Below are 72,089 nucleotides of genomic sequence, written 5' to 3'. Positions count from 1 at the left end.
CTATTAAAGTGAATGCGGTTATCTCTAATGCCTAACCCATAAATGATAGTGGTAATTCGATAAGAGACATCATGGTATGCACCATATCCAATAGGGTGCATTTATGATGTTCGGACACACCATCACACTATGGTGTTCCAGGCGGTATTAGTTGTGAAACAATTTCCACAATGTCTTAATTGTGTACGAAACTCGTAACTCAGATATTCATCTCTATGATCATATCATAGACATCTTATCCTCTTGTCACGACGATCTTCTACTTCACTCTGAAATTACTTCAGACTTGTATTTCATCAAGTAAATATACTTAGAATCTACTCAAATCATCTGTGAAGTAAGAGCATAATGATATTCACTGCGTGCCTCAGCACTCATTGGATTGCACACATCAAATGTATTACTTCCAACAAGTTGCTCTTTTGTTCCATCTCACTGAAAACGAGGCCTTTCAGTCATCTTGCCCATGTGGTATGATTTGCATGTCTCAAGTGATTCAAAATCAAGTGAGTCCAAACGATCCATCTGCATGGAGTTTCTTCATGCATATATACCAATAGACATGGTTCGCATGTCTCAATCTTTTCAAAAACGAGTGAGTCCAAAGATCCATCTACATGGAGCTTCTTCATGCGTTTTATACCAATATGACTCAAATGGCAGTGCCACAAGTATGTGGTACTATCATTACTATCTTATATCTTTTGGCATGATCATGTGTATCACTACGATCGAGATTCAATAAACCATTCATTTTAGGTGCAAGACCATTGAAGGTATTATTCAAATAAACAGAGTAACCATTATTCTCCTTAAATGAATAACCATATTGCGATAAACATAATGCAATCATGTCTATGCTCAATGCAAACACCAAATAACAATTATTTAGGTTTAACACCAATCTCGATGGTAGAGGGAGCATGCGATGCTTGATCACATCAACCTTGGAAACACTTCCAACACATATCGTCATCTCACCTTTAGTTAGTCTCCATTTATTCCGTAGCTTTTTATTTCGAGTTACCAACACTTAGCAACCGAACCGGTATCTAATACCCTGGTGCTACTAGGAGTACTAGTAAAGTACACATTAATATAATGTATATCCAATATACTTCTGTCGACCTTACCAGCCTTCTCATCTACCAAGTATCTAGGGTAGTTCTGCTTCAGTGACCGTTCCCTCATTACAGAAGCACTTAGTCTCGGCTTTGGGTTCTACCTTGGGTTTCTTCACTAGAGCAGCAACTGATTTGCCGTTTCATGAAGTATCCCTTCTTGCCCTTGCCCTTCCTGAAACTAGTAGTTTTACTAACCATCAACAATTGATGCTCCTACTTGATTTCTACTTTCGCGGTGTCAAACATCGCGAATAGCTCAAGGATCATCATATCTATCCCTGATATGTTATAGTTCATCACAAAGCTCTAGTAGCTTGGTGGCAGTGACTTTGGAGAACCATCACTATCTCATCTGGAAGACAACTCCCACTCGATTCAAGCGATTGTAGTACTCAGACAATCCGAGCACATGCTCAACGATTGAGCTTTTCTCCCTTAGTTTGCAGGCTTAAGAAACTTGTCGGAGGTCTCACACCTCTTGACGTGGGCACGAGCCTAAAATCCCAATTTCAGCTCTTGGAACATCTCATATGTTCCGCGAAGTTTCAAAATGTCTTTGGTGCCTCAATTCTAAACCGTTTAACATTACACACTGAACTACCACATAGTCATCAAAACGTGTATGTCAGATGTTCGCAACATCCACAAACGACGCTCGAGGTTCAGCACACCGAGCGGTGCATTAAGGACATAAGCCTTCTGTGCAACAATGAGGACAATCCTCAGTTTACGGACCCAGTACGCATAATTGCTACTATCAACTTTCAACTAAATTTTCTCTAGGAACATATCTTAGTAGAACTAAAGCGTAAGCTACGACATAATTTGCAAAGACCTTTTGACTATGTTCATGATAATTAAGTTCATCTAATCAAATTATTTAATGAACTCCCACTCAGATAGACATCCCTCTAGTCATCTAAGTGATACATGATCCGAGTCAACTAGGCCGTGTCCGATCATCACGTGAGACGGACTAGTCATCATCGGTGAACATCTCCATGTTGATCGTATCTACTATACGACTCATGTTCGACCTTTCGGTCTCTTGTGTTCCGAGGCCATGTCTGTACATGCTAGGCTCGTCAAGTCAACCTAAGTGTTTCGCATGTGTAAATCTGGCTTACACCCGTTGTATGCGAACGTTAGAATCTATCACACCCGATCATCACGTGGTGCTTCGAAACAACGAACCTTCGCAACGGTGCACAGTTAGGGGGAACACATCTCTTGAAATTTTAGTGAGGGATCATCTTATTTATGCTACCGTCGTTCTAAGCAAATAATATGTAAACATGACAAACGTCACATGCAAATCATAAAGTGAGATGATATGGCCGATATCATCTTGCGCCTTTTGATCTCCATCTTCGAGGCGCGGCATGATCACCTTCGTCACCGGCATGACACCATGATCTCCATCATCGTGTCTTCATGAAGTTGTCTCGCCAACTATTACTTCTACTACTATGGCTAACGATTAGCAATAAAGTAAAGTAATTACATGGCGTTTTTCATTGACACGCAGGTCATACAATAAATTAAGACAACTCCTATGGCTCCTGCCAGTTGTCATAATCCTCGACATGCAAGTCGTGATTCCTATTACAAGAACATGATCAATCTCATACATCACATATATATAATTCATCACATCCTTTTGGCCATATCACATCACATAGCATACCCTGCAAAAACAAGTTAGACGTCCTCTAATTGTTGTTGCCTGTTTTACGTGGCTGCTATGGGTTTCTAGCAAGAACGTTTCTTACCTTCGCAAAAGCCACAACAGTGATATGCCAATTGCTATTTACCCTTCATAAGGACCCTCTTCATCGAATCCGATCCGACTAAAGTGGGAGAGACAGACACCCGCTAGCCACCTTATGCATCAAGTGCATGTCAGTCGGTGGAACTTGTCTCACGTAAGAGTACGTGTAAGGTCGGTCCGGGCCGCTTCATCCCACAATGCCGCCGAATCAAGATAATACTAGTAACGGTAAGCAAATTGAACAAATCATCGCCCACAACTACTTTGTGTTCTACTCGTGCATAGAATCTACGCATAGACCTAGCTCATGATGCCACTGTTGGGGAACGTAGCAATAATTCAAAATTTTCCTACGTGTCACGAAGATCAATCTAGGAGATTCTAGCAATGAGAGAGAGGGAGTGCATCTTCATACCCTTGAAGATCGCTAAGCGGAAGCGTTACAAGAACACGGTTGCTGGAGTCGTACTCGCGGCGATTCAAATGACGGAAGATCCGATCTAGCGCCGAACGGACGGCGTCTCCGCGTTCAACACACGTACAGCCCGGGGACGTCTCCTCCTTCTTGATCCAGCAAGGGAAGAGGAGAAGTTGAGGGAGAACTCCAGCAGCACGACGGCATGGTGGCAATGGAGCTCGTGGTTCTCTGGCAGAGCTTCGCTAAGCACTACGGAGGAGGAGGAGGAGTTGGAGGAGGAGAGGGTTGCGCCAAGGGAAGGGTGTGGCTGCCCTCCCACCCCCTCACTATATATAGGGGGAAGGGGAGAGGGGGAAGACCCCTCTAGATGGATCTAGAGGAGGAGGCGGCGGCCAGGGGAAACCCTAGATGGGTTTGGGTGCCCCGCCCCCTAGGAAACTTGCCCCCCAAGCCGGGAGGGGCGGCTGCCCTAGGGGTGGCGCCCCCACCTCTCCTGGTTACGTGAGAGGGGTTGGGAGGAGTGCACAACCCCTTAGTGGGCTGGTTTGCCCCTTCCCCTTGGCCCATAAGGCCCCCCAACGCTTGCCGGGGCCTCACAAACCCCTTTCGGACATGCTGGCCATAGCCTGGTACCCCCGGAACAATTCCGGACTCCAATACCCTTCGTCCAATATACCGATCTTCACCTCCGGACCATTCCGGAGCTCCTCGTCATGTCCAGGATCTCATCCGGGACTCCGAACAACCTTCGGTAACCACATACTATTTCCCATAACAACTCTAGCGTCACCGAACCTTAAGTGTGTAGACCCTATGGGTTCGGGAACCGTGCAGACATGACCGAGACACCTCTCCGGCCAATAACCAATAGCGGGATCTGGATACGCATATTGGCTCCCACATGTTCCACGATGATCTCATCGGATGAACCACGATGTCGGGGATTCAATCAATCCCGTATTTAATTCCCTTTGTCTATCAGTATGTTACTTGCCCGAGATTCGATCGTCGGTATCCCCATACCTCGTTCAATCTTGTTACCGGCAAGTCTCTTTACTCGTTCCGTAAGGCATGATCCCGTGGCTAACTCATTAGTCACATTGAGCTCATTATGATGATGCATTACCGAGTGGGCCCAGAGATACCTCTCCGTGATACGGAGTGACAAATCCCAGTCTCGATTCGTGCCAACCCAATAGACACTTTCAGAGATACCTGTAGTGCACCTTTATAGCCACCCAGTTACGTTGTGACATTTGGTACACCCAAAGCATTCCTACAGTATCCGGAAGTTGCACAATCTCATGGTCTAAGGAAACGATACTTGACATTAGAAAAGCTCTAGCAAACGAACTACACGATCTTGTGCTATGCTTAGGATTGGGTCTTGTCCATCACATCATTCTCCCAATGATGTGATCCCGTTATCAACGACATCCAACGTCCATGGCCAGGAAACCATGACCATCTATTGATCAACGAGCTAGTCAACTAGAGGCTTACTAGGGACATGTTGTGGTCTATGTATTCACACATGTATTACGGTTTCCAGTTAATACAATTATAGCATGAATAATAGATAATTATCATGAACAAGGAAATACAATAATAACCATTTATTATTGCCTCTAGGGCATATTTCCAATAACCTTCACCGGCCTTGGGAACGCCGTTCTTGACGACATACCAGAGGTCGACATCAATGGCTTCAAGATGCATACGCATCTTATTCTTCCAGTAGGGGTAATCAGTGCCATCGGAGACAGGGCGCGCAGCGGAGACTTTGATTATCCCTACAGTCGACATAGCTAAAACTCCAGGTGGTTAAACCGAATCACACAGAACAAGGGAGCACCTTGCTCTGATACCAATTGAAAGTGCTAGTTATCGACTAGTGGGGGTGAATAGGCAATTCTTATCAAAGTCTTCAAAACACGGGGGTTTTGAAGACAAACAATAGAAATGAACCTATTGATATGCAGCGGAAGGTAGACTACACTAGACAAGCCATAGTCAAGTAAGCAATGAAGTGAAAGCACGAAGACTATTAGCAGCTAGGTAGTAAGGATCAGGATGGAAGATAGTATGAAGCCAAACAACAACAGTCTTCACACAGTGAAGCCAATCAGATCATGCAAGCAGGCAATGACTTCACGAAGACAAATTGTAAGTAAAGAGAGGTAAGAGATAGAACCAGTTGCTTGGTGAGGACAAGGATTTGTTGGACCAGTTCCAGTTGCTGTGACAACTGTACGTCTGGTTAGGGAGGCTGAGATTTAACTCAGAAGACCACGTCTTCACCTTATTCCCCTTGAGCTAAGAACACTTAGTCCTCGCCCAATCACTCTGGTAAGTCTTCAAGGTAGACTTCCAAACCTTCACAAACTTCGTTCACCGGCAATCACAATGACTCTTGGATGCTCAGAACGCGATGCCTAATCGGCTGGAGGATTCACAGTCCTCAAGTGTAATAAGTCTTCAGGTCACGCAGACAGAAAGACTTCAGTGATGCCTAACACTCTTTGGCTCTGGGTGTTTTGGGCTTTGTCCTCGCAAGGATCTCTCTATCAAATGCTTCGGAGGTGGGTTGCTCTCAAACGACAAAAGTCGTGCACTAACTCTGAGCAGCCACCAATTTATGGTGTAGGGGGTGGCCTATTTATAGCCAGGTGGCAACCCGACCTGATTTGTCTGAAATGACCCTGGGTCACTAAGGAACTGACACGTGTCCAGCGGTCAGATTAAAAACACACGCGGCATCTTGACTTGGGCTACAAGTAAAGCTGACTCATCCAGCTCTGGATAAGATTTGCTCTCATTGTCTTCGCTCGAAGACATAGGATTTGGTTGAGCATCACTTCAGTCACTCTGACTTTGTTCACTTGGACCCCACTTAACAGTGCGGTGGTTCCTATGACTTAACAAAGAAGAAAAGGAAACTACAAAACAACTATGTCTTCGCACTCCGTAGTCTTCACGTGAATGTCTTCTCGAGTCATAATCTTCGTTGTGAATTTCTTCACATATCACCATTGTCTTCAATGTCTTCACACATTTTTAGGGGTCATCTCCGATAGGTAAACCGAATCAATGAGGGACTACTACCTGTGTTATCCTGCAATTCTCACAAACACATTAGTCCCTTAACCAAGTTTGTCATCAATACTCCAAAACCAACTAGGGGTGGCACTAGATGCACTTACAGGATGCCCGGTCCCGAAATGAAAAATGAATTTACTTTATGTTGTCAAATAATAAATTCCTTGGAAAGTGTTGGTATGGAGGGCACCCGTGGATACGGTTAGCCATGGAAAGTGAAAGTATGGCGGGTGCATTTTAGAGTGTCGGATTACGAAACGGACAACGGAGAGAACTGGGAGACCGGGACGGACGCGAGTTTTTAAAACATGAGGATGCAATGCAGATGATGACATGGCAAAATGCAACACGCAAGCGAATGACATTGCAACGACGGCGAATAACTGGAAGACAACTGGCGCATCGGTCTCGGGGCGTTACAACTCTCCTCCACTAACAAGAGATCTCGTCCCGAGATCTTAGGAACAAGATGGAAGAGAAAAAGGATGGGGTGAAATAAGAACGCAAGAGAGAAGATGAAGAAGGTCAAGAGCACTCGGGTAGAAAAGAGGAATGATGATTATGACGAGAATCAAAGGCTCAAGGAACAAGATAGACTGTGAAACTACTCTGGTTAGAACAAGATATAAAATAAATAATAACGAAGGAATTGGGTTAGCATCCCGGTTGAACATGGAATGGAATAGTACATGAACTTGACAAGATGGAATGATACTTGACGAGAGGAACAACACAATGCCTCCGGAAGAATTGAAAGAGTGGAATTAAAAGAGAGAAGAAGAAGAAAATGACATCTTCTATCACCATTGAGTTTGAAAAGAATCCTTACGAAGAAGGGTTGAACGGATTTGTTGGAAACTCAACAACGAAAAGAATAAGCTTGTTGTGGGCTTATGGAACACATCTCAAAATTATGAGGTGATAACCGGCCATAAACGGAAATGATTGAATAGCTGAGAAGAACGAAGAAATGCAAAACTCCACTTCAAAAGAATGCGGAGAATTAATTGCACCTTGAGACGCAAGAAGAAAAGATACTTGAGAATTAAGTCCTTAACGAACCACCGTGAAGAACTCCGGTAACAAAAGGAAGATGAGATATAATTGAAGGATGGAAATAATAAGATTAAAGCCTTGCGATGATTTAGATGGAGTTTACAACAAGATGGCTGAGGAAAACTTGGATCTCCGGAAAAGAAAAAATGAACAACTTAGAACCGAGATATTACTCATCATGAACAATCTCCGAAGGAAGGAATTACTCAACTTGATGAAAGAAGAATAATAATTATGTTATGCTTATCCTCCACCAATTAAATTGATGAGAAGCAATGGATTGCATACAACCTATTCGCGTTCGAAAAGATTAAGGGGAGATATAGCGCAAAACTTGGAAAGGTTTTCCTGAACCACCGGTAGGACTGGAAAGAACGAATGAATTGATATGATAACAAAGGAAAAGGAATCTTGAACGAACCACCGTGAGAATTTGAAAATGAATGAAGACAGAGAATTCCTCGCCGGGAAGAATTAGAAAAAGCGCGAAGGTACTTGAGGAAATTTAGAGACATGAGAACGAAGAGATCGCGAACTGATTAAAGAATACTTGACAAATGCGTCGGGATAATTGGATAACGATGGCTGGAACGTGAGGATGAAGAATTCTTCTGGAATGATGGCATTCGGTGGAATGAAATGGAAAACAACTCCTAAAATACTCTGAATGGGTAAGAAAGGAATCGCACGATTCGAAACAATTTGAGAGGATAACATCAAGCTAGCACCACGAATCTCCGAGAGAATGGACAAGATTTAGAGGAAACTCTTCTTCGGTCTTCAAACGTTGAGAATGACGATGAGGAACACCACCATGAATTGTTGAGGTACTCCGGGAGAATAAAAAGCGAAGAGGTTGAGCCAACAATGAAAATAATTTGAAATCGATCTTGGAAAAGCATCTGACTGATGAAATTCATTCTTACGTCAAACTTCGAAAAGAATTTGGGAATAACTCCAGAAAAATTAGAAGAGCCAAGTAAGATCCTGGGGATAATCCTATGGGTTATGGGCCCACTCAAAAGAAACACCGTCGAAAATGGTTGCTTGAAAGAGAGATTGCACCGGTTGAATTTGAATGACTTGAATGAGATAACAATCACGAAATAGCTTGAAAAGATTAAGAATGGAAACGCGAATCTTCTGAGATATCTTCAGCACTCCAAAATGATTAAATGGCGAGAGGCGAACAAGCAAAGGGAAACACTTGATCCAAGGGAAAGAATATGATCCACCCGGAAAAAAACTTGAATTGAATCCACCGAAAAGAAAACGAGACGAACAATGAATAACTAGACGAGAATTCGCCGGTTGAGACAATTGAGGAAAGACTGAAGAGGCTCCGCATGAATGAAATTGATGCTTGAATAGAGGCTCAGACTCCGGGAAGAAAAAGGGTGGGAGGGCGGGAAAAACAAAGGCAACTTGGAATGGGGAACCGACGAATAACTTGAAGAGAAAAGCGTCAGTTGAAAAAAATTGAGGAAAGAATGCAAAGGCTTTGCACGAGTAGGATGGATACTCGATTACGGACTCCGGCTCTAAGAAGAAAAAGGGTGGGCGGGTGGGAAAAGAAAACAACTTAGGACAGGGAAAACAACGTCGTTGAGAAAGAACTGAGGATCGACCTCGCAAAAGATGAAGAGATCGAATCAACTTGACGAGAAATGCACCGGATGAAAAGAGCTGACATCGCAACGAACGAAAACTAACTGCGTGAGCCTAAAGAAAATATTTGAAGGGGAAGAGGAGTATATCAAAACACCTACGTCAAGATTTCTCACCAGAGCGATGAAGGGACTGAGGAGTAAAAAGAAGTCCTACTCTCCGATATAACTAGACTCTGAAAAAAGTTTTCTTCTAGACTCGACAACGGACAACTAAGAACAATCAAGGGGGCTCCTATGGTCGGTCGAGGCTCTGATACCAACTTGTCACGCCCAATATGCGATCCTATCCGAGAGGAACTCGAAGGTCCCACCAAGGATAGAGACGCATATTGAAGACGCTTTGCAAGGTGGATATCATTACATCGTACCATTAGATAATAGTTGGGGATACATACAAAGGCATAGAAATGCCACATGAGTACATCAAACATCATACATGAGAACAACATCCAACTACAGATGAAACACAAATAGAAACTCAAACGACATCCACCCTGCTAGCCCAGGCTGCCGACCCGGAACCTATCCCCTGATCGAAGAAGAAGCAGAAGAAGAACTCCAAAACAAGTAAACATCGCTCTCACGTCATGATCATCGCATTACCTGAACCTGCAATTGTGGTTGTGCTAATCTGTGAGCCACGAGGACGTAGCAATCCCATTACTATGGGTATCAAGACTAGCAAAGCTTAATGGGTATGGAATGGATAAGTGGTGAGGTTGCAGCAAGCGGCTAAGCATTGGAATGGTGGCTAACTTACGAGTACAAGAGTAAGATGAGAAACTACGCAAGAGGTCGCAAACTAGTAATGATTAATAAGTGATCCTGAACTACTTATGTTCAAACATAACCCCACCGTGTTCTTTTCTCGACTCACCCGAAAAGAGACAGTCACGTTACACACGCGGTTGGTGTATTTTAATTCGAATCTGGTGTCAAGTTCTCTACAACCGGATATTAAAAAGTTCTCATCTGCCACATAACCGCGGGCAAGGCTCTTGAAAGTTTAAACCCTGCAGGGGTGTCCCAACTTAGCCCATGACAAGCTCATGATCCGCGGAGACAATCTCCATCTCAGAACACCCAATCAAAGTCGGGATCCCGGTGCACAAGACATTTCGACAATGGCAAAACAAGTCCAGCAAGACCTCCCGTCGTGCCGACACCCTGATAGTAGCCGCGTGTATCTTGTCTCGGGCCACGACGGATGAGTTATGGTTACAGCGACCAAAATACCCCAAGTTGCCAAGGGATGGTGCCGCAAGCTGCTCTAGTTTGGGACCAGCACCATCAGCACTGGCCCCCTGTATTAGGTTGAATAACGAACCTCAGGTAGTGCTAACTCCCTATGCGTCAAATTTATTATCATGTTTAGTTATTATGTTGAGCAAATGGTAAAACCAATGTTGGGCCTTGCTGGAAGAGTTTTATTCAAAGCGAACTATCAAGAGGGGCCCATAAACCCTCATCGTGTTAGGGACGCAAAATCAAGGAACATAACACCGGTATGACGGAAACTAGGGCGGCAAGAGTGGAACAAAACACCAAGCAAAAGGCTAAGCCTTCCACCCTTTACCAAGTATATGATGCATTAATTAAATAAGAGATATTGTGATATCCCAAGATATCCATGATATCCATGTCCCAACATGGAACAACCTGCAACTGCACCTGCAACTAGCAACGCTATAAGAGGGGCCGAGCAAAGCGGTAACATAGCCAAACAATGGTTTGCTGGGATGGTGGAAAAGGTTAGAGGCTATCATGGCCATTTGGGAGGCTTGATAAACAAGTGGTAGGTAGCGCGACATAGCGATAGCATCGAGACAACTAGCAAAGCAAAGATAGTAGTGGTATCCAGGGTAACGGTCATCTTTCTTGAAATCCCGCTAGGAAGAAGAATTAGTCCATGAAGAAGACGAAGGGGCGTAGTCAAACGAATCCTCACGATCGCAACAAAACAGGAACTATCGAGAAGAAGCACAACGGGAAAGAAGCAAACAACATGGTAAACACACAAGCACATAAACATGACAAGATGCTCAACCAAGTATGATGCATGACAAGGCTACATGATGCTACTCATAGCAAGAGATGATGCATACAAGAACACCACATCAAAGCAAGTTTAAATGAGGCCGGAAACAACATATAACAATTCCGGAAACTCCCCATATGCAAATTTCGAAATTGATCCAGATCTGAATAACACATTAAGTTGAAGTTGTTAAATAGCAAGTTAAAGAGCACCATGATGATCTACACATTTTTCTAATTAATTTACATGTAAAATTCATTTAATTCGGAGCTACGGCCTAGAAGATATGAGCAAAACAAGTTAAACATGGCATTGATGCAAAATGCATTCAAACATCAAGCACACATACTCAAACCAAGGACGCAATAAGATAATATGAAACTACATGCAATTCTAAGCAAATTTCATATAGATCACGCTCAAAACGGAGCAACGGTCCAACACATACACATGAAACAAGTTTAAAGGACAAGGTGTCCAAAACAGCAACTAGGCATCTTACAAGCATCATAACAACATGCTACATGAACAAGATAGGCGCACACATGATATACACTCAAATTAAAGATAACATACTTCAAATATCATTAAGGTTCAGGTTCATAGGCGCCAAGATTAAACCAATATGATCAATGCAAGAAGCAGCTTTATAACACAGATTATGACTTAGTGAAAAACTGGGCATACAAGTTAGCAGAAATAACATGTTGACATCTTGGAGGCATGAAACAATGATGCTACAGTGCAAGATCATGGAAAACAAAAGCATGGCATTAATGTGCAGGTTAAACATGGCAAAACATGATTACTAAGCATCTCAATATCACCTCTAGATCAATGGAATTCATCAAGACAATATTGCAAGTTATAACAGATTCTCAGACTGAAAAACAGAGTAAGGCTGAAAACAGTCATGATGCATAGTTTGAGACAACAAAAATATATGCTACAGGAATATTTCATGGCATGAAAGGGCATGGCAAGCATGTACAGGTAGAGCACTACAAAACATGATCACTGAGCTACTGCTAGAAACCACTAGAACATGCTCAAAACATCATGGCAAGAAGCATATCATGGAAAGTGAATGTACCCAACAGCAAGAAGGCATATTTGTACAGCTACTCATGGCAAGAACATGGTCATAGGATGCATAAAACACTAGCTATTCACATGGCAAAACTGAACTTACTGATAACAGGCTGACAGAAACATTATTTAGCGATTTGAGAGCATGGTAATGACAACCTACAGCAGGCAATAATTGCAAACAAGGGCATGCACGGATATATCATAACAACATCTATAAAACATCCTTATTGATCATCTCCAGATTATGCATATAATGGATGGTAGCATCAAGCAAACATGGCATCATATTATAACAGTTTCAGACTTTGACGGAAATTACAGTCACAGAAAACAGCAAACATCAAGTAGGCCTCTTTGTAAGCTTGTTCTAGTCACTACATGGCATATCAAAATGCAAGTATTGAACCACTACAAATATGGCATGATTATGCTCCTAAAACATGTTGATATGATGCTCAAAAGAAAATCACGCAAAAAAGTTATGAAAAGGACAAATAGACAAGTTACAGCAGTTTTCAGCAGATTATATTACTTAGCACTTTTGCAATGATGATTAGGGCAACAAGATGAGCATTAACATGCAAGCAAAATACACCATCATGTAGAGCATTCAGAGAAGAACATTTTGACATATCATACACGCAAAACGGAGGAATATACACGACTTTATGACATGATGAAGATGCACACATAATACTGCAGATCTGGGACTTGGTGAAAATTATACCCTCGCGAAAGTGGACGGGATGGACCCGGGACGGAGAGATCCGGGGATGAGGAGGCGCATTTGGACAGAGGGAGTGGTGGATTTGATCCACCTCTCCCGGATCTGGCGGCGGCGGAGCTCCGGCGAAACTCCGGCGAGGAGGTGGCGACGACGACAAGGCGGCGAGGCGCGACGTGGTGCGTGCGGCGAGCGGCGCGCGGTGGTGGGAGGCGGCAGCTGGCGATGTGGCGCGCTCCCATTGGCTGTGGGCGGCGGCGCGGACACGTCCGGCGCGGGCGGACATGTCCGACGGTGCGAGGAGGAGGGGGCTAGGGTTTTACCCGAGATTTGGACGAGGGGGCTGTTATGGAGGGGTGCTGGGCTGCAAAGAGAAAGGGGTCCGGCGGTTAACGCGGTTAACCGTTGGGGCATCAAACGACCTCCAAATGGAACGAAATTTGACAGACGGTCTACCAGTGATGTACCAAGACCACTCGTCAACTCTCGGCCCATTCCAAGAACGTTTTTATCATACTCATGAAACAAGATCTGGAAGGTGCGGCGGGTGCATGTGAGAGTGTCGGATTCTGAAACGGACAATGGAGAGAACTGGGAGACCGGGTCGGACGCAAGTTTTTAAAACATGAGGATGCAATGCAGATGATGACATGGCAAAATGCAACACGCAAGCGAATGACATGGCAACGACGACGAATAACTGGAAGACAACTGGCGCATCGGTCTCGGGGCGTTACAGCGCGCCTGGAGGCCCAGGCGCGCCCAGGTGGGTTGTGCCCACCTCGGGTGCCCCCTGAACCGCCTCTTTGCTCTATAAATACCCCAATATTCCAGAAACCCTAGGGGAGTCGACGAAAATCAATTCCGGCCGCCGCAAGTTCCAGAACCACCAGATCCAATCTAGACACCATCACGGAGGGGTTCACCACTTCCATTGGTGCCTCTCCGTTGATGCGTGAGTAGTTCTTTGTAGACCTACGGGTTCGTAGTTAGTAGCTAGATGGCTTCCTCTCTCTCGTTTGATTCTCAATACAATGGTCTCTTGGAGATCCATATGATGTAACTCTTTTTGCGGTGTGTTTATTGGGATCGGATGAACTTTGAGTTTATGATCAGATCTATCTTTTTATCCATGAAAGTTATTTGAGTCTTCTTTGATCTCTTATATGCATGATTGCTTATAGCCTCGTATTTCTTCTCCGATATTTGGGTTTTGTTTGGCCAACTTGATCTATTTATCTTGCAATGGGAAGAGGTGTTTTGTGATGGGTTCGATCTTACGGTGCTTGATCCCAGTGACAGAAGGGGAACCGACATGTATGTATCGTTGTTGTTGAGGATAACAAGATGGGGTCTATTTCTACATAAATAGATCTTGTCTACATCATGTCATCATTCCTATTGCATTACTCCGTTTCTCCATGAACTTAATACACTAGATGCATGGTGGATAGCGGTCGATGTGTGGAGTAATAGTAGTAGATGTAGGCAGGAGTCGGTCTACTAATCTTGGATGTGATGCCTATATAATGATCATTGCCTGGATACCGTCATGATTATATGAAGTTCTATCAATTGCCCAACAGTAATTTGTTTACCCGCCGTTTGCTATTTTTCTCGAGAGAAGCCACTAGTGAAATCTACGGCCCCCGGGTCTCTTCTTTAGTATATTTGCCTTTGCGATCTATTTTCCTTTGCTTTTGTTTTCAGTTCTATTAAACCAAAAATACAAAAATACCTTGCTGCACTTTATTTTATTTGGCGTTTGATCTATCAATTATTACAACTCTCTCACGTCCGTTTGCCAATTTTTGGCGTCGTTACCCGAAAAGGATTGACAACCCCTTTAACACGTCGGGTTGCGAGTATTTGTTATTAGTGTGCAGGTGTTGTTTACGTAGTGTTTCTCTGTTCTCCTACTGGTTCGATAACCTTGGTCTCATCACTGAGGGAAATACCTACCGTCGTTGTGCTGCATCATCCCTTCCTCTTTGGGAAATACCGACGTAGTTCTAGCAGACATCATCGGCCACCAGCGTGACCTGGTTGTTGCCTACGCTGGTCGGCTCCGGGTTGAGGTGGGGGAGCTGAAGGCGGAGGCGGCAGAGGCCCAGCGGGCACTTGTCGAAGCCGGCCGGCAGCATGAGGAGTTAGCCAGTGACAAGAGCAGGCTGCAGGCCAAGGTGGGGTGCCTGACGACGGAGGCGGCCAAGGTGGCGGAGGCCCAGCGAGTGCTCGTCGAAGCCGGTGAGCAGCGCGACCGTCTGGCCGACGACAAGGGTCATCTTCAGGCCGAGGTGGAGCACCTGAAGACGGCGACAACCCAGGTGGCGGAGGCCCACCAGGCAGAGCTCCTTCGCCTCAAGGAGGAGCACGGGCAAGCGGCCGCTGCCAAGGACGCCGAGCTAAAGGCGGTCGTCGACAAGGGCGCCAAGCTAGAGAAGGCGCTTGAGGAGCGCGGACATGCCGGCAACCTGGAGCAGCACGGTATGTTGCTCGAAGCGCAGCACCTGGATGAGGCCTTCGCAAGTAAGTGCTTCTTTTTTACTCTGCCGGGCTGTGAAGCCGGCTTTCTCTTTTTGTTGCTGACTGCCTTCCTCCCCTTCTTGATAGGGCACTTCCCAGAGACGCACAAGACGGCGGAGGAGGGCATCCGCTTTCAGCGGTCGCCTCCGGGGGTCGTGGGCGTCGGGCTTGACCCGAATGTCACCTAGACCTTCTCGGAGATCATGAACGCCGCCGAGGCTCGCCTGCAGGTCTTGGGCGAGCAGATGGCGCGGGTCTCCACCGCTGGCGTGGGGATGACAACGGCTCCTCTGGCCCGATGCCGTTGCGCCCAGCAGCTTCACACGGCTGGCGCGGTGGCTGGAGGCCGGGCCAGCGCGGCTTCCCGCGTGGCGCGTTTTCGCCACTCGTGCCGGCGCCGAGACTGCGTTGCGGTTTGACATGTCCTGGTACCCGGACTTGGCGCTGGATCGACTGATGGCCCAACGAGCCGGCGCGGAGCGCCAGCTGCAGGCAGAAGCAGGCCGTCTTGCCGCTAGGGCCAGCTACATTGTCGGGTTCGCGTTGCACGATGAGTTCTAGCTGGAACGGACGGACGACGGCGGGGTGGTGCCTCCGGATGACTTCGGCCTGCTGCTGGACGATCCGCAGGGAAGCTCCAAGGAGTCAGGTCCTTACGCGGACGTGGACGCCGGGTGGGAGGATATCGGCACCTCGATGAACTTGGAGGCCACCGAGGAGGAGCCGGCGGCTGCGCAACCCGACGCGGGGGTCGTTTGAAGCCGAAGCCGTCCTGTTTATCTTTTTAACATTTCTGTTAAGTAGCAGGTGCACCCACCCACTTGGGTGTTGGTGAATGTAATGAACTCTGGCCTTGGGCCCATTTTATCATGATGTAAATATTTTTGTGAACGTTTATGCTTTCACTCTTTGTTCTCTAAGCCATTTTCTCGCTTGCCTCCTCTCCCCCCCCCCCCCACGAGTCGAACAGCCGGGTTTCGGTCTATGACAAGGAGTTCGGCCCTTGGAAGGAGCGTGCAGTACTTAGGCCCTTCAAACGTTTAGCACGAGCGAAACACCCACTGGGCCGGCTGGCGAGCAGCCAGTTGTGCGGCAATTTAGTGCGATGAGGCCGGGTTGGCCAATCCGGCAGACCCAACTTAGTGTTTCACAGCGTGTTGGTGCTTTGGCCCATAGTTCTTGTCGTCCAACAGCCGAAGCCGGTACTGAGGCGTAGGGCGAAGTGGAGGGCCGCGGCAACCCGAACACGCATGGATGTACTAAGGGGGACGGCGGGTGGTGGTCAAGCCGTCCAGCCCCCGAGCCCCCGGGTTGAGCGAGTCAACCCGGCGGTGGGGGTTTAAGAAAATTTACAAGAGTGTGTAGAACACAATAACTTGGCAGAAGAAAGCAGCCCCCGAGCGTCGTTCGGGGGTCCCATAGTTTTTCATATGATTACAAAAGGCAGTGATACATACATACATACAGCTAGTTGTAAAACGGCCGCAGGAGCTCTGCATTCCCCGGCCGGCTTGTCTCTTCGACGGCGGTGTCTCTCTTGCGTTTGTTCGGCTTGCAGGCGTCGATGAGGTAGTAGGCGTTGAAGTCACACAGGGCTTTACTGACGATGAAGGGGCCCTTCCATGGGGAGGCTAACTTGTGTTGGTCGGCTTGCTGTTGGACAAGCCAGAGGACGAGGTCTCCCTCCCGGAACGCGAGGGGCTTGATCTTTTTGCTGTGGTAGTGCCTCAGACCTTGCTGATAGATGGCAGATTGGCTAAGTGCCAAAAGGCGTGCTTCCTCTAGTAGGTCGAGACCATCTTCGCGGGCTTCATGAGCTTGGGCTTCGGTGTACATCACGACTCGCGGTGAGTCAAACTCGATGTCGGTCAGGATGACAGCTTCTGCTCCGTAGACGAGGAAGAACGGGGTGGACCCAGTCAACCAATTTGGCATTGTGCGGAGACTCCAGAGGACGGACGGCAGCTCGTCAAGCCAGCTGCTGGGTGAACGGGCAAGGGGCTCGACGAGCCGTGGCTGATGCCGGACAGGATGAGGCCGTTGGCCCGCTCGACCTGGCCGTTGGACTGGGGGTGGGCCACGGAGGCGAAGTCGAGGCGGATGCCGAAGACGGAGCAGTATTGCATGAGCGCGCCCTTGGCGAAGTTGGTGCCGTTGTCCGTGATGATGCTGTGCGGGACACCGTAGCGCACCACGATGTCCTTGATGAACCGGACGGCCGTTGGCACATCCAGCTTCTTGATCGGTCGCGCCTCGATCCACTTGGTGAACTTGTCCACTGCCACCAGCAAATGCATCATGCCGCCTCGAGCGGTCTTGAAAGGTCCTACCATGTTGAGTCCCCAGACCGCGAAGGGCCAAGTGATCGGGATGGTCCGCAGGGCTGAAGCCGGCTGGTGGTTGCGTTTGCTGAAGCGCTGGCATCCCTCACACTTGAGGACGAGCGACTCGGCATCTTTGAGGGCCGTGGGCCAGTAAAAACCATGGCGGAAAGCCTTGGCCACCAGGAACCTGGAGGTAGCATGGTGCCCGCACTCGCCTTGGTGTATGTCGAGGAGGATCTCCATGCCCTTGTCCTGCTCCACGCAGCGTTGGAAAACGCCTATCGCGCTGCGCTTGACGAGCTCGTTGTTGATGATGCTCTATGCGGACGCCCGGCGTTGCACTTGCCGGGCCTCGGTCTCGTCCATGGGGAGCACCCCAGTCTCCAGGAACGCTAAGATCAACAGGGCCCATGATAGAGTTGTCACCATGGTGAAGACAACCACAGAGACGGGTTCTGGGGTGGCAGCCCCCGAGCCGGAGGCGGCAGCCCCCAGGTCGGAGATGACGACTGCCGGGTTGAGCACGGCAGCCCTTGGACCGGGTTCGGCAGTACCCGAGTCGGGTTCCGCAGCCCCCGGGACTGGGTTGGAGGCGGCAGCGATCAGGTCGAGCACGCCAACCCCCGGGCCAGGTTTGGCAATCCCCGAGTCGGGTTCCGCAGCCCCCGGGACCTGGTTGGAGGCGGCAGCGGTCGGGTCGAGCGTGGCAGTCCCCGGGCCGGGATCAGCATGTTGGGGAACATAGTAATTCAAACAAATTCCTACGATCACGCAAGATCTATCTAGGAGATGCATAGCAACAAGAGGGGAGAGTGTGTCCACGTACCCTCGTAGACCAAAAGCGGAAGCGTTTAGTTAACGCGGTTGATGTAGTCGAACGTCTTCACGATCCAACCGATCCAAGTATCGAACGTACGGCACCTCCGTGTTTAGCACACGTTCAGCTCGATGACGTACCTCGAGCTCTTGATCCAGTAGAGGGTCGAGGGAGAGTTCCGTCAGCACGACAGCGTGGTGATGGTGCTGGTGATGTGATCCGTGCAGGGCTTCGCCAAAGCACTACGACGCTATGACCGGAGGAGTAAACTGTGGAGGGGGCACCGCACACGGCTAAGAGAACTCTTGGTGTGCCTTTGGGGTGCCCCCTGCCCACGTATATAAAGGGGGGAGGAGAGAGGCCGGCGGCCAGGAGGGGCGTGCCATGGGGGAGTGCTACTTGGACTCCTGGTCCAAGTAGGATTCGACCCCCCTTCTTTTCCTTTCTCCACCAGAGGGAATAGGAAGGAGAGGGAGAGGGAAAGGGAAGGGGCGCCGCCCCCTCCTCCTTGTCCTATTTGGACTCCCTAGGAGTGGGGCGCGCGGCCACCCCCGCGGGCTTCCCTCTCTCTCCCTTAGGTCCATGTTGGCCCAACAGTTCCCCGGGGGGTTCCGGTAACCCCTCGGTACTCCGGAAATATACCCGAATCACTCGGAACCATTCCGATGTCCGAATATAACCTTCCAATATATAAATCTTTACCTCTCGACCATTTCGAGACTCCTCATCATGTCTGTGATCTCATCCGGGACTCCGAACAAACTTTGGTCACCAAAACACATAACTCATAATGCAAATCGTCATCGAACGTTAAGCGTGCGGACCCTACGGGTTCGAGAACTATGTAGACATGACTGAGACACATCTCTAGTCAATAACCAATAGCGGAACCTGGATGCTCATATTGGCTCCTACATATTCTACATAGATCTTTATCGGTCAAACCGCATAACAACATACGTTATTCCCTTTGTCATCGGTATGTTACTTGTCCGAGATTCGATCGTCGGTATCAGCATACCTAGTTCAATCTTGTTACCGGCAAGTCTCTTTACTTGTTCCGTAATGCATCATCCCATAACTAACTCATTAGTCACATTGCTTGCAAGGCTTATAGTGATATGCATTACCGAGAGGGCCCAGAGATACCTCTCCGATACACGGAGTGACAAATCCTAATCTCGATCTATGCCAACTCAACAAACACCTTTGGAGACACCTGTAGAGCATCTTTATAATCACCCAGTTATGTTGTGACGTTTGATAGCACACAAAGTGTTCCTCTAGTATTCGGGAGTTGCATAATCTCATAGTCAGAGGAATATGTATAAGTCATGAAGAAAGTAAAAGCAATAAAACTAAACGATCATTATGCTAAGCTAACATATGGGTCTTGTCCATCACATCATTCTCTAATGATGTGATCTCTTTGATCAAATGACAACACATGTCTATGGTCAGGAAACTTAACCATCTTTGATTAACGAGCTAGTCAAGTAGAGGCATACTAGGGATATTCTGTTTGTCTATGTATTCACACATGTATCAAGTTTCCGGTTAATACAATTCTAGCATGAATAATAAACATTTATCATGATATAAGGAAATATAAATAACAACTTATTATTGCCTCTAGGGCATATTTCCTTCAATCTCCCACTTGCACTAGAGTCAATAATCTAGATTACATAGTAATGATTCTAACACCCGTGGAGTCTTGGTGCTGATCATGTTTTGCTCGTGGAAGAGGCTTAGTCAACGGTCTGCAACATTCAGATCCGTATGTATTTTGCAAATCTCTATATCTCCCTCCTTGACTTCATCGCGGATGGAATTGAAGCATCTCTTGATGTGTTTGGTTCTCTTGTGAAATCTGGATTCCTTCGCCAAGGCTATAGCTCCAGTATTGTCACAAAAGATTTTCATTGGACCCGATGCACTAGGTATTACACCTAGATCGGATATGATCTCCTTCATCCAGACTCCTTCATTTGGTGCTTCCGAAGCAGCTATGTACTCCACTTCACACGTAGATCCCGCCACGACGCTCTGCTTGGAACTGCACCAACTGACAGCTCCACCATTCAATATAAATACGTATCCGGATTGACTTATAGTCATCCAGATCAGTGTCAAAGCTTGCATCGACGTAACCATTTATGACAAGCTCATTGTCACCTCCATAAACGAGAAACATATCCTTAGTCCTTTTTAGGTATTTCAGGATGTTCTTGACCACTGTCCAGTGATCTACTCCTGGATTACTTTGGTACCTCCCTGCCAAACTTATAGCAAGGCACACATCAGGTCTGATACACAGCATTGCATACATGATAGAACCTATGGCTGAGGCATAGGGAATGACTTTCATTTTCTCTCTATCTTCTGCAGTGGTCGGGCGTTGAGTCTGACTCAACTTCACACCTTGTAACACAGGCAAGAACCCTTTCTTTGACTAATCCATTTTGAACTTCTTCAAAACTTTATCAAGGTATGTGCTTTGTGAAAGTCCAATTAAGCGTCTTGATCTATCACTATAGATCTTGATGCCCAATATATAAGCAGTTTCACCGAGGTCTTTCATTGAAAAATTATTATTCAAGTATCCTTTTATGCTATCCAGAAATTCTATATCATTTCCAATCAGCAATATGTCATCCACATATAATATTAGAAATGCTACAGAGCTCCCACTCACTTTTTTTGTAAATACAAGCTTCTCCAAAAGTCTGTATAAAACCATATGCTTTGATCACACTATCAAAGCGTATATTCCAACTCCGAGATGCTTGTACCAGTCCATAAATGGATCGCTGGAGCTTGCACACTTTGTTAGCACCTTTAGGATCGACAAAACCTTCTGGTTGCATCATATACAACTCTTCTTTAAGATATCCATTAAGGAATGCAGTTTTGACATCCATTTGCCAAATTTCATAATCATAAAATGCGGCAATTGCTAACATGATTCGGACAGACTTAAGCATCGCTACAGGTGAGAAAGTATCATTGTAGTCAACTCCTTGAACTTCTCGAAAACCTTTTGCAACAAGTCGAGCTTTGTAGACAGTAACATTACCGTCAGCGTCAGTCTTCTTCTTGAAGATCCATTTATTCTCTATGGCTTGCCGATCATCAGGCAAGTTAACCAAAGTCCGCACTTTGTTCTCTTACATGGATCCCATCTCAGATTTCATGGCCTCAAGCCATTTCATGGAATTTGGGCTCATCATCGCTTCCTCATAGTTCGTAGGTTCGTCATGGTCAATTAACATGACCTCCAGAATAGGATTACCGTACTACTCTGGCGCGGATCGTACTCTGGTTGACCTACGAGGTTCGGTAGTAACTTGATCTGAAGTTTCATGATCATCATCATTAGCTTCCTCACTAATTGGTGTAGGAATCACTGGAACTGATTTCTGTGATGAACTACTTTCCAATTCGGGAGAAGGTACAGTTACCTCATCAAGTTCTACTTTCCTCCCAATCACTTCTTTCGAGAGAAACTCCTTCTCTAGAAAGGATCCATTCTTAGCAACGAATGTCTTGCCTTCGGATCTGTGATAGAAGGTGTACCCAACAGTCTCCTTTGGGTATCCTATGAAGACACATTTCTCCGATTTGGGTTCGAGCTTATCGGGTTGAAGCTTTTTCACATAAGCATCGCAGCCCCAAACTTTAAGAAACGACAGCTTAGCTTTCTTGCCAAACCACAGTTCATATGGTGTCATCTCAACGGATTTAGATGGTGCCCTATTTAACATGAATGCAACCGTCTCTAAAGCATAACCCCAAAACGATAGTGGTAAATCTGTAAGAGACATCATAGATCGCACCATATCTAATAAAGTACGGTTACGACGTTCAGACACACAATTACGCTGTGGTGTTCCAGGTGGCGTGAGTTGTGAAACTATTCCACATTGTTTCAAATGAAGATCAAACTCATAACTCAAATATTCACCTCCACGATCAGATCGTAGAAACTTTATTTTTTGTTACAATGATTTTCCACTTCACTCTGAAATTCTTTAAACTTTTCAAATGTTTCAGACTTATGTTTCATCAAGTAGATATACCCATATCTTCTTAAATCATCTGTGAAGGTCAGAAAATAACGATACCCGTCGCGAGCCTCAATACTCACTGGACCGCATACATCAGTATGTATTATTTCCAATAAGTCAGTTGCTCGATCCATTGTTCCGGAGAACAGAGTCTTAGTCATCTTGCCCATGAGGCATGGTTCGCAAGCATCAAGTGATTCATAATCAAGTGATTCCTAAAGCCCATCTGCATGGAGTTTCTTCATGCGCTTTACACCAATATGACCTAAACGGCAGTGCCACAAATAAGTTGCACTATCATTATTAAATTTGCATCTTTTGGCTTCAATATTATGAATATGTGTATCACCACAATCGAGATTCAACAAAAATAGACCACTCATCAAGGGTACATGACCAAAAAAGATATTACTCGTATAAATAGAACAACCATTATTCTGTGATTTAAATGAATAACCATCTCGCATCAAACAAGATCCAGATATAATGTTCATGGTCAACGCTGGCACCAAATAACAATTATTTAGGTCTAAAACTAATCCCGAAGGTAGATGTAGAGGTAGCGTGCCGACGGCGATCACATCGACTTTGGAACCATTTCCCACGTGCATCGTCACCTCGTCCTTAGCCAATATTTGTTTAATCCGTAGCCCCTGTTTCGAGTTGCAAATATGAGCAACAGAACCAGTATCAAATACCCAGGCGCTACTACGAGCATTAGTAAGGTACACATCAATAAAATGTATATCAAATATACCTTTTACTTTGCCATCCTTCTTATCCGCCAAATACTTGGGGCAGTTCCGCTTCCAGTGACCAGTCCCTTTGCAGTAGAAGCACTCAGTTTCAGGCTTAGGTCCACACTTGGGCTTCTTCCCTTGAGCAACAACTTGCTTACCGTTCTTCTTGAAGTTCCCCTTCTTCCCTTTGCCCTTTTTCTTGAAACTAGTGGTCTTGTTAACCATCAACAGTTGATGCTCTTTCTTGATTTCTACCTCCGCAGCCTTTAGCATCACGAAGAGCTCGGGAATTGTCTTTTCCATCCCTTGCATATTATAGTTCATCACGAAGCCTTATAGCTTGGTGGAGGTGATTGAAGAACTCTGTCAATGACACTATCATCAGGAAGATTAACTCCCAGCTGAGTCAAGTGGTTATGATACCAAGACATTTTGAGTATATGTTCACTGACAGAACTATTCTCCTCCATCTTGCAGCTATAGAACTTGTTGGAGACTTCATATCTCTCAACTCAAGCATTTGCTTGAAATATTAACTTCAACTCCTGGAACATCTCATATGCTCCATGACGTTCAAAACGTCTTTGAAGTCCCGATTCTAAGCCGTAAATCATGGCACACTGAACTATCGAGTAGTCATCAGCTTTACTCTACCAGACATTCATAACGTCCGGAGTTGCTCCTGCAGCGGGTCTTGCACCTAGCGGTGCTTCCAGGATGTAATTCTTCTGTGCAGCAATGAGGATAATCCTCAGGTTATGGACCCAGTCCGTGTAGTTGCTACCATCATCTTTCAACTTAGCTTTCTCTAGGAATGCATTAAAATTCAAGGGAATGGTAGGCACGGGCCATTGATCTACAACAACATAGGTATGCAAAAACTATCAGGTACTAAGTTCATGATAAATTAAAGTTCAATTAATCATATTACTAAAGAACTCCCACTTATATAAACATCCCTCTAGTCATCTAAATGATCACGTGATCCATATCAACTAAACCATGTCCAATCATCACGTGGGATGGAGTAGTTTTCAATGGTGAACATCACTATGTTGATCATATCTACTTATGATTCATGTTCGATTCGGTCTTAGTGTTCCGAGGCCATATCTGCATATTCTAGGCTCATCAAGTTTAACCCGAGTATTATGCACGTGCAAAACTGGCTTGCACCCGTTGTATGTGAACGTAGAGCTTATCACATCCGATCATCACGTGGTGTATCGGCACGACGAACTGTAGCAACGGTGCATACTCAGGGAGAACACTTATACCTTGAAATTTTAGTGAGGGATCATCTTATAATGCTACCGCCGTACTAAGCAAAATAAGATGCATAAAAGATAAACATCACATGCAATCAAAATATGTGACATGATATGGCCATCATCATCTTGTGCCTTTGATCTCCATCTCCAAAGCACCATCATGATCTCCATCGTCACCGGCTTGACACCTTGATCTCCATCGTAGCGCCGTTGTCATCTCGCCAACTATTGCTTCTACGACTATCGCTACCGCTTACTGATAAAGTAAAGCAATTACATGGTGATTGCATTTCATACAATAAAGCGACAACCATAAGGCTCCTGCCAGTTGCCGATAACTTATACAAAACATGATCATCTCATACAACAATTTATATATCATCACGTCTTGACCATATCACATCACAACATGCCCTGCAAAAACAAGTTAGACGTCCTCTACTTTGTTGTTGCAAGTTTTACGTGGTTGCTACGGGCTTCTAGCAAGAACCGTTCTTACCTACGCATCAAAACCACAATGATTTTTCGTCAAGTGTGCTGTTTTAACCTTCAACAAGGACCGGCCGTAGTCAAACTCGATTCAACTAAAGTTGGAGAAACAGACACCGGCCAGCCACCTGTGTGCGAAGCACGTCGGTAGAACCAGTCTCATGAACACAGTCATGTAATGTCGATCCGGGCCGCTTCATCCAACAATACCGCCGAATCAAAGTAAGACGTTGGTGGTAAGCAGTATGGCTATTATCGCCCACAACTCTTTGTGTTCTACTCGTGCATATCATCTACGCATAGACCTGGCTCGGATGCCACTGTTGGGGAACATAGTAATTCAAAAAAAATCCTACGATCACGGAAGATCTATCTAGGAGATGCATAGCAACGAGAGGGGAGCGTGTTTCCACGTACCCTCATAGAGCGGAAGCGGAAGCGTTTAGTTAACGCGGTTGATGTAGTGGAACGTCTTCACGATCCAACCAATCCAAGTACCGAACGTACGGCACCTCCGTGTTCAGCACACATTCAGCTCGATGACGTCCCTCGAGCTCTTGATCCAGTAGAGGGTCGAGGGAGAGTTTCATCAGCACGACGGTGTGGTGACGGTGCTGGTGATGTGATCCGTGCAGGGCTTCGCCTCAGCACTACGACGCTATGTGATCCCGTTGATCAAATGACAACACATGTCTATGGTTAGGAAACTTAACCATCTTTGATTAACGAGCTAGTCAAGTAGAGGCATACTAGGGACATTCTATTTGTCTATCTATTCACACATGTATCAAGTTTCCAGTTAATACAATTCTAGCATGAATAATAAACATTTATCATGATATAACGAAATATAAATAACAACTTTATTATTGCCTCTAGGGCATATTTCCTTCACAGCAGTCCCCGAGCCGGGTTCCGCAGCCCCCGGGTCCGGGTTGGGGAGGGGCGCTGCAGGGTCGTCCGGGATGAAGATGGACTCGGACTCCGGAGGTGGCTTGATGGACGGCTTGCACAAATGCTCGAGGGAAACGCCGGATGGTTTGGCCTGCCGGGATGAGCCAATCTTGGCTAGCGTGTCGGCGGCTTCATTTTCCGCGCGTGGGACACGGAGGAACTCGCAGCCGTCGAAAAAGCCGGAGAGCTGCTAGACGAGGAAGCGGTAGCTAGCCATGTTGGGGTCCCGGGCATCCCACTCGCCGGAACACTGCTGCACCATCAGGTCCGAGTCGTCGTAGCACAGAATGCGCCGGATGCCGAGTTCCTTGGCAAGCTGGAGGCCATGCACAAGGGCTTCGTATTCAGCAATGTTGTTGGAGGCGGCGAAGTGGATTTGAACGCGTACCGAAGCCGGTCGCCCTTCGGGGAGGACAGCATGATGCCGGCTCCCAAGCCGGAGCGCATCTTGGAGCCGTCGAAGTGCATGCGCCAATGCGTCGAATCTGGCGGTGGCGGTAGGTACTGGATCTCCGTCCAGTCGACGAGGAAGTCGGCCAAGGCCTTGGACTTGATCGTGGTGCGGGGCTCGTAGAGGATGGTGTGGTCGGCCAGCTCGATGGCCCACTTGGCAACCCGGCCAGAGGCATCCCGGCAGCCCATGATTTTGCTAACGGGGGCCGTGCTGACCATTTTGACAACGTGCTCTTGGAACCACTGCTTCACCTTCTTGGCGGTAAACTACACGCCGTAACACATCTTCTGGTAGTGCGGGTAGTTCTACTTGGAGGCGGAAAGCACCTCGCTCAGGTAGTAGACCGGGCGCTGGACAGACTGGATCTTGCCCTTCTCTGGTCGCTCGACCACCAGCACCGTGCTGACCGACCGCGAGGTGGCGGCAATGTATAGCAACAATGGCTCCTTGTCGGCTGGCACGGCCAGGACGGGTGCGGTGGAGAGCATGCGCTTGAGATCCCGGAAAGCTTCGTCCGCCTGGTCGTTCCACTCGAACGGCGCCGTCTTCTTCATCAGCTGATACAGGGGCAAGGCCCTCTCGCCCAGCCGGCTGAGAAACCGGCTAACCGAGGCCAAGCATCTGGTGAATTTCTGGACATCTCGCAGCCGGGTTGGCTTGCGCATGCGTTCGATGGCCTTGATCTTCTCCGGGTTCGCCTCAATGCCGCGCTCCAAGACAAGGAAACCGAGTATCTTCCCGGCCGGCACAACGAAGACACACTTCTCCAGGTTGAGATTGATCTGGTACTCGCGCAGATTGGCAAAGGTCTCCCTCAGGTCGTCAAGGAGCGTGAGGTGCTACTTGGTCTTCACCACGATATCGTCCACGTAAATGTGGATGTTGCGGCCGTGTTGCGTCAGCAAGCATTTCTGCATGCAGCGCTGGAAGGTGGCGCCGGCATTCTTCAAACCGAATGACATGGTGATGTAGCAGTACACCCCGAAGGGCATGATGAAGGACGTCTTCAGGGCGTCGGCCGGGTCTAGCTTGATCTGATGATAGCCGGAGTAAGCATCCAGGAAGGACAGGAGCTCGCAGCCGGCGGTGGAGTCGATGACTTGATCGATCTGCGGGAGGGCGAAAGGATCCTTGGGGCAGGCCTTGTTCAGGCTGGTGTAGTCTATGCACATGCGCCAGGTGTTGTTCTTCTTGAGGACGAGGACTGGGTTGGCCAGCCACTCGGGGTGAAACACTTCCATAATGAAGCCGGCCGCCAGGAGTGTCGGTGTCAAAATCGGCGGATCTCGGGTAGGGGGTCCCGAACTGTGCGTCTAAGGATCACGGTAACAGGAGACGGGGGACACAATGTTTACCCAGGTTCGGGCCCTCTCTATGGAGGTAATACCCTGCTTCCTGCTTGATTGATCTTGATGAATATGAGTATTACAAGAGTTGATCTACCACGAGATCGTAGTGGCTAAACCCTAAAAGCCTAGCCTGTATGACTATGGTTATCCCTCTCCTCCGGACTAAGTCCTCCGGTTTATATAGACACCGGGAGGATCTAGGGTTATACAAGGTTGGTTACAAAGAAAGGAATCTACATATTTGATCGTCAAGCTTGCCTTCCATGCCAAGGAGAGTCCCATCCGGACACGGGTAAAGTCTTCGGTCTTTGTATCTTCACAACCCATCAGTCCGGCCCATGGCTAACAGGCCGGACGCCCGAGGACCCCTTAGTCTAGGACTCCCTCAAGGAGCTCGGTGACCTCTTCATCGATGGTTCTTCTCTTCTCTTCTAAAAAGTGACGTAGGGGTTGATGGACAGGATTGGCGTCCTTGCAGACGTGGAGTTTGTGCTCGGCGTACTTCCTCGGAATTCCCAGCATGTCCTTCGGGGTCCATGCAAAGATATCCCGATTCTCACGGAGGAAGTCGATGAGCTCTCCTTCCTATTTGCTGTCAAGGCGGGTGCCCACGACAACGTACTTGCTGCAGCTGGGCTCCTCCGGGTTCAGCTTGACCTTCTTGGTCTCCTTGGACGGCTGGAACAAGGCCTCGCCAACCGGCTCCTTGGCCGAAGCTGGCACGGCTGGCGTCTCGTTGGCCAGCGCCACGATTCGGTCGAGCTGGCACCGCTCCTCGGCTATGACCAGCAACCCGGCCATCTTGGCGCCGGCTTGGGCGCACTCCAGGGACTTGCGGTAGTCGCCGACGATGGTGATGAGGCCCTTAGGACCCGTTAGCTTCATCTTTAGGTAGGCGTAGTGGGGAACGGCCATGAACTTGGCGAGCGCAGGCCGGCCCAACAGCGTGTGGTATGCGCTGGACAGGTCCACCACCTCGAATCAGATTGGCTCGCGACAAAAATGGTCGCTCGTGCCGAACAGGATGTCGAGCCGGCCTCGGCCGATTGGAGAGCAGGAGAGGCCTGGCACGATGCCGTGGAAGATCGCTCGTGACGGCTCCAGATCCTTGGCCTCGAGGCCAAGCTTGGTCATGGTGTCGCGGTAGAGGATGTTGATGCTGCTGCCGCCATCCATGAGGACTCGCGAGAACTTGCAGGTGCGCTGGGCTGGGACGATGGTGGTGTCGAGGATGAGGGCGTAGCCACCCGGGTTTGGCATGACGGCCGGGTCGTCCTTCCGGGTCCAGCTGATCGGGCGCTCCGACTAGTGCATGTATTCCGGCTTGGCCGGGACAACGGTGTTCACCTCCTGCTGGAGCAGGCGCTTGATACGTCTCCAACGTATCATTTTGATTGTTCCATGCTGTTTTATTATCAATCTTGGATGTTTTATAATCATTTTATAGTCATTTTATATCTTTTTTGGTACTAACCTATTGACATAGTGCCAAGTGCCAGTTGCTGTTTTTTCCATGTTTTTTACATCGCAGGAAATCAATATCAAAGGGAGTCCAAATGCCACGAAACTTCACGATGATTTTTTATGGGCCAGAAGGAAGCAGATGGGCCCTGGTTGCACCTGGGGGGAGTCCCGAGGAGGGGACAACCCACCAGGGCGCGCCAGGAGGCCTTGGCGCGCCCTGGGGGGTTGATCCCACCTCGGGTACCCCCCGGACCACCTCTTTGCTCTATAAATACCCCAAAAATACCAGAACCCTAGAAGCATCGACAAAATATTCATCCAGCCGCCGCAGAGTCCAGAACCACTAGATCCAATCTAGACACCATCACGGAGGGGTTCACCACTTCCATTAGTGCCTCTCCGATGATGCGTGAGTAGTTCTTTGTATACCTTCGGGTCCGTAGTTAGTAGTTAGATGGTTTTCTCTCTCTCTCTTGCTGAATTCTCAATACAATGGTCTCTTGGTGATCCATATGATGTAACTCTTTCGCGGTGTGTTTGTTGGGATCTGATGAACTTCGAGTTTATGATCAGTTATATCTTTTTATATCCATGAAAGTTATTTGAGTTTCTTTGATCTCTTATATGCATGATCTCTTATAGCCTCGTATTTCTTCTCCGATATTTGGGTTTTGTTTGGCCAACTTGATCTATTTATCTTGCAATGGGAAGAGGTGCCCAGTAGTGGGTTCGATCTTACGGTGCTTGATCCCAGTGACAGAAAGGGAACCAACATGTATGTATCGTTGCTACTAAGGATAAAAAGATGGGATCCCTATCTGCCGCAATAGATAACGGATCTTGTCTACATCATGTCATCGTTCTTATTGCATTACTTCGTTTTTCCATGAACTTAATACACTAGATGCATGCTGGATAGCGGTCGATGTGTGGAGTAATAGTTGTAGATGCAGGCAGGAGTCGGTCTACTAATCTTGGACGTGATGCCTATGTAATGATCATTGCTTGGATATCGTCATAATTATTTGAAGTTCTATCAATTGCCCAACAGTAATTTGTGTACCCACCGTTTGCTATCTTTCTCGAGAGAAGCCACTAGTGAAACCTACGGCCCCCGGGTCTTCTTTCTCATATATTTGCTTTGCGATCTATTTTATTTGCTCTTTTTATTCAGATCTATTAAACCAAAAATACAAAAAATATCTTGCTGCACTTTATTTTATTTGCGATCTATTATTTCAATCTATTACAATTTTCTCCCGTCATCACGCAATTTCTGGCGTCATACCCCAAAAGGGATTGACAACCCCTTTAACACGTCGGGTTGCGAGGTGTTGTTATTTGTGTGCAGGGGCAGTTTACGTTGTGTTTGCTTGGTTCTCCTACTAGTTCGATAACCTTGGTTTCATATCTGAGGGAAATACCTACCGCCGCTGTGCTGCATCATCCCTTCCTCTTTGGGGAAATACCGACGTAGCTTCAAGCAACATCAAAAGGAATTTCTGGCGCCGTTGTCGGGGAGGATCTTCAACATATACCAGGTTCCTAATCACAAATCTCATCTACTCGCAATTTACATTATTTGCCATTTGCCTCTCGTTTACCTCTCCCCCACTTCACAAAAATTTGCCATTTTATTCGCCTCTGTGTTTCCGTTCGTCGTTTTCTTGTCGAATCTGTTTTTGAGTGCAATCTTGTTGTGTGGTCATCATGACTCAGGAGAACACCAAATTTTGTGATTTCTCAAATACCAACAACAATGATTTTATTGGCACTCCGCTTTCTCCTCCCGCCACTAGTGAGGAGACTTGTGATATTAATACTGCTTTGCTGAATCTTGTTATGAAAGACCAATTTTCCGGTACTCCTAATGAGGATGCCGCGTCCCATCTTAATACCTTCGTGGAATTATGCGATATGCAAAAGAAAAGAGATGTGCACAATTATGTGGTCAAGATGAAATTGTTTCTGTTTTCTTTGCGGGATTCTGCAAAAATTTGGTTCTCTTCTTTGCCTCGCAATAGTATCGATTCTTGGAATAAGTGCAAAGATGTTTTTATCACTAAGTATTTTCCTCCCGCAAAAATTATTTCCCTTAGAACCCAGATCATGAATTTCAAGCAACTTGAACATGATCATGTTGCACAATCTTGGGAAAGGATGAAAATGATGCTAAGGAATTGCCCAACTCATGGGTTAAATATTTGGATGATCATACAAATTTTTTATGCGGGGTTGAATTTTGTTTCTCGTAATCTTTTAGATTCCTCCGCAGGTGCAACTTTTATGGAAATTACTTTGGGTGAAGCCACCAAATTGCTTGATAATATCATGGCAAATTATTCACAATGGCATACCGAAAGAGCTCCTACTAGTAAAAAAGTTAATTCGGTTGAAGAAATTTCTTCTTTGAGTGATAAAGTTGATGCTCGTATGAAATTGGTTGCTAGTAAAAGTGCTCCTATTGATTTTAATGATATGCCTTTGTCTACTTTGATTGAGCAAAATAGTGATGCCATTGATGTGAATTTTATTTCTCGCAATAATTTCAACAACAATGCTTATAGAGGAAATTTTAATCCTAGGCCTTTTCCTAGTAATTCCTCTAATAATTATGGTAATTCCTATGGAAATCAATCTTACAATAATAATAGGAACACCTCTGATCTTGAGAATAAGAATTTATCAACACGCAGAAAGTTTTCAACACTTCCATAGAAGAAAAGTTGAATAAGATTGATGATTTGTCTAGAAGTGTTGATAGAATTGCTCGTGATGTGGAAAATCTCAAGATGAAATTTTTTGTGCCTAAGGTTGATGAATCAATTAAATCTCTCTATGTTTCTATGGATGAAAGTAAGAAACGAACTGCTATGCTTAGAGCTAAAAGAGAATTTTTAGAGAAAGCTTTTTCTAGTGATTATTCTTGCAAAAGTGATGAAGATCTTAAAATGATTGGTGTTTCTTCTATTGATTCCTTGTTTAGTAAAGATATGATTGATGAAAAAGGGAGTGGAGAAGAGTCAACTTTAGGTAGAAGGCGTCCCAATATTTCGGAGGGTGAAAATCTTGTTGAGAAAATTGATAAAAGTGGGTTTGGAGAGGTCAAAACTTTAGTTAGTGATGCACCCACTATTTTGGATTACAAAGACTTTAATTATGATAGTGCTCTTCGATTGATTATATTTCTTTGTTGCAATCCATGCTAAATTCACCCCATGCTTATGAACAAAACAAAGCTTTTACTAAACATATTGTTGATGCTATCATGAAAGCTTTGGAAGAGAAGTTGGAATTAGAAGTTTCAATTCCTAGAAAATTGCATGATGAGTGGGAACCTACTATCAAAGTCAAGATTACAAATTATGAGTATTTTCTTTGTGTGACTTGGGTGCTAGTGTTTCTACAATTCCTAAATCTTTATGTGATGTGCTTGGTCTTACCAATCTTGAAGAATGTTCTTTGAATTTGCACTTGGCGGATTCTACTATTAAAAAGCCTATGGGAAGAATTAATGATGTTATTATTCTTGCAAATAGGAATTATGTGCCCATAGATTTTATTGTTCTTGATATTTATTGCAATCCGCCTTGTCCAATTATTCTTGGTAGACCGTTTTTACGCACTATTGGTGCCGTGATTGATATGAAAGAAGGCAATATCAAGTTCCAATTCCCTTTGAGGAAGGGTATGGAACACTTTCCTAGAACAAAAATCAGGCCACCTTATTAATCAATCATGAGGGCATCTTATGGATCTCGAATCAAAGATGACAAAACTTAGATCCTTGCCTTACGCCTAGCTAAGGGCGTAAAAGTATAGCGCTTGTTGGGAGGCAACCCAATAAATAAAATTTATTTTTGCTTTTTGCTTTTTGTTCTTGAGTGTTTACACAATTATGCTACTGGTATGATTGTGCTTTTTATGTTTTAATTAGTGTTTGTGCCAATTAAAGCCTATAGGATCTTCTTGGGTGATAGTTGTTTGATCTTGCTGAAAAAGACAGAAACTTTGCGCTCACGAAAATAATTTTCATAAATCACAGAAAAAGAGCTTTTGCCCTGATTCTTTTTGAAGAAGATTAATATACAAATTACCCAGGTCTTCCTATTTTGGTAGAATTTTTGGAGTTACAGAAGTATTCGCCAAAGTCAGATTACTACAAACTGTTCTGTTTTGACAGATTCTGTTTTCTTTGTGTTGTGTGCTTATTTTGATGACTCTATGATTTTCTTTGATGAGTTTTTGCCATATAAAAGTTGGAATACAGTAGATATAATACAAAAACAGAATATGAATTGGTTTGATACAACACTTATAGTAGTGGTTTTCTTTCTTATACTAACGGATCTCACAAAGGTTTTGTTGAGTTTTGTGTGATTGAAGTTTTCAAGTTTTGGGTTATCTTACGATGGATGAAGGAAGGATGTAAGAGCCTAAGCTTGGGGATTCCCCGGCATCCCAAGCTATTATCCAAGAATGAGCAACCAACTAAGCTTGGGGATGCCCCCGAGTGGCATCCCCGCTTTCTTCCAACAACTATCGGTATTTTACTCGAGGCTATATTTTTATTCGTCACATGATATGTGTTTTGCTTGGAGCGTCTTGTATGATATGTGTCTTTGCTTGTTTTATTTTGTGTTTTAAGTCATCAATCCTTGCTGGACACACCTATTTGAGAGAGCCAAAATTATATCATGACTTGTTAGAATTGCTCTCTGTGCTTCACTTAAATCTTTTATGAGCTAGGACTTGCTCTAGTGCTTCACTTATATCTTTTTGAGCACGGTGTTCTTAGTATTTTTGAAGAAATGCTCTCTTTCTTCACTTAGACTTATTTGAGAGTTAGTAAATTTTGAAGAAATTCTCTCTTGATTCACTAAAATTATTTTGAGAGAAAGAAGATTTGTTATGCTCATTATCTTCACTTATATTTGTATGAGCTTATGAAAAGCAACACATGAAAATTAGTCCCAAAGTGATAGATATCCAAGAAGGATAAAATTAAAAGAATGTCATGAAGATCATTGGACAAAATAAACTTGATTCTTAGTAATAGTTTTGAGATATGATGATGTGATATATGAGTTATGTTGATGAGTAATTGTGCTCTAGTAAGAATATTGGTGTTAAGGTTTGTGATTCCCTATGCATGCACGAAAGTCAATAATCATGCAATGAAAATTATATCCTACTTGTGGTGCATTATTCGGTGTTAATTATGCTTAATACTTGCTTATGAGATTATTCGTTTCTTGGTTGGTCGCTTCTCAATCTTTTTGCTAGCCTTCATTTTTGCACCAAGTATGACCTCAACTTGTGCATCCAAAATCCTTTAAACCAGTTTTGCCACATGAGTCCACTATATCTACCTATATGCAGTATTCTTTTGCCGTTCTAAGCAAATTTGCATGTGCCATCTCTAATTTTAAAAATAAACTTCTCTTTTGTGTGCTTGTTTCGCTCGCAGAACGGTAACGGGTGGCTAATATTTTCCATGTTGGATGTGTTATTCTCACGATGAGTGTTTATTCACTTGTCATTGCATGAGAGTAAGGCAAAGGTTTTAGGGATGCCCAGTCCCAAAATGCAAAAATAAATTTATATGTTGTCAAATAATAAATTCCTTGGAAAGTGTTGGTATGGAAGGCACCCGTGGATACGGCTAGCCATGGAAAGTGAAAGTATGGTGGAAAAAGGAATAAACTTTATTTTCTGTTTGGGAACCGCCTATGGCATATCTAGCATGGAAAGTGGTCGTAGCTCTACGTCGTTTTCGTTGGTGGTATGGATACACCTCCCAAAATGTTTTTATCTCAAATTTTTCTCTTTGAGCTCTGGCACCTCTACAAATCCCTACTTCCCTCTGCGAAGGGCCTTTCTTTTACTTTATGCAATTTTTATTTTGGATTTGAGTCTCCATCTTCTCTTACAAAAGCACCAACTAGGAGGCAATATGATCGTGCTTAAGTATTGGGTGTAGTTAATACTCGAGTGTGTTTCATGAATCGATCAATGTTTGAGCATGATGGACTAGGCATAACTTATTTTAGCGTTGATATTTTGAAAGACATGGTTGCTTGTTGATATGCTTGAGTATCTAAATTATTATGTCAAAACTAGACTATTGCTTTGAATCACATAAAAGTCCAAATGTCCATCCTATAAAGAAAAGAATATGATATGACTTGATGAACAGCACTCCACATCAAAAAATCTGTTTTTATGACTTACCTACTCGAGGACGAGTAGGAGTTAAGCTTGGGGATGCTGATACGTCTCCAATGTATCTATAATTTTTGATTGTTCCATGCTGTTTTATTATCAATCTTACATGTTTTAATCATTTCATATCATTTTTTGGCACTAACCTATTGACATAGTGCCAAGTGCCAGTTGCTCTTTTTTCCTTGTCTAGATCGCAGGAAATCAATATCAAACGGAGTCCAAATGCCACGAAACTTCATGATGATTTTTTATGGGCCAGAAGGAAGCAGATGGGCCCTGGTTGCACCTGGGGGGAGTCCCGAGGAGGGGACAACCCACCAGGGCGCGCCAGGATGCCCTGGCGCGCCCTGGTGGGTTGTGCCCACCTCGGGTACCCCCCGGATAGCCTCTTTGCTCTATAAATACCACAAAAATACCAGAACCCTAGAAGCGTCGACGAAATATTCATCCAGCCGCTGCAGAGTCTAGAACCACCAGATCCAATCTAGACACCATCACGGAGGCGTTCACCACTTCCATTGGTGCCTCTCTGATGATGTGTGAGTAGTTCTTTGTAGACCTTTGGGTCTGTAGTTAGTAGCTAGATGGCTTTCTCTCTCGCTCGCTGAATTCTCAATACAATGGTCTCTTGGAGATCCATATGATGTAACTCTTTTGCGGTGTGTTTGTTGGGATCTGATGAACTTCGAGTTTATGATCAGTTATATCTTTTTATATCCATGAAAGTTATTTGAGTTTCTTTGATCTCTTATATGCATGACCTCTTATAGCCTAGTATTTCTTCTCCGATATTTGGGTTTTGTTTGGCTAACTTGATTATTTATCTTGCAATGGGAAGAGGTGCCCGGTAGTGGGTTCGATCTTACGGTGCTTGATCCTAGTGACAGAAAGGGAACCGACACGTATGTATCATTGCTACTAAGGATAAAAAGATGGGATCCCTATCTGCTGCAATAGATAACGGATCTTGTCTACATCATGTCATCGTTCTTATTGCATTACTCCGTTTTTCCATGAACTTAATACACTAGATGCATGCTGGATAGCAGTCGATGTGTGGAGTAATAGTAGTAGATGCAGGCAGGAGTCGGTCTACTAATCTTGGACGTGATGCCTATGTAATGATCGTTGCCTGGATATCGTCATAATTATTTGAAATTCTATCAATTGCCCAACAGTAATTTGTTTACCCACCGTTTGCTATCTTTCTCGAGAGAAGCCACTAGTGAAACCTACGGCCCCCGGGTCTTCTTTCTCATATATTTGATTTGCGATCTACTTTATTTGGTCTTTTTATTCAGATCTATTAGACCAAAAATACAAAATATCTTGCTGCACTTTATTTTATTTGTGATCTATTATTTCAATCTATTACAATTTTCTCCCGTCATCACGCAATTTCTGGCGCCGTACCCCGAAAGGGATTGACAACCCCTTTAACACGTCGGGTTGCGAGGTGTTGTTATTTGTGTGCAGGGGCTGCTTACGTTGTGTTTGCTTGGTTCTCCTAATGGTTCGATAACCCTGGTTTCATATCTGAGGGAAATACCTACCGCCGTTGTGCTGCATCATCCCTTCCTCTTTGGGGAAATACCAACGTAGCTTCAGGCGACATCAGCGCTCGCTACGCTTGTCGTCACCGAGGCTGGTGAAGACGACGTAGCTCGCGTTCTCGTTGGGGGAGACATCATCGCGCATCATGCCGTTGGCCGGGGGAGGGGGCGGAGCTGGCGGACCCGCTCCTGGAGCCGGAGCCGAAGGAGGCGGGATGTCGCCCCTCATGATGCGCTTGGTGATGGCGCACTGCCGAAGCGTGTGCGTCGACGGCCTTACGCCACTGTGGTGCTTGCAGGGAGCGTCGAGCATCTCCTCGAAGCTCATGGCGGGTTGCCATACCGTCTTGCCGGCGCTTGGCGGCTGGCTCGGCCGCGGGCGCCTGCTCGGCGGCCGCGACGAGGCGGTTGTCATGCCGGCCCGGCCCTGCGCTTTTTGTTCTGCTGGCGGCTGCTCTCGCCGACCGGCTTGGGGGTGGTGTCGGCTTCACCTTGCCGGCTTTGTCCAGCACCACCTAGATCTTCATAGTGGAGTCGACATCGGCGTATTTGTCCGCGATGACCATGAGCGCGGCCATGGTGGTCGGCTCGGAACGTAGGAGCTTGTGCTTGAGGAGGGTGTCGTCCCGGCAACCGCTCGTGAAGTACTGGATGGCCTGGACCTCGTGGACGCCTTCGCAGCTGTTCTGGAGCTCGGTCCAACGCGTGAGGTACTCGCGGCTAGTTTCTGCTGGCCCTTGCACGCACATGGCGAGCTGACTGGGGCAGCTGGGACGCTTGTAGGTGCCGGTGAAGTTGCGCACGAAGGCCTGCTCGAAGTCCACCCATGCGTTGATGCTGCCGGCCGGCAGGCTGTTCATCCATGTGCGGGCCGAACCCTCAAGCATAAGCGGGGCGTAACGCACGACAAGGCGGCGATTGCCGCCCGCGATGCTGATGGCGGTGGTGTAGTTGATGAGCCAGTCCTCTGGCTTGACGGTGTCGTTGTACTTGGGGGTGTCGCGGGGGAGCTTGAACCCTTTGTGGAAAGGCTCATCCCGGATGCGTGGGCCGAAGCAAGCCGGCCCCACAGTCTTATCTTCCTCCAACTCCAAGGAGAGGGCGAGCTGGTCAAGGCGGTGGCGAGTGTCGGCATCGTCAATGGTGTGCGGGCCCAGCCGGCTTTCGACTAGGCCACGGGGAGCCGGGTTGGCCGAAGCCGGACGGAGGCGGCTGCCGGATTGCGGGGGAGGATCTTGCTGGCGCCGGGCTTCCAGAGCCGACTCGTCGCCCAAGCCATCGCCGGTGGTCGTGGCGTGGTTGCGCCAGGTCCGGGTGCAGCCAGAATGAGCCTCACCGGGCAGCGAGGACGCCGTGTTCTGCTGCTCGGGGTCATTGATGCAATGTGAGACGGATCCCGTGGGACGGATGAGGCGGTCTTGATGTGTGTTCGCAACGTCGAGGAGCTCGTTCACGTGCTACAGGCGCTCCTACAGCTCCTCGCCCTGCAGCCCTTCCATGCCGACGGCGGCCGCTTGTGCCGCGCGCATGTTCTTGACACGGGTGTCATAGACGGTTGGGACCGCGCCAAGGGCACGGCCGATGGCGCCGCCACGGGTCCGTACCTCAGCGACCCGGCTAGGCTCGGCGACGGTTGGCGTGAAGCCGTACGCGGCGTCGAGCTCCCGCTAAGCGGAATCCAGACGGCGCTGCGTGGCAGCGAGCGTCTCGGATACGTCCAGCAGGCACTTGCGCTCTTCCTCGAGCCGAGCCAGGGCCTCGGCGGCGTTGGTGGCGTTGACGTCGGTGGCAATGGGGACGCGGAGGGTCTGCATCGTGGCGCGCAGCGGGTTGGGCGCGTTGGCGCGATCCGCTGCGGCCTTGGCCTCGGCGGCCTTCCTCGCGGTGCTGGATGAGAAGGATTCGGTGTCGGCGGCGAAAACCTCCACCCGGACACAGAGATCCGTCGCCCCGGCGAAGATGTCGTCGCCGAGGGGAACGAGTGAGTCGGAGACGTCGAGCACCCCGCTAGGGTACTCGTCAGCCGCGGGCGCGTCGGAGATGCGCAGCGCGGCGAAGAAGGCGGCGAGCGTGTCGATGATGTCGACCGCCAGTGCGACGGGCTCGTCGGAATCAGTGAAGGGCCCCGTCTGGAACATGTCTCCGGCCGGGACCTCGATCTGCCCCACGGTGGGCGCCAACTGTCGTGGTGGGCGCACGATAGATGCCAAAGGATGGTTAAAGAGAGGGAGATGCTCGAGGGCACCGGCGGGCTCCAGAGGCGAGGTCGACATGAGCGAGTGCGGGACGCAAGACATACCCAGGTTCGGGGCTCTCCGGAGAGATAACACCCCTAGTCTTGCCGACAGTGGTTTATATGTATCGGTACAGAGTTGCTCCTAGAGCTGTTTGGGGGAGGAAGGAAGACAGGCCAAGGCTTAGGCTGCTCCTTCTCCTTGGGTATGTGTGTTCATTGGGTGGATCAATTGTGCGTATGCATGCCCGTGCACATGGAGGGCTCCCGGGGGTTTTATAGGTCAACCCCCAGGGTTACAATGATAAAGCTACAAAGCCATGGGACCGGGATGTCAGTGCCTGGGAAGCCGGTGTTGGGACCCGCCGGGTGCCAGGATTCGCCGGGTTCTCCGGGCGCAGGCCCCATGCGCCAGAGGGCACTGTTCTCCGTCTTGTCGTGCGTCACGGAGTGGTTGGGCCGGCTCGGCTACAGTGGCGCCCTGCCTGGTCGCCATAGGCTTGCGTCAGCAGGATGAGGGGCGCATTGTTGCCATGTCGGCCTCGGTCAGCGGAGTAGGTAGGCCACTGTAGCCACGCTCCTGCCAGTAAGCGGGGTTGGTGGACCACTGTGGCCATGCTCATCTCTTCTACGGGGACTTGTTCCGTCATACACCTTGGATGGGACGGGAGCTGACCGGTGGCTGGGTTGAGGAAGACGCTATGAGGGCGCTAGCTTGTTGGAGAAGTCTTGGTTTGTCGAGCTCCGTCGGCATGCACTAGCAGGCCGGGCCATGCTGCGGTTTCAGCCGGGTTGAGGGACTTGGCCGGGTTGAGGAACCCGGCCAAGTGCAAGCCGGATTGAGGGGCGATGCCGGCCTCGATGTTTTTGAAAAAGGATCCGGGTTCCGTTGCCTGCCCGGGATTCATCCCCCGGCAGATAGTAGATCGGCAGTCTCAACGCTGCAATATGAGATTGTTTCATCAAGGAAACAATCCTCTCGCGCATGGTCGATGTGCCAGTTGTCGCAGACCATGGTGACAAACTGTATGTCCTTATGGAGGTGCTAATGGAGCTCCTGCTGATATGCAACCCCCAAGTTCCATAGTCCGAATAGAAAGAGGCTGTTTAGGCCAGACGGTGAGGTCGCTGAGATCGGGGGCCTGTCCCGTGTCTCACGCTAAATAGGTGATAGGCACGGTTAGAGATCGACATGAGCGTTGGTGCCGAACGTGGCGGTGTTGACGTAGATTATGCGTACAGGGTGTGCCGGTGGGTTGATGTCGACCCAACCCGCCCTATCGATAGTAAATGTGAGGGAGCCGAAAGTTAGGCTCTCACCCGACGGAAGGCCGTCGGAAGTAGAAGAAGATCCGACCCAAGATCGATCTCCAGCCAGCACCGCCCGTGCCTGACGCGCCAACTAACGGTGTAAAATACCGTCAGATCCCTTAGTAGGGGTCCAAACTTAGTTGGAAGTCTTAGATCGGAGGTCGCATAAAGGGTTTATCCAGGTTCGAGCCTCCGTAGAGTAATACCCTACCTCCTGCTTGCTTTAGTTATTCATGGTGAAGGATACCTCGTACAAGGGGTTACAGTGGTGTATGAGATACCTATTGAGAGTTTGTCTATCTGAGAATAGATATCCTAGGGGGTTGTCTGACCTCCCTTTATACAGACAGGGAGGTCCAGGGTTTACATGATAGTAGATGCGATCTGGGGCACCTCCGTCCTTAGTCTTGGGGGACACGAAGGTCTCTAGCACTCCCTTAGGACTTCTTCCTTGTACTGGGCCAAGTGGGTCCCTTGTAGACATCAAGGTCGGGCTCCCTTGAGAGAGCCGCCCCCGGTGCAGGACGCCGTCAGCGGCCTAGATTACATCTCCTCCCTGTAAAACGCTAGCATCCAGCGCTTATATAAGGGGAGTCAGGGGAACACATACGGATCCAATCTAGAGAAGAACAATTGTCGGTAGCAACCCCATACTCCATTGTAATCCCCGCACGAGGTATCCCATCACCATGAGTAATAACAAGAAGTGGGATGTAGGGTATTACTCTCCGGAGGACCAAACCTGGGTAACTTGTGCGTGCGGGCTCTGTCCCGAAACTTCCAACCACGTCAGGAACCCTACCGAGGGATCTGACGGTATTTTGGACCGTCGGAAAGGTTGGAGGAAAAAGAAGGCACGCAGCCTTTTTCATCCCCCATGGCTTATAAAGATGCGCGCAGAGCACGAAGCGGTAACACGATCCCTGGAGATTGCGCCGGAAGTAGGGCGACATGTAGATCCTTGGCACGAGAGGCGAGATGAATTACTGTGACAAATTAACTGGGTCGTGACTCGCCGGGGGAGGATTTTCTATGATCCTGCAAGACCGGGCCCGACCCGCATGATGGGTCGTCGTCATGGCCTTTCCCTCAAGGATTCGACCCAAAAGCAAGACTGGAAGCTGCAGGAGACGGGGATGTCTGCTTGTTACGACGCGAGATGGAGGCCTAAAGACCTCGGACACAGAAGCGTTGCCCACAAGCTGCAAGGCCTAGGGTCATGAAGACATATCATTGTCATCAACTTCAAGGCAGGATATGCGGGGAGGGGGGCGCGAAATCCGCTAGCTCAAAAGCTTCAAGAAGCCAACCTAGGAAAGACGGACTGCATTTGTCACTAGAACCAAAAGAGCCCACCTAGATTTCGTCCCCAAAGAACATGAGACTCCAAAATCCAATCACGCTCTGGGGCTGCTGGCGATGCAATACACCGGGGGTGGCCCATCGACCGATGAACACAATGTTGGGTTGGCCTCAAGGTCCAGGAGGCAGCCTGGCTCCAGGAAGCAGTCCAGGGGACCTAGCGCGGGGCAAAGGAAGCATCTTGGAGAGTTGGTGTACATGCGAAGGAACCCTCGGTATGATGTTGGTTACAGAGCCCGTAAACCCTGGTTCTCGCTCCCTTTATAAGGCGAGGTTAGGGGTAGTTTTCCGCCATCTACTCTGTAGACCTACTCTCGGTAGATATATTCATCATCCCTTTTGTAACCTCTCGCACGAGGTGCTCCACCATTAATACACATCCGAAACACGGCGTAGAGTATTACCTCACCGTGAGGGCCTGAACCTGGGTAACTCTTTGTGCAAACTCCCTTCTGTCACTTCCGGACGCGTTCGCCACTTGTTAGTTTTTCGCACCATAAATGGCCTCCTCATCTCGGAGATCAAACGCCTTCTAAAACTCCGCGAACTTTTGTTATGTAAGATTAATTGTGAACATAATCGGGTTACGGACTGTCTGGCTGATCACGGAGGAACGGAGGGTAGGACTGCTTGTTGGATATGTCAATTTCCTATGTGTACGGAGCCGCTAGTTCCAGCTGATTGTAACCCTGTTTCTGCGGAAAAAACAATTGTGGTGACTGTAAAATTTACAGAAAGAATTCGCAGAAAAAAATACAGAAAGAAAGAGAAAAGAAAGCGAGAAAGATAAGGTTTTGGGCCACCCAGCCATAATCCCTCTCCCTCACTGCACACAGTGGGCACCCGAGCTCAGCTCCGCTCGACCCCTCCCTCTCAGACCTACTTCGGCGGCGTCCTTCCACCCCACCGCCCCCATGCTCCTCCCGACGCGCCGCCTCCCTGCTACCCCTTCCCGCCCATCCGCGCACCCGTACATCTCCCCTGCGCGGCCCTCCCTCCGGTTCCGGCGACAGCATGGTCGAGCGGCGACGGCGAGGGCGACGTCAGCGACACCTCCCGTGGTACGATGCTCCTGCCTCGTGGTTCGCTTCCTGTAGATAATCAAACAGCAAATTAGGGTATCGAATTGGGGATACTGCTTGCAGAAAATTATGACTTTATCAGTTGGAATGGTGAAAATTGTATTGCTCTGTTGTTTACATTGCTTTGCTTCAAATGATTAGTTTGGCGACACACTGCTGGGTCTGTACGAGAAAGAGAGGTTAGGCCTCTCACGGTACGCCGACGAGGAGTCCAGAGAAGACGTGTTCTGGGAAACCTTGGACGCTGATTTGCAGTACTGGACCAGATCCCTGCGCCCGGTGCAGGTATAAATCAGGTGTGCTTTAATAGTGGAATTAACACTCATTACATATATGCTCAACGTCGTAATAGTTTTAGCTTGTAAATCAGTTACTAATGTTGAGTGTGTTCATTTACTCATTGCTATCCGGACCTTGCAGTGGTATCCTGGTCATATTGCAAAAACAGAGAAGGAACTGAAAGGACAGTTAAAGCTCATGGATGTTGTCATAGAAGTCCGGGATGCTAGAATTCCCTTGGCAACAACCCATCCTAAGGTAGTGGTCTTGGCGGTTTCTCGTGTTTATTTCTAGAAGCGGTGGCGTTCGATTGTGCTGAGACATGTTTTGAATGACCAGATCCATTTCTAAAAAAATGTTTTGAATGACCAGATGGATTCCTGGCTAGGCAACCGTAGAAGGATCATAGTGATGAACCGCGAAGACATGGTGTCAGCCGACGACAGAAATGCATGGGCAACTTACTTTTCTAGTCAGGGTATCAAAGTTATTTACTCAAATGGCCAGCTGGGCATGGTAAGACAACAGTTATGTAATCTCTGTTGCCAACTGGTCAGGTATGTGCTGGTTTATGCCCTGATGCAGTATATCACTTTCCCGTTCGTGGTCAGGGTACGATGAAATTAGGCAGAATGGCAAAATCAGCAGCATCTACTGTGAACACAAGGCGAAGAGAAAAGGGATTGCTTCCTCGTCCGGTAACTCAATTGATTTGTTTTGCTTCCTGTCTTTTTTTCTCTATACATGCAAATTATTTGTTCTGAAACTTTTCCATAAGAAGAGGTACACTGTGCAACTTGGTTACGATGTCATAGAAGTAATGTTTGCGTGGATCCCTTCTGAACTCTGAAAAACTTCGGTTTCATATAGGCCGCAGTTAGATTTGTTTGGAAGACTTGTGTAAGTCATTGGTTTGTTAGTTACATTAGATTTGTTTGGCAGACTTGTGTAAAGGCCATATTTCTTGATCGTTTTTCAATTTAAGTAATCATCCAGATAATGACGATCTGTTTACCTTATTCATTGTTTCTGTTGTACCTTGTTTTTGTTTGAAGGTTCGAGCTGGAATTGTTGGATATCCAAATGTCGGTAAATCTTCCTTGATTAATCGCTTGCTAAAACGAAGAATGTGTCCAGCAGCACCTAGACCAGGTGTCACAAGAGAACTGAAGTGAGTTACTCAGCTGCATACGTGGTCTTAACATTGATGGTTGTTGTATACACATATTGTAGTTTCTCTTAGTAGGAAACAATGTGATGTTTTCTCTATTCAAATTCTAACATTTGAAACCTCAAACAGGTGGGTTCGTTTTGGGAAGGATCTAGAGCTATTAGACTCACCTGGAATTTTGCCAATGAGAATTAGTGATCAGACAGCTGCACTTAAGCTTGCTATCTGTGATGATATTGGAGAAAGGTCATATGATTTTGCTGATGTGGCAGCAATTCTTGTGCAGATATTGTTAAGACATCCGGCTGTGGGTGAGTGGTCCTACAGTCTAATGATTTGTTTTGAGTAGTGCATCCTGCATGCTCTCTCCAGTTGCCAAAAAATAGATCTACATACCATTCCATCAAGTAGTGCGGGTGTGAAAAATCGTTACTGACAGGTTTGTGTGAAACAGGTTCTGAGGCATTTCGAAAACGATACAAGATTGATGTAGACAGTGACTGCGGCAAATTGTATGTTTCGATCAACTGCAGTTATTTGAAATGATATTAGAACTTTTGGAGTTGAGCCGATGTTCTTATACCATAGTTGACATTTTACAGGTTTGTCACAAAGCTCTCGGTCCACTTGTTCAATGGAGATACCACCCAGGCAGCTTTCCGCATCTTATCTGACTTCCGGAAAGGAAGATTTGGTTGGGTTGCCCTAGAGAGACCTCCAACATGAACGATGAAGATAACACTTTACCAGAGATCATACTCGCCGTACGCTGCACATCGATCGCAATGTCATTTGTAGCGCCATCATAGGACAATTTCTCTGGACCTTAACCTATGTGTGGAATGAGGAATCTATCGAGGATAGGGTGGCTATATCCCTACATCACAAGTCTGACGGCACATCAGAAATTGCCATGTAGTTACATGATTGTGTAGGGGTCTGAGCTGATCTGTATGAGCATGTGAAAGTTGGGTTAACTCTATTTTGTAATCTGTTACAGAAATAAGTATGGATAAATGGAACTGGTTCCAATTTTGCACAATTAAATGCTCGCTCGCATTTTCCGGACTACCCATGACTACTTTGGTGAAATTTGATCGGCCTTGCATCCACATTTGAAATGTTATGCTGTTATACAATTCATCAGGCACTAGAATTTGCAGGCAACGTATATTCACAACACAGATATCCTATTTTCTTCAAAACTTGTGTTTTATACAAGCAACTAAACATTAGATAGTTTTTACAATAACTCCGCTCTTCTGTTCAGAACATGGTATATAATACAATGTTTGCTACACCAGTTACTCTCAAATTGACATACTGCTCGGTCTTCACCTCGGACGGGTGGTCTACACCGACTTTTTACATCCTTGCCAGAGCTATGGATTTCACAATAGAAGATGACTACACAGTATCCAGGTTCATTCACATTGCTTTCAGTTGATTCCTGACTGAATTTCCAGACCATCAAGCCTGTCAATTAAATCCAAAGCCTTTGTCCTATCAATCTCAAAGTCTATGACAGGGAGCATGGAGAACCTCCTAAATGATAGCAGATCTTTCCTGTTGCCACTGGTTGGAGAATGGCTATTGCTCTTGCACAATCTGCTATGTTTGTCGTGCCTCGACTTTGTGTCGAATTCTTGACTTTTGCTTATCCCAGGGACGAATTTCCTGTACTTGACACACCTTAGCATATCCTGATCCTCTGGTGTGAGAATCGGCGATGAATTGTTCGCTGGGTCCAGCTGCAACCTAATTGTATGACCCTTTTGTGTCGGTGAACGGACAGGAGATTTGATAGGAGACCTTATATCTCCATTGGCTGCTCTGCATTTACTGATGAGATGATGAAGCCACACAACAAGCTCAAGGATATGTGCTTCAGTCTTGTCCTTCTCAGCATGATACAGTGTCTCGATCCGGGTCAAGTCCATCTGTCCTGATAGCTTGCAGCTCAGCTCAGATCTGCATAGAACAAAAAGATTGACACTCTTGAGAAATTCTATTTTCGTTAGTTTTCTTCAAAATTATTGTAATCATAAGCTAACCCTGTATTTGCCCACTCTCCAACCCAACCAAAGCCGTGGTGTGCCCTGATATGAATAGATAATCACATTCTCAGTCAGATATGGATAGTTTTTGTAATTAAAAAGAACAGGTCATAGGTGATAATAAGTACTTAGTCGTATTATGGGCAATAGGGACAAGCCATCGCAAAGTTTTCTCCATTTCAGCTTTGATTTGAGAAACCGTAAGCTGCATCCATTTAGCATAACCATGTTCCAGTGTTATAAGATACATCACCATAGCAAGGAATTATGATTCACGATTCCACAGCATGGCATCGCGATTCACAACTGTCTACTCATAGTAGCAGCGAATATGAGCCCCCAGTATGGCATACCTCTTCTTTTATCTCAAAAGTTTGTAGCTTAGGCCGGAGAGCAGATTTGACGGTAGGCGGCAGACCTTGGTATAGATTATCCCTCGTGTTTGAAGAGATAGAACTTGACCGGGAAACCTGCCAAGTCGCAAATCCTTTTTAGTAAATACTCCCTCTGTAAACTAATATAAGAGCATTTAGATTACAATTTTAGTTATCTAAACACTCTTATATTAGTTTACAGAGGGAGTATCAAAAGAAATTCAAGTCAAAGGATGTATCACCACACGAATATGAGCTGCTGCACGTGGTTGCTGTGGCTAATTCGCAACATCTGATAGTGCAATTGAGCATGATACTTATAAATATCGCAAGATATGCCATGCAATCACCCTTTGAGGTACTCATGCAATCAGGGGGGTCTCCAGTCTGCTGGCCTTATGGCAGTACATCGAGGTCTGGCGGATGGAGCAAAGGTGCAGCTTTCTACCTTGCCAGACGTCCTCCAGTGGTGCTGAATATCGGATGGCTCAGTACATGCCTAAGAGCTGCTACGCCGCCTTCTTTCAGGGAGCGGTCAGTTTGAGCTCTTGGAAGTTGAACTGGAGGTCCTGGGGTCCCCACAGGAACTAGTTTTTCGTGTGGCTCGTCTGCCAGGATGGCTGAGCGTCTAGCACGGTGAGGCCTGCAGCATATGTCTAGCACGCCCCAGTCAGCTTAGCTCACCTCCTTAACACAATCAATGTGGAAGCCAGGCAATGACAGGGGAGAGGGGTCTTGAGGCATTGCTACCGGCAGAGGCGGTGTCAAGCGTTGAGAGGTGTCATGTTGTAATACCGGGTTTTGTGTTTTCTCTAAAAGAAAAGAAAACTCACGATTTTGGGTCCACAATCAACAATATTGCTCAACATATGAAAAATTCCCAAAAAGATGATGGTGCAGTATCTAGAATGCCGTAGTGCCCTTTAGTATTTTAACTTCCACCTTAAAATGTATGAAAAGATGATGGGTGCCCAAAACCAAAGACAATTGCATGAGCCACAACAAAGGGTGACTGCACAACACATGTAGCCTATGAAAATGGTGCTAATTTTGTAAGAATCTTGAACTGAAGTAGACATCTTTGTATTAGAGATAGATCAGAATCAGTGATATTACTGTGATTGCAGAATAGTTGTGATATTTCCAGTAGAGTGTTAACTTACAAGTGTATCAATCTGATTGATGATATTTGCATAATGGAGCGCAAGGCCTGCTGGTCCCAATCTCTTATGGCGTTTCACGGGTTCTTGTGGTTCTTCACTCTCTACAGTTAATAGGAGCAGGAACCTCTAAATCATTGCCACAATGAATGATGATTCATAATAAAATCACAATGTTTTGACAAGAATCAGCCTACACTTACATTACCTATTGAGGTAAACAATTTAGATTACCATATTGCAGTTAAAAGTGTGTGTTCATGCATGCACAAAAGCCATTTTTTCCCAAAAAACCATTGCACACTCCATAGCAAGTACATGCAATTAAACTGAGCACTGGATATACTATCATATTTTCGAAAGCTGCTATAAAAACCCAAGAACACATTTATACTATAGCATGGAACATACTCCCTCCGTCCTGAATTACTTGTCACAGAAATGAATGTATCTAGAACTAAAAATACGTCTAGATACATCTATTTCTGCGACAAGTAATTCCAGACGGAGGTCGTATGTACCTTGTCCCCCCTGCTGAGCGTGAATAAGTTCAAGGCATTATCTCAATAAAGATACATTACCTTTGCTTGGCTAAGGGTGCCAAACTAGCTAAATTCGATAAGAGCATTATTCGATATGGATGCAAGGAAACTGAGGGTCATCTATCCAGGCAAGAGAACCAACCCCTTTAAGATTTTTTTAGTGGATTAATATCAGAAAAACTGGCTGACATGAAAAACTTAACCAAAGACATCAGAATGCATTCCTAATACATATGCAGGGGAAGTTGATTATGGCCAAGCATATATATGATCCTTCAAATCACCATAATTACTAGCAACAACATTCACTCTTGCAAGACAGCAGCCATAAGGATCAATACCAGCATGACCAAAGGCGTCGTAAATCTCCAGATCTAAGAAGTGGACGATGTCTACAAGCTTTTCAATCACCTGCAAAGAGAATAGTTTTCTTCAAATCTGGGAGCATGAGGTGATATAAAAATCCACGTAGTGTAAACATCTAGTACTAACCTACAACATAACCAATGCCTTCCTAGAGCCAGCATTTCTTATTGTAATAGATTTTATTATAACAAACTCTATACTACTGACCTCTTCCAAATTCTTGGACCAAAGTGACTTTCTTTTCAAACTTTTAACATGCTTACTTTGGCTCTTCACTTCCTGCTTTAGTATATGCAGACTGTCACCTGCAAATAAATCATAAGTTTTCCTTTAGCTCATCACTAGCATCCCTCTAAGTGCAATGCACATTTTACAGAACATATATTGCGTGAATGCATACTGACAAATGAAACCGAGACGAGGTATATATCATAACTCATAAGAATTATGTAGTGAGCTAAGCAACCAAGAGAAGGGGCCAAGGGGAGCACCCTCCGCAACAGCACAGCATGCAAATGGAAGAGGGTGAATATGCTAGAATTTGAAACGTCAAGATGTAATTAAGAGGGTGAAAATAGTAGTTGTGCAATTAAGAGGGTGATGCTGTGTGAGTGATCATAGTGCAAGGCTCCAACGTATTTTCTCATCCATTGGACCAGTCCCGCTTGGATGGTCTGGATTGATTAGATCGAACTTAACTCACGATAGTTATGTAGCTATAGATTATAGTTTTACAGATAAATGGCATCCAATGATAAATATCAATCCTTAAAGACTGTTTTCTAATGGAAAGCCCACAAATCATTGAGATGCACCATATTATTATATTCTGTACTACTATGCACACAAGAAAGGCATTACTCTGGGGATGAGTTTTTACAAAATATTGATAAATGGCAACATAAGAACTATACAAGCAACCTAATCGAAGACTGCATCCAATGGGATATATGATTATTCGTATAAAAAAAGGGCAATGCCTATGTTCTATTTCTTAAATGGTTACAGAACAGGACGAACCTAGCCAAAAACATGCAAAAAATGTGTAGCTAGGCCTGATAAATCAAACAGGTCTACAGTTCAGAAACAAAAATAACCTGTTAAACTCAAGTCATCATGTTCTTGATGTTTACGACGATAGTCTTGCTCAAACCTATCCAATGCATGCAACTCATGATATAATTCCTGAGGGGAGAAAGGTAAATAAGTGAAGCAAAGTCAATAACATGAAATCAATAAGCAGAATAACTTATGTTATAATAAAAACTAACCAGAATAATATCAGAAGTTCAAAAGACCAAAATAATATCAGAAGTTCAAAAGACGGACATCTAGCAAAAGTCAAAAAATATAGGTCGTTTTGGGAATTTACACGGTCCACAAGATACCAGTTTGATTATGAATTTCCATCACAATACATTGTTGCTTTCAAGACGAATCTACTAGTACTGAAATCATGCAGCCAATCTAGATTTCTAGAGATCTCTTCATTTATTGATGGTCAAAACTGAACGCTTACATTTCAAACTAGAAGGAGTACACAACATGGTTCTTTGCACTTGCAGGCTTGGAGCAAATGCAACAGTTACTAGAAAAATCCAAGTGATCGAACAAATTTGATCATGGACCACTCAAATAAAGTATTGACAACTGAAATGGCCCAGAAATTGCTACGTTCTATTCATCATGTAGCTGCTAAATTCATTTGCAGTTACGATCATGTGCAAAATTTAAGTAATCAAAATGGCACATAAGGCAAATGACTTATTTAAAAACCATCCTAAATTAGCATGGTGATCCTTACAGCTGTATACTGAACACAAATTATCAATTGCTGCATCACGGTCTCGGCATCTCGTTTCAGGGAATGCTGGGAAGTTCTTTCTGACGCCAACCTAAGAATGGCAACAGTGAAACACAAGTTAGTACCTTATAATAATCACCTTTGCCAAAGACAAGGATAGAAAACGGACTGTACTTTTCAAAGTAGCGGTCCAAGTTGTGCCACTGAGGATCCTTGCAACGATTGCCAAAACGAATAATCTCTTTTGAGAATACATCTAACTCTTCCCTGTTGGAATCAAACAAAACAATTAACCACTTGACAAGAAGATGCAAGAAAGGTTCTGCTGAAGTTCTCCAAATAGTGAATACAGTTCTACTGGGGTAATGAAACTACTCCCTTTGTTTTGTTATATCTGTCATCAGCCTACCATGCGCAGAAACGAAGGTAGCACTAAATCTTAGATATATTTAATGAAAATCATCATGCATCCCCCTATAAAATGACATGCTACCACTTAACTCCTTCCAAAGCATTAAAGTACGGGCAAAGTATTGAAATATTAACTGCATTCTCGGTTACTTCAATGGTCATATATTTTTAAATGGCCACTCATAAGGCCAGTGATAGATATATTAAAATGGAGGGAGTAATAAGCAGTGTAGATTCAACACTTACCTTTTGTCAGCAGCTGCAATCTCAAGTAGTTCATCCATATCTTTGGATATCAGGTGTTGGACACCTTCTGAATGAAGCACCACTTCTTTTATATGCTTTATGTTAGAATTTGACAGAGAATGCATTAGATTGGAACCCTTAACTATTGTATTTGCCACCTCAAAAGCCAAAATAGAAATTTTATTTCCCTTTGCTCCAGAACTTGACACAAAGCCACTGCTAGCATTTAAACTCGCCATGCTACTACCAAGTGTGTCTAGAACCTCCACAGCTTTCCCAAGTCCAACAGTGCTAGCTCTACCTAAAATTGTGCTCATTTCCGAAACCTGTTTCAATAGTCAGTATAGCAAGCAACCATTAAGCAGCCTAACAATGTTTTATGGAATGAACACTCTGGACACTCGAAAAGAGCAAAGACAAGTGTACACCTAATTTATATGCAAAAAACGAAGTGATCCTTATAGTAGGAAAAGCTCACAAAAATTGCATCTTTTATTGGCTAGTATCCATTTGAGGGGCAAGCTTTTTCGGATGGAGGGAGTATTGCATAATAATTTTCATAGCATGACAATTTTTTCTATTTAAGCCTGAGAAGCCCAAAATAACTGAGGAATTTTTTGCTGCTTGCATGGAACAACCTTGCATAGGATAGCCAGGAAGGATGATGTGCAAAGTCATGCATCTGGCAGTTTGGTTTAATTTGTAAGATGATATGACTTTTTCCTCAGCATTAAAAAATTTAAAAGTATCTGCAGAATATTGTTAATCACACTTAGCTCACCACTACATATCACTGAAAACCACTCGCGATTGTTAATCAAGACTTTTAAACTGGGGTGAGTGTTATATACTCATTGAAGTGTTTGCTTGGAAGTTATAAATTAGGATTTCTAATTCCCTGCTTTAGCATATCAGTACCGCGAAAAGATCAAAAAATATCCAGGCCACACAGTACAGTATAAAATTATAAAAATATAACCAAATTGATGTACATGCTTCAGCCCCAACCCACTACAGTTGGATTCGATACAATGCATTCACTAGACTCAACTAAATGTGCACCATCTAGAACAAGGAAAAAAAGGGCATTTGGAGTAATGGACACTTTATTTCGTGAGGTTGCTAATAAGTAATAAGCAAAACTATTCTTCATAAGATAGCTACCTGACTAATTATTCTTCTTACAGTAAAAAAAACATAGTACCTATGCATATGATAAAACAGGAACGCCATATGTCACTACAACTGTGGTACAACCTAACAAACTAAGGACCGGAGAATTACTTTGAAAAGCTATCGGTTAACGAAATGCGGTACCCTGCGGCCTAATTCGTCATAGATTGAAAGAAATGGCACAAAAACTCCTCTAACCTTGGCCTTGCCCAGACCAGCCCTTTGCGACAGTGTCCGAGCCAGTTGCGGTGTCCTGGACCCTGTGTGCTCGGCATCTGCACCATTGTGCACAGCAAGGCCGGGCACGACGCTCTCCAAGAACGAGAAAGCCTGCTGCTCTTCCACCCTCTTCGCCGCGGCCTCTTCGGGCACCGACTTCTTCTCCTCCTCCTTCAACGCCGCCACCGGCTCATGATCGAATACCTGGTTCCTGCCGAGCGCGGTGTCGCTCGGCGACTTGTCTACCGCAGAGACCTTTGAGCAGAGGCCTCCCATCCCCCTCCTTCCTAACAAAAATCCCTGATTCCACCTTATGCTAACCCAACTGCCCACCTTCCATGCACCAAGATACCATATTATTCTGTAACCCCCCACAAAGCTAAAGCGATCTAGCGACTCCAATTCCACCAGCTTCCAGAATTCCCCAAACAGCTCCTCCAAGAACCACTCAATCCACCAAGACCTGACCAAACCAACCAACCACGCCGAAACGAACCAGCTCGGCACGAGGGTTTACGCCGCGGCACGATCCCAGCAGCTCCAATCCATGTAACGAGCGCCTGCCTGCCTGCCAGAAACCAGACGAACGGCGCAGCTCAGAAACGGCGCCCAATTTCCTGTCTTTCCCGGAGAAAGGACATGATACTTGAAGCGGAAGCTGAGCGGGAAAAGCGGCGGAAGGGACGAACCTGGCGAGGATCGGCCGGGGGGCGCGGAGATCGTGGCCTGGCGTTGTGGTTCGACGGATTTGGGGAAGAGGAGGGGCGGCGACGGGGAACAGGGGAGAGGAGCTTCGACTGCTGTTGCGGAGACGCGAGTGGACGAGTTCACACGGTCAACTGCTACTGCCACACAGTCCCGTGTACACACAGCCCAGATTGTTTTGTTGCTTCGGCACAAAATCATTATTTGTGTGGCATGGTCTAAATTTTGTGTGGTGTTTTTTTTTTTGCGGGTTAATTTTGTGTGGTGTTTATCTTGAGCAATATAATTCAGAAAAATGTGTAGTATGGTCTATGTGCGTTACATGTGTTGATCATGTCTTTCTTTTTTTTAGTGGAAATTGTTGCAGTTTTATTCAACAGTCACGGCGCCCTCAGCGGTAACTTCCGAACTAACACATGCCGGAGGTACCCGGAACCAGGTTTTACATAATTTATTGTACAACCCTCCCTAGGTAGGACGTGTGCGACTTTGTTCGCCGACTGTCGCACCCAGACTACCTTATAATTCTCGAAGGATTTCAGCAAGTCCTTCACCTCCTAAAGAAGATGCCCATGAATAGATAAATCTGCCGATTCGTCGTTGATTTTCCTAATTGCAGTTTGAGAATCCGTCTCCGGTACCACCCACTGAATGTCCACTTCTTGCGCTAGATGAACAGCTCGACGGCAGGCCATCAGTTCAGTCAGCTCTGGGTCGTTGGCGAGAGGGAAAAATGGCATGCCCCAATAGTGAAGACAAAATGATGGTTCCGCAAGACTGCTCCCCCCTCCAAACTCCTTGTTCTTTGAAAGTGCGCTGTGAGAGTTCGTTTTGATCCACACAAGATCTGGCTTACACCAAGTAGCAGCAGCAGGTGTAGCTACTAACCCCTGTGACCCATCGACACATTCCCTGATGGTTGTCGGGTCTTGAATTCGCCGCTCATCCTTGGCAAGACTCCTGGACATCAACAGCCAGGGACGGCCCTAGTATTGTGGAGACCCTAGTGCGATTGAGGCACAATGAACCTACCTTACAGAGTACTCTCTCCTTTCCGGTTTATATGGCTCTGATGGTGAGTGGAGGAATGTATCTTGTACTTTACAAAACTACCCAAATTAAATTGATGCATTAATTTGGATTGCAATGCATGCATGTTTGGCCACTAGACGGGTAGGAACATTACATGAATTGTTGAATTCCTTTTTTATTAATGCATGCAAATATTTAATGCAGCTCGGAATCTCAATAGGAGACGAAGATGAGCCTTTAAATCAGAAAAACAAAAAATTAAGATGAGCACTATAAACCGGAAAGGAGGGAGTAACATATATGCTTTCAACAGTATATACCGTATATCATGAAAAATATAAAGACATAAAGAAACATAATTTTAGTTAGCAAATAAAGTTACAATTATAAATAAATATTGAATAAATATGACGTGGTGAAGTGCGTCGGGTGGGGGCATATGCCCCCGTCCATGTTGATTTTATGTTTCGCAAAATTACTATTTTTGATTTATTCAAGTATGTGGATATATTATGCCCTTATTTAAGATGGGCCCTAGGCCGCCGCACCTTTTGCCATGGCCAAAGGCAAACAACAACAACTACTATATTTGTCCCGTGCGGGGATGCGATTGTTTACTGTCACTTCCGACATACCCATACCTAAGTGGTTGTTTGGATAACTAGTATTTAGAACAAGTTTTAGCAAAACCAAAGAGCATTTTTAGGAAAACCAGTTTTAAGTTGTTGTTTTGTTAAAATTGATTTATAGAATACTTTGTTTGGACGTGGCTAACTTCTCTCGATGGCGTAATATCACAGTCGAGCTTCGATGCTGCTTCGGGTCATCCTCAACCTTGAGGATCTGCCCAAGTAATTCACGCGAGAGGTGAGGATATCCAGGAGTAGAGGAACCGTGCCCAGCACGTCGACAATGGCATAGTTCCTGTTGTTCCTGACAGCCCCATCACTGACACTGCCCAAGGCACTCTCGAACGTGTCATAGCCGCCAACTTCCGGGGCGCTGCCTGGCCTGGTGTGCGCGGCCGCCTGATAGCTTGGTCACAACGGCGTGCGCGTCAGCCTCATCTACCCAAGTGGTGTGCCACGCTGATAACCCACAAGTATAGAGGATCGCAACAGTTTTCGAGGGTAGAGTATTCAACTCAAATTTATTGATTCGACACAAGGGGAGTCAAAGAATATTCTTAAGTATTAGCAGTTGAGTTGTCAATTCAACCACACCTAAAAAACTTAATATCTGCAGCAAAGTATTTAGTAGCAAAGTAGTATGGAAGTAACGGTAACAGTGGCAAAAGTAACAGTAGCAGTTTTGTAGTAATTATAACAGTGGCAACGGAAAAGTAACTAAGCAAAGATCAATATGTGAAAAGCTCGTAGGCATTGGATCAATGATGGAGAATTATGTCGGATGCGATTCCTCATGCAACAGTTATAACATAGGGTGACAGAGAACTAGCTCCAGTTCATCAATGTAATGTAGGCATGTATTCTGAATATAGTCATACGTGCTTATGAAAAAGAACTTGCATGACATCTTTTGTCCTACCCTCCCGTGGCAGCGGGGTCCTATTGAAAACTAAGGGATATTAAGGCCTCCTTTTAATAGAGTACCGGACCAAAGCATTAACACTTAGTGAATACATGAACTCCTCAAACTACGGTCATCACGGGTAGTGGTCTCGATTATTGTCACTTTGGGGTTAACGAATCATAACACATAATAGGTGACTATAGACTTGCAAGATAGGGTCAAGAACTCACATATATTCATGAAAACATAATAGGTTCAGATCTGAAATCATGGCACTCGGGCCCTAGTGACAAGCATTAAGCATAGCAAAGTCATAGCAACATCAATCTCAGAACATAATGGATACTAGGGATCAAACCCTAACAAAACTAACTCGATTACATGGTAAATCTCATCCAACCCATCACCGTCCAGCAAGCCTACAATGGAATTACTCACGCACAGCGGTGAGCATCATGAAATTGGTGATGGAGGAAGGTTGATGATGACGATGGCGACGGATTCCCCTCTCCGGAGCCCCGAACGGACTCCAGATCAGCCCTACCGAGAGAGATTAGGGCTTGGCGGCGGCTCCGTATCGTAAAACACGATGAATCCTTCTCTTTGATTTTTTTCTCCCCGAACGTGAATATATAGAGTTGTAGTTGAGGTCGGTGGAGCTCCAGGGGGGCCACGAGGCAGGGGGGCACGCCCGAGGAGGGTGGGCGCCCCCCCTCTTGGACAGGGTGTGGGCCCCTAGTGTTGATTTTTCGCCGGTATTTTTATTAATTCCAAAAATATTCTCCGTGAAATTTCAGGTCATTCCGAGAACTTTTATTTCTGCACAAAAATAACACCATGGCAATTATGCTGAAAACAGCGTCAGTCCGGGTTAGTTTCATTCAAATCATGCAAGTTAGAGTCCAAAACAAGGGCAAAAGTGTTTGGAAAAGTAGATACGATGGAGACGTATCAACTCCCCCAAGCTTAAACCTTTGCTTGTCCTTAAGCAATTCAGTTGATAAACTGAAAGTGCTAAAGAAAAACTTTTACAAACTCTGTTTGCTCTTGTTGTTGTAAATATGTAAAGCCAGCATTCAAGTTTTCAGCAAAGATATGAACTAACCATATTCACAATAACACTTAGGTCTCATGTTTACTCATATCAATGCCATAATCAACTAGCGAGCAATAATAATAAATCTCGGATGACAACACTTTCTCAAAACTATCATAATATGATATAACAAGGTGGTATCTCGCTAGCTCTTTCTGAGACCGCAAAACATAAATGCAGAGTGATACGTCTCCAACGTACCTATAATTTATGAAGTATTCATGCTATTATATTATCCATCTTGGATGTTTATGGGCTTTATTATGCACTTTTATATTACTTTTGGGACTAACCTATTAACCCAGAGCCCAGTGCCAGTTTCTGTTTTTTTCCTTGTTTCAGTGTTTCGAAGAAAAGGAATATCAAACGGAGTCGAAACGGAATGAAACCTTCTGGAGAAGTTATTTTTGGAAAGAAAGCAACCCGATAGACTTGGAGTGCACGTCAGGAAAGAAACGAGGGAGGCATGAGGCAGGGGCGCGCCCACCCCCCTGGGCGCGCCCTCCACCCTCGTGGGCCCCTCGTGGCTCCCCTGACATATTTCTTCCGCCTATATATATCCATATACCCTAAAACCTTCGGGGAACAGAATAGATAGGGAGTTCCGCCGCCGCAAGCCTCTGTAGCCACCAAAAACCTATCGGGACCCTGTTCCGGCACCCTGCCGGAGGGGGGATCCCTCACCGGTGGCCATCTTCATCATCCCGGCGCTCTCCATGACGACGAGGGAGTAGTTCACCCTCGGGGCTGAGGGTATGTACCAGTAGCTATGTGTTTGATCTCTCTCTCTCTCTCTCGTGTTTTTGAGGTGATACGATCTTGATGTATCGCGAGCTTTGCTATTATAGTTGGATCTTATGATGTTTCTCCCCCTCTACTCTCTTGTAATGGATTGAGTTTTCCCTTTGAAGTTATCTTATCGGATTGAGTCTTTAAGGATTTGAGAACACTTGATGTATGTCTTGCGTGGGATACCCGTGGTGACAATGGGGTATTCTATTGATTCACTTGATGTATGTTTTGGTGATCAACTTGCGGGTTCCGCCCATGAACCTATGCATAGGGGTTGGCACACGTTTTCGTCTTGACTCTCCGGTAGAAACTTTGGGGCACTCTTTGAGGTTCTTTTGTGTTGGTTGAATAGATAAATTTGAGATTGTGTGATGCATATCGTATAATCATACCCACGGATACTTGAGGTGACATTGGAGTATCTAGGTGACATTAGGGTTTTTGGTTGATTTGTGTCTTAAGGTGTTATTCTAGTACGAACTCTAGGGCTGTTTGTGACACTTATAGGAATAGCCCAACGGATTGATTGGAAAGAATAACTTTGAGGTGGTTTCGTACCCTACCATAATCTCTTCGTTTGTTCTCCGCTATTAGTGACTTTGGAGTGACTCTTTGTTGCATGTTGAGGGATAGTTATATGATCCAATTATGTTATTATTGTTGAGAGAACTTGCACTAGTGAAAGTATGAACCCTAGGCCTTGTTTCCTAGCATTGCAATACCGTTTACGCTCACTTTATCACTTGCTACCTTGTTGTTTTTATATTTTCAGATTACAAAAACCTATATCTACCATCCATATTGCACTTGTATCACCATATCTTCGCCAAACTAGTGCACCTATACAATCTACTATTGTATTGGGTGTGTTGGGGACACAAGAGACTCTTTGTTATTTGGTTGCAGGGTTGCTTGAGAGAGACCATCTTCATCCTACGCCTCCCACGGATTGATAAACCTTAGGTCATCCACTCGAGGGAAATTTGCTACTGTCCTACAAACCTCTGCACTTGGAGGCCCAACAACGTCTACAAGAAGAAGGTTGCGTAGTAGACATCAAGCTCTTTTCTGGTGCCGTTGCCGGGGAGGTGAGTGCTTGAAGGTATATCTTTAGATCTTGCAATCGAATCTTTTTGTTTCTTGTTTTATCACTAGTTAGTCTATAAAAGAAAACCAAAAAAATCGAATTAAGTTTGCCACATACGCTTCACCTTTTTAATATCTTTCGTGAGTATGATGGAAAGGAAAATTGTGCCAAAGTGTTAGAAGAAGAATGCATTAAAATGTTTGGCACTAAATCTTTGAATGATGAGCATGATTGCAATGTTGTTAGTATGAACTCCTTGAATATCCATGGTACTAACGATGATTGCACTAGTCATGATGAAAATGTCTCCTATAAACATGTCAATTTTTGTGGAGTGCATTGGGTTTGCAAGTAAACACCAAATAGGGAAGATAGATATTGCAAGAGGCATAAGCACTTAGAAACTAAATGGTTGCAAGAGAGGCTAGATGTTTGTGCTGAAAATTTAAACTTTCTTAGCCGTACTTGTGAACTTTGCAATGAACGTGATCATTTCATTACCCAATGCAAATTGTTTCATGATCGTATCGTGTCCAAAAATTGTGATGACTTGATTTCCCTTGCACATCATAATGAACTTAGTTTGCTCTTGGGTTATGAAGAAATGAAACGTATAACTAAGGTTATTCCAGAATTTGCCCTTGATAGAGTTCTTCATTTTGATCTAGAAGAAATTTATATGTATTGTGCGGTGAATTGCATTGAAAATCCTTATCTTGCCAATTACATAAAGAAAAGAAAACAAATAGAAGATGAAGAGAATTCTAACGAAAGGGAAGAGACTTCCCAATATTCTCCTATTATTTCTTATGATGAATCAGGTAACGAGGAGGAGCCTTCTATTCAACCAATCTCATTAATAAGGAGCTCCAAAAAGAGGATTGAACCCACACATGAGGCGAAGAAGAAGAAAAGAAAAAGGAAGAGAGGTAAAAAGATATCTCTCCCAAATAATGTTACTCCTATTATTGTTGTGCCCCATGAAAATGAATCAAAAATAATTGTGGAAGATGATGCACTTGATGATGATCTCGTTATGCCTATTGCTTGTTGTGATGATTATGATTGGGAAGATAATGATACTTCTTATGATCTTGAAAATCTTTTTGACACTTGCTTGGAAGAATATGATAATTGCTATACTATTGGTGCTATCCATACTATTAATAATGAGAGTGATTATGCTTATGATATGAAAAGGCCCAAGCTTGGGGATGCTATGTTTGATGAAGATGATGTTTTTGAGAATATATTTGCTGAAATTAATGTTTGTCCCAAGCTTGGGGATTCTATGTTTAATGAAGATGATATTTTTAGCCTCCCAAGTTTTGATATGCAAAGTTATTATGATGATAGCATGCCTTCTACCTATGATGATTATATTGATGAAAGTGGGTTTGGAAGAGTGTCAACTTTAGGAAGTAATGATCCCACTATTTTGGAGGATGTTGAATCTTATAATATTTATGAAAGTGGATTTGGAGAGGTCATGACTTTATTTAGTGATGTATACACTATTTCGGAAGAGGTTTCAATTGATTATGATGAGAACAAAGTTGCTACTTATGATGATTATTGTGATGAAACTTATGCTATAAAGAGTAGTGATGATTATATTTATAAAACTTGTCATGATTATGAGTACCCTTTTTCTGAACATTACTCTTTTAATATGGAAACAATTTATAGTATTCAAGTCTCTTATGATACTCCCACTATTCCGAAAGAGAAGAATTTTGCTTATGTGGAGAGTAATAAAATTTCTATGCTTGTAGATCATGAAAAGAATGCTTTAGGTGCTGGTTATATTGTTGAATTCATTCATGATGCTACTGAAAATTATTATGAGGGAGGAATATATGCTTGTAGGAATTGCAATAATATCAAGTTTCCTCTCTATGTGCTTAAAGTTTTAAAGTTATGCTGGTTTTGCCTTCCTATGCTAGTTGATTATTGTTCCCATAAGTTGTTTGCTCACAAAATCCCAATGCATAGGAAGTGGGTTAGACTTAAATGTGCTAGTAATATTCTTCATGATGCTCTCTTTATGTTTCAATTCTTATCTATGCGAGCATCATTGAAATCTTCATGCCTAGCTAGGGGCATTAAACGATAGCGCTTGTTGGGAGGCAACCCAATTTTATTTTAGTTTCTTGCTTTTTGGTTCTGTTTAGTAATAAATAAATCATATAGCCTCTGGCTAGATGTGGTTTTATGTTTTAATTAGTGTTTGTGCCAAGTAAGACCTATAGGATCTTCTTGGATGATAGTTATTTGATCTTGCTGAAAATTCCAGAAACTTTCTGTTCACGAAAACAATTGTTTAAAATCACCAGAACGTGATAAAATACTGATTCCAATTGCAGCAGATCAAAAATCAAATTATCTAGGTCGTCCTATTTTGGTAGAATTTTTTGAGTTCCAGAAGTTTGCGTTAGTTACAGATTACTACAGACTGTTCTGTTTTTGACAGATTCTGTTTTTCGTGTGTTGTTTGCTTATTTTGATGAATCTATGGCTAGTAAAAGAGTTTATAAACCATAGAGAAGTTGGAATACAGTAGATTTAACACCAATACAAATAAAGAATGAGTTCATTACAGTACCTTTAAGTGGTGTTTTGTTTTCTTTCACTAACGGAGCTTACGAGTTTTCTGTTGAGTTTTGTGTTGTGAAGTTTTCAAGTTTTGGGTAAAGATTCGATGGACTATAGAATAAGGAGTGGCAAGAGCCTAAGCTTGGGGATGCCCAAGGCACCCCAAGGTAATATTCAAGGACAATCAAGAGCCTAAGCTTGGGGATGCCCCGGATGGCATCCCCTCTTTCGTCTTCGTTCATTGGTAACTTTACTTGGAGCTATATTTTTATTCACCACATGATATGTGTTTTGCTTGGAGCGTCATTTTATTTTCTTTATCTTTGCTTGCTGTTTGAATAATATCCCAAGATCTGAAATTCTTAAATTAGAGAGAGTCTTCACATAGCTACATAATTATTTAACTACTCATTGATCTTCACTTATATCTTTTTGGAGTAGTTTATCATTTACTCATGTGCTTCACTTATATCCTATGAGTAAATGGTTGAATGATTTGAATGTCATAAATCTAAAATTATATATGTTTCATATGCCTTTCCCATGGGGAGTAATGCCTTCACATATAAGAAGTAGAGGTGGTAAATTTATTGAAGGTTAGCAAACATTGTATTGATCACTTGAACAATTCATGAAAGAATATTGAAGGAAGAGAGATTTCACATATAAATATACTATCTTGGACATCTTCTATGATTGTGAGCCCCATTAATTATTTTCAAACCTGAGCAAATTAGTTGAAGTTGGACAAGGAAGACAACATAATGAGTTATGCTTGGTTATATTTGTATAGAAGTTATATTGTTATGGATCCTCTAACATGTGGTGCTTGCTTTTTAGAATCCTTTGCTAGCCAAAATATCTGTACTAAGCGGGAATACTGCTTGTGCATCCAAATTCCTTGAACCAAGTTTCTTCCATGAGTGTCCACCATATCTACCTATATGCGGTATTTACCTGCCGTTCCAAGTAAATTTGCATGTGCCAAACTCTAAACCTTCAAATAATAATCTGTTTTGTATGCCCGAATCGCTCATGTAGCGACTACGGGTTAGCAGTATCTTCCATGCTAGATGGGTTATTCTCACGATGAGTGGACTCCGCTCATCATTTACGAGAAAATGGCTGGTAACTGGGATGCCCAGTCCCATGATCAAAAGATCGAAATCAAATCAAAAATAATTGCAAACAAAACTCCCCCAGGTTTGATGTTAGTTGGAGGCACCCTTTGTTTCGGGCAAGCCATGGATTGATGATTGTTGGTGGAGGGGGAGTAAAATCTTTACCTTTCTGTTTGGGAACCGCCTATAATGTATGTAGTATGGAAGATATTGGGAACTCTTGGTCGTTATGTTGACAATGAAAGCATACCTCTCAAAATTATTTTCATCTCTATTTTTGCTTCGAGCTCTGGCACCTCTGCAAATCCCTGCTTCCCTCTGCGAAGGGCCTATCTTTTACTTTTATGCAAGAGTCAGTAGTATTCCTTCTCATTCCAACCTACTATTTAGTTGGCAAGCATCATGTGGTGGAGAAAGATCTAAGCATATATGACCATTCAAATATATTTGATCATGAATTATTATTGTTGACAATTATCTATATGATAAATAAATTGGGAGGCGAAACATTAAGCCCCTATCTTTCTCTGTGTTCGATGGATGCTATTTGTTCTAAAAATATGATTTGAGTGATAGCAATCATGGAAGACTATATTTTAGTTGAGTATGTGGGATTTGCTAAAACAAAGCTCTTACATAGACCCTTCCTGAAAATAAGATGAATTGTAATTGTTTGATGACTAATAACACGGTCTGTTAGTTTTCAAGAAAGTTTATGTTTTATACTTTAACATGTGAATAGTTTGTTACTTGATCATGCAAAGTTTTATTATATGAGCTATTGTTATGACATATAATGATGCTAGAAAAGGTGATTGAAATTATCATTGATCAAACTTATGCACCTGCTAGCATTCACACTTCATAAATTATTTCTTTTATCATTTACCTACTCGAGGACGAGCAGGAATTAAGCTTGGGGATGCTGATACGTCTCCAACGTATCTATAATTTATTAAGTATTCATGCTATTATATTATCCATCTTGGATGTTTATGGGCTTTATTATGCACTTTTATATTACTTTTGGGACTAACCTATTAACCCAGAGCCCAGTGTCAATTTCTGTTTTTTCCTTGTTTCAGTGTTTCGAAGAAAAGGAATATCAAACGGAGTCGAAACGGAATGAAACCTTCTGGAGAAGTTATTTTTGGAAAGAAAGCAACCCGATAGACTTGGAGTGCACGTCAGGAAAGAAACGAGGGAGGCATGAGGCAGGGGCGCGCCCACCCCCCTGGGCGCGCCCTCCACCCTCGTGGGCCCCTCGTGGCTCCCCTGACATATTTCTTCCGCCTATATATATCCATATACCCTAAAACCTTCGGGGGACAGAATAGATAGGGAGTTCCGCCGCCGCAAGCCTCTGTAGCCACCAAAAACCTATCGGGACCCTGTTCCGGCACCCTGCCGGAGGGGGGATCCCTCACCGGTGGCCATCTTCATCATCCCGGCGCTCTCCATGATGAGGAGGGAGTAGTTCACCCTCGGGGCTGAGGGTATGTACCAGTAGCTATGTGTTTGATCTCTCTCTCGTGTTCTTGAGGTGATACGATCTTGATGTATCGCGAGCTTTGCTATTATAGTTGGATCTTATGATGTTTCTCCCCCTCTACTCTCTTGTAATGGATTGAGTTTTCCCTTTGAAGTTATCTTATCAGATTGAGTCTTTAAGGATTTGAGAACACTTGATGTATGTCTTGCGTGGGATACCCGTGGTGACAATGGGGTATTCTATTGATTCACTTGATGTATGTTTTGGTGATCAACTTGCGGGTTCCGCCCATGAACCTATGCATAGGGGTTGGCACACGTTTTCGTCTTGACTCTCCGGTAGAAACTTTGGGGCACTCTTTGAGGTTCTTTTGTGTTGGTTGAATAGATAAATTTGAGATTGTGTGATGCATATCGTATAATCATACCCACGGATACTTGAGGTGACATTGGAGTATCTAGGTGACATTAGGGTTTTTGGTTGATTTGTGTCTTAAGGTGTTATTCTAGTACGAACTCTAGGGCTGTTTGTGACACTTATAGGAATAGCCCAACGGATTGATTGGAAAGAATAACTTTGAGGTGGTTTCGTACCCTACCATAATCTCTTCGTTTGTTCTCCGCTATTAGTGACTTTGGAGTGACTCTTTGTTGCATGTTGAGGGATAGTTATATGATCCAATTATGTTATTATTGTAGAGAGAACTTGCACTAGTGAAAGTATGAACCCTAGGCCTTGTTTCCTAGCATTGCAATACCGTTTACGCTCACTTTATCACTTGCTACCTTGTTGTTTTTATATTTTCAGATTACAAAAACCTATATCTACCATCCATATTGCACTTGTATCACCATATCTTTGCCAAACTAGTGCACCTATACAATCTACTATTGTATTGGGTGTGTTGGGGACACAAGAGACTCTTTGTTATTTGGTTGCAGGGTTGCTTGAGAGAGACCATCTTCATCCTACGCCTCCCACGGATTGATAAACCTTAGGTCATCCACTCGAGGGAAATTTGCTACTGTCCTACAAACCTCTGCACTTGGAGGCCCAACAACGTCTACAAGAAGAAGGTTGCGTAGTAGACATCACAGAGCACCTCTGAAGATCAAGGACTGACTAAACATTGTAATTCATGGTAAAAGAGATCCAGTCATAGTCATACTCAATATAAACTAGTTATAATGCATGCAAATGACAGCGGTGCTCTCCAGCTGGTGCTTTTTAATAAGAGAATGATGACTCAACATAAAAGTAAATAGATAGGCCCTTCGCGGAGGGAAGCAGGGATTTGTAGAGGTACCAGAGCTCGATTTTAAAATAGAGATAAATAATATTTTGAGCAGCATACTTTTATTGTCAATATAACAACCGAGAGATCTCGATATCTTCCATGCTACACACATTATAGGCGGTTCCCAAGCAGAATGGTAAAGTTTATACTCCCCCACCACCAACAAGCATCAATCCATGGCTGGCCCAAAACAACGGGTGCCTCCAACTAACAACAGTCCTAGGGGAGTTTTGTTTGCAATTATTTTGATTTGGTTTGAGCATGGGACTGGGCATCCCGGTGACCAGCCATTTTCTCGTGAGTGAGGAGCAGAGTCCACTCCTCTTGAGAATAACCCGCCTAGCATGGAAGATACAAACAGCCCTAGTTGATACATGAGCTATTCGAGCATACAAAACAGAATTTCATTTGAAGGTTTAGAGTTTGTCACATACAAATTTACTTGGAACGGCAGGTAGATACCGCATATAGGAAGGCATGGTGGACTCATATGAAATAACTTTGGGGTTTATGGAAGTGGATGCACAAGCAATATTCCCGCTTAGTACAAGTGAAGGCTAGAAAAAGACTGGGAAGCGACCAACTAGAGAGCGACAATAGTCATGAACATGCATTAAAATTAATAGACATTGAGTGCAAGCATGAGTAGGATATAATCCACCATGAACATAAATATCGTGGAGGCTATGTTGATTTTGTTTCAACTACATCCGTGAACATGTGCCAAGTCAAGCCACTCGAATCGTTCAAAGGAGGATACCACCCTATCATACCACACCACAACCATTTTAATAGCATGTTGGCACGCAAGGTAAATCATTATAAACTCCTAGCTAATTAAGCATGACATAAGCAACTATAATCTCTAATTGTCATTGCAAACATGTTTCATTCATAATAGGCTAAATCAGGAACGATGAACTAATCATATTTACAAAAACAAGATAGGTCGAGTTCATACCAGCTTCTCTCATCTCAATCAGTCCATCATATATCGTCATTATTGCCTTTCACTCGCACGACCGAACGGTGTGGATAATAATAATAGTGCACGTGCATTGGACTAAGCTGGAATCTGCAAGCATTTAATACAAGGGAGAAGACAAGGTAATATAGGCTCTTGGTTAAATCAACAATAATGCATATAAGAGCCACTACAACATTTTCATCACGGTCTTCTCCTCTCGACCTCCAAAGAAAAGAAAAGGAATAAAACTATTTACACGGGAAAGCTCCCAACAAGCAAAAGAAGAGCAAGAATTTTTTTGGGGTTTTCTTTTAATTATTACTACTACAGGCATGGAAAGTAAACTAGCTAAAAGCTACAACTTTTTTTTGTTTTTCCTAAGGTTTTTAAAACACACAAGAAGAAGACTAGAAAAGAAAATAAACTAGCATGGATAGTACAATGAAAAAGTATGAGCACCGACAACTGGAATGAGTGTGTGAACATGAATGTAATGTCGGTGAGAAATACGTACTCCCCCAAGCTTAGGCTTTTGGCCTAAGTTGGTCTGGGCCACGGCTGGCCTAGCGGATATCCAAAGTTGTAGTTGGGGTCGTACTGAGATGCAGCGGCTATTGCCTGATGAGCTGCAGCTTGGAGGCGAGACGTCTCCATCCTCCTCTCATACTCGTTTGCCTCCTCCCTGGTTATAACATATCTCCCTTTTGCCTGAAAATCAAAGAAAGCAGGAGCAGGGAGAGCAACATGGACAGTGCAGCGTCTGTCAAAGATTAGTCGGTATTGGAGGAACTGTTCATTCCTCTCAACAAACTGATGACGAACCATAGCATTATAATCTAAATAAGCAGGAGGCAATTCCATATCATTTTCATGTATGGGTATCTCAAGATAATTAGCTACACGGGTTGCATAAATTCCACCAAACAAATCTCCACTAATACTGTTATGATGCAACCTACGTGCAACAATGGCCCCCAAGTTATATTGTTTATCTCCTAATACAGCACTCTTGAGAACACTAAGATCTGGAACACACATGTGACATGCCTCATCCTTACCGTTAATGCATCTACCTATAAAGAGAGCAAAATAATGAATGGCAGGAAAATGGATGCTCCCTATGGTAGCTTGTGTGATTTCTTTAGATTCCCCCACAGTTATACTAGCAAGAAGGTCTTTAAATTCAGATTTGCGAGGTTCACTAGCATTACCCCACCGCGGGAGTTTACAAGCAGTATTAAAATCTTCTAAGTCCATGGTATAAGATTTATCATAGAGATCAAATAGGACAGTGTGAGAATTGCGCGAGGATGTAAATTTAAACCTTCTCACAAAGGAATCAGTTATGTAGTAATATTGAGGGCACTTATCTAACACGAAGCCCTCAAGTTCAGCATTACGCACATATGCGTCAAATTCCTTCTTAATTCCTGCTTGGACCATAAAATCTTCTGACGGCCATTCACAAGGCCACACTTGAGCTTCCCTCGGTAGTTCATAGTCCGGCTCACGTATCGCGGGCCTGGGTCCTTGCTTCTTTGAGGAACCACCTTGGTACATTTTTCTAAACATATTTCTTCCTCTGAAAATTTTCTGAAATTTTTAGTGACTCAAAATAAAAGTGAACCAAACTCAACAAGATTGATAGCAACTACTCCCACAAGTGCCTAGAGGCTATATCATGCATTAAAACTACTTGGGACCATATAAATTTGACATGCAAGCTCAAGAACAGGGTCACCTCAGCAACAAAATTTTGCAATAAATAAAGCACTAGAACAAAAACTAATTGGACCATTGGAGGAGTCACATACCGAAGAACAATCCCCCAAAGCAGTTTTGTGAGTGGGGCTTTGAGCAAGGAGATCGAAAATGGCAGCAAGATGAGCTAGAACTCGTGCTTGAGCTGGTTGGTGATTTTTTCTGGAGGAGGACGGAGTGTGTGGGTGCTGGAATAAGTGGAGAGGGGCCACGAGGGGCCCATGAGGCAGGGGGCGCGCCCCAGGGGGTGAGCGCGCCCTGGACCCTTGTGGCCAGGTGATTTGACCCCCGGGTGTGTTCTCAGTGCCAATAATTCCTAAATATTCTAGAAAAAAAATCATATTTCATTTTCGGGACATTTGGAGAACTTTTATTTTCGGGGTATTTTTTATTGCAAGGATAATTCAGAGAACAGACAGAAAATACTATTTTTGCTTTATTTAATCTAAATAACAGAAAGTAAAAGGAGGGTACACAAGGTTGTGCTTTCTAACTTCATCCATCTCATGCTCATCAAAAGGAATCCACTAACAAGGTTGATCAAGTATTGTTAACAAACTCTTTTCGAATAACATGGAACCGGAGAAATTTCGAATAACACTAGGTTACCTCAACGGGGATATGCACGTCCCCAATAATAAGAATATCATATTTCTTCTGGATAGTAGGTAGAGGAAATTCAAAACCTCCAATAATAATCGATGGAATTTTTCCAATAGAATTGATACTGTGGACTTGAGGTTGTTTCCTCGGAAAGTGTACCGTATGCTCATTCCCATTAACATGAAAAGTGATATTGCCTTTGTTGCAATCAATAACAGCCCCTTCAGTATTCAAAAAGGGTCTACCAAGGATAATCGACATACTATCGTCCTCGGGAATATCAAGAATAACAAAGTCCGTTAAAATAGTAACGTTTGCAACCACAACAGGCACATCCTCACAAATACCGACAGCTATAGCGGTTGATTTATCGGCCATTTGCAAAGATATTTCAGTAGGTGTCAACTTATTCAAATCAAGTCTACGATATAACGAGAGAGGCATAACACTAACACCAGCTCCATGATCACATAAAGTAGTTCTAACATAGTTTCTTTTAATGGAGCATGATATAGTTGGTACTCCTGGATCTCCTAGTTTCTTAGGTATTCCACCCTTAAAAGTATAATTAGCAAGCATGGTGGAAATTTCAGCTTTCGGTATCTTTCTCTTATTTGTAACAATATCCTTCATATACTTAGCATAAGGATTCATTTTAAGCATATCAGTAAAACGCATACGCAAGAGGATAGGTCTAATCATTTCAGCAAAGCGCTCAAAATCCTCATCTCTTTTTCTTGGATGGTTTAGGAGGAAAAGGCATGGGTTTCTGAACCCGTGGTTCTCTTTCTTTACCGTGCTTCCTAGCAACAAAGTCTCTTTTATCATAACGTTGATTCTTTGATTATGGGTTATCAAGATCAACAACAGGTTCAATCTCTACATCATTGTCATTACTAGGTTGAGCATTAACATGAACATCATCATTAACATCATCACTAGGTTCATGTTCATTACCAGATTGTGTTTCAGCATCAGAAATAGAAATATCATTGTGATTCTCAGGTGTGTCAACAACAGGTTCACTAGAAGCATGCAAAGTCCTATCATTTTTCTTTTTCTTCCTCTTAGAAGGACTAGGTGCATCAACATTAGTTCTCTGAGAATCCTGCTCAATTCTCTTAGGATGACCCTCAGGATACAAAGGTTCCTGAGTCATTTTGCTCCCCTCTAGTCATAACTCTAACATCATTACCATTTTTTTATTATTTAATTCATTGAGCAAATCATTCTGAGCTTTAAGCACTTGTTCTACTTGAGTGGTAACCATAGAAGCATGTTTACTAATGAGTTTAAGTTCACCTTTAACTCTAGACATATAATCACTCAAGTGTTCAAGCATATCAGCATTGTGTTTCAATTGTCTACCAACATAAGCACTGAAGTTTCCTTGTTTGACAATAAAATTATCAAACTCATCTAAGCATTGGTTAGCGGACTTATAACGAGGAATATCACCTTCATCAAATCTATAGAGAGAATTTACCTTTACTACCTGTGTTGGGTTATCAAGACCATGTATTTCTTCAACAGGAGGTAAATTAAGACCATGTATTTCTTCAATAGGAGGTTCTTAACATCTTCAGTTTTAATACCTTTTTCTTTCATAGATTTCCTTGCCTCTTGCATATCTTCAGGACTGAGAAACAGAATACCCCTTTTCTTCGGAGTTGGCTTAGGAGTTGGTTCAGGAAGTGTCCAATTATTTTCATTAGTCAACATATTATTCAATAGCAATCTAGCTTGGTCAACTGTTCTTTCCCTGAAAACACAACCAGCACAACTATCCAGGTGGTGTCTGGAAGCATCGGTTAGTCCATTATAAAAGATATCAAGTATTTCATTTTTCTTGAGAGGATGATCAGGCAAAGCATTAAGTAATTAGAGAAGCCCCCCCCCCAAGCTTGTGGGAGACTCTCTTCTTCAATTTGCCCAAAATTATATATTTCCCTTAAGGCAGCTTGTTTCTTATGAGCAGGGAAAAATTTAGCAAAGAAGTAATAAATCATATCCTGGGGACTACGCACACAACCAGGATCAAGAGAATTAAACCATATCTTAGCATCACCCTTTAATGAGAACGGAAATAATTTAAGGATATAGTAGTAGCGTGTTTTCTCATCATTAGTGAACAGGGTGGCTATATCATTTAATTTAGTAAGATGTGCCACAACAGTTTCAGATTCATAGCCATAGAAAGGTTCAGATTCAACCAAAGTAATTATCTCAGTGTCAACAGAGAAATCATAATCCTTGTCAGTAATAAAGATAGGTGAAGTAGCAAAAGTAGGGTCATATTTCATTCTAGCATTCAGAGATTTTTCTTTCAGCTTAGCTAATAATTTTTTAAGATCACTCCTATCATTGCAAGCAAGAAAGTCTCTAGCAGTTTCTTCATCCATAACATAACCCTCAGGCACAACAGGCAATTCATATCTAGGGGGAGAATCTTCATCATCACTTTCATCAATAATTTCATTCTCTCTAGCCCTAGCAAGTTGTTCATCAAGAAATTCACCTAGTGGCACAGCAGTATCAAGCATAGTAGTTTCATCATAAGTATCATGCATAGCAGAAGTGGCATCATCAATAACATGCGACATATCAGAATTAATAGCAGAAGCAGGTTTAGGTGTTGCAAGCTTACTCAAAACAGAAGGTGAATCAAGTGCAGAGCTAGATGGCAGTTCCTTACCTCCCCTCGTAGTTGAGGGAAAAATCTTAGTTCTTTCGTCTTTCAAGTTCCTCATAGTGACCAGCAGATATAAATCCCAAGTGGCTCAAAGAATAGAGCTATGCTCCCCGGCAACGGCTCCAGAAAATAGTCTTGATAACCCACAAGTATAGGGGATCGCAACAGTTTTCGAGGATAGAGTATTCAACCCAAATTTATTGATTCGACACAAGGGGAGCCAAAGAATATTCTCAAGTATTAGCAGTTGAGTTGTCAATTCAATCACACCTGGAAAACTTAATATCTGCAACAA

At 44.5% G+C, this 72,089-nt stretch overlaps 2 protein-coding genes across 3 annotated transcripts; one reads left to right on the top strand and one right to left on the bottom strand.

The window, feature by feature from the left end:
• Nucleotides 1–42,922: 42,922 nt before the first annotated feature.
• On the top strand, nt 42,923–45,716 carry LOC109736412 (DAR GTPase 3, chloroplastic). Its single transcript, XM_020295633.4, has 9 exons — nt 42,923–43,198; nt 43,361–43,504; nt 43,640–43,756; nt 43,871–44,014; nt 44,110–44,196; nt 44,554–44,669; nt 44,799–44,980; nt 45,124–45,181; nt 45,272–45,716. Exons 1-9 carry the CDS (start codon nt 43,052–43,054, stop codon nt 45,393–45,395), a joined length of 1,119 nt encoding a protein of 372 aa, XP_020151222.1. The 5' UTR covers nt 42,923–43,051; the 3' UTR covers nt 45,396–45,716.
• Nucleotides 45,717–45,842: 126 nt separating this feature from the next.
• LOC109736411 (protein PSK SIMULATOR 1) lies at nt 45,843–53,917 on the bottom strand. Of its 2 annotated transcripts, none has more exons than XM_020295630.3 (13): nt 53,711–53,917; nt 53,001–53,589; nt 51,630–51,955; nt 51,147–51,239; nt 50,973–51,063; nt 50,266–50,353; nt 49,376–49,473; nt 49,144–49,213; nt 48,264–48,364; nt 47,080–47,196; nt 46,855–46,931; nt 46,724–46,768; nt 45,843–46,640 (listed from the first exon to the last, which is right to left on the bottom strand). In XM_020295630.3, exons 2-13 carry the CDS (start codon nt 53,295–53,297, stop codon nt 46,109–46,111), a joined length of 1,935 nt encoding a protein of 644 aa, XP_020151219.1. In that variant the 5' UTR covers nt 53,298–53,589; nt 53,711–53,917; the 3' UTR covers nt 45,843–46,108. The 2 variants fall into 2 exon arrangements, with proteins under 2 accessions (XP_020151219.1, XP_020151220.1); XM_020295631.4 differs by having other exon boundaries at nt 53,001–53,585; nt 53,711–53,903.
• Between the last annotated feature and the right edge of the window lie 18,172 nt (nt 53,918–72,089).

Source organism: Aegilops tauschii, chromosome 1 (genome assembly GCF_002575655.3).
Source record: "Aegilops tauschii subsp. strangulata cultivar AL8/78 chromosome 1, Aet v6.0, whole genome shotgun sequence".
Taxonomy (NCBI): Eukaryota; Viridiplantae; Streptophyta; class Magnoliopsida; order Poales; family Poaceae; genus Aegilops; species Aegilops tauschii.
This window is presented reverse-complemented; position numbering and strand designations above follow the sequence as displayed.

Bases quoted from the DNA above. Each gene is read 5' to 3' on its own strand.
- LOC109736412 (XM_020295633.4), top strand. From the start codon at position 43,052: ATGCTCCTCCCGACGCGCCGCCTCCCTGCTACCCCTTCCCGCCCATCC. The intron at 44,015-44,109 runs GTAAGACAACAG...GTTCGTGGTCAG, and splicing joins CAAATGGCCAGCTGGGCATG to GGTACGATGAAATTAGGCAG. The intron at 44,197-44,553 runs GTAACTCAATTG...TTTTGTTTGAAG, and splicing joins AGGGATTGCTTCCTCGTCCG to GTTCGAGCTGGAATTGTTGG.
- LOC109736411 (XM_020295630.3), bottom strand. From the start codon at position 53,297: ATGGGAGGCCTCTGCTCAAAGGTCTCTGCGGTAGACAAGTCGCCGAGC. The intron at 51,240-51,629 runs GTAAGTGTTGAA...TGATTCCAACAG, and splicing joins ATTGCAGCTGCTGACAAAAG to GGAAGAGTTAGATGTATTCT. The intron at 46,932-47,079 runs GTATGCCATACT...AAATGGATGCAG, and splicing joins CTTTTGAGATAAAAGAAGAG to CTTACGGTTTCTCAAATCAA.